A 72089-nucleotide genomic window follows, 5' to 3' on the forward strand; every position below is an offset into this window, starting at 1 on the left:
GTGTGGATAAAGTAACTGCACATAGAGGAGAGTTGGATGCTGATGAGGCACGTAACTTCTTTGCTCAATTGGGTATTAAGTTGGCTTTAACATTAGCCTACAACCCTGAAGGCAATGGGAAAAGTGAGAGAGGGCACCAGCCTATTCTCAATGCTCTAGCAAAGTCTTATAGAGGAAAGATCAAAGAATGGCCTAAAATGCTACCTTTTGCATTATGGGCTAACCGGACTACTCACAGTATAGTGACTGGCTATATGCCAACTGAACTTATGCATGGATAACAACCAACTATGCCAATTGAAGAATCTATTCTCACATGGAGTCTTCTACCTTGGGAGGAAGGCATCGATAGAGAAGAGTTGCTGACTTTGTGCATATGCCAACTAGAAAGAAGGCTTTAAGATGTTCAAGCAGCTATTGAGAACCTAAAGACGGCAAGACTAAAGAACAAAAGAAGATTTGATAAGCGACATCGACTTCGACCAAGAGTAATTCAAAAAAATGTCTGGGTGCTTGTCCATGACATCAACCTAGACAATCAATACAGTGCTTCTAGGAAGATGGTAAAGCGTTGGTTTGGCCCGTATGCGGTAAAGGTCATTCATGACAATGCCACATATTCATTGGCTGAATTGGATGCAAGAAGCATGAAGATACCCATAGCTGGAAAAAGAATCAAGCTCTTCAAACGAAGAGAAAGTTCAACATATGAGTTAGAAGACTTGGATATAATTCAAGAGCATGAAGACATAGAGGAAGAAGAAGAGGTAGAAGATGAAGACATTGACATGGCAAAAGATACTTCTTCTAACACTACAAATCCGTAAGACTTTGGCACATGCTAGAGGATGTGCAGGTTAGGAGGGGGTGGATGTTGTGCCGCTACGCACACATAGTGTAAAAAAATCTAGAGTGTGGCTTTCTTATTGATTTAGAGATCCAATGTCATTTTAGACATTAGTGCTAGTGTCCATGGTTCAAAATATTAGATTTTTAGACAAGTTTAGCTAATTTATGATATTTTAGATATTATCTCTTGTAAAAAATCCATAAAACTGTAGACAACTTCTAGATTATGATAACATGTAAAAGAAATCATATAGCTTTTAGCTAATTTGAGAGGATTTTATGTAAAAAGAGAGATTGGCGAAATCGCGCAACGCGCGATCGCTGTTTTCAAGCAGTGAACAACACTCCAAAGTGGGAGATGAAGAAGGAGTAATCTGGCTGAATTCTAGCTATGTGTCCTAGTAATTTACCCCCTTTCAGAGCCAATGGGAGCATCAGATTGGCGATCTGAGTAGCATAGAGAAAGGTATTACTTTATACACATTTTTTTCTATTAGAGTTTTATCTTCTCATATTGCAAGAATAAACTGACAAGCTTCATCTCTATTAGTATTCTTCTACATTTTCTAATTCTTTTTGGGAGTATTCTTCTACGTCTTCAATTTCTTTGAACCCCTTCTCTTCCACCTACTCCTCTCCCTAAATCTACCTTCACCCTGCTGTCCCTTACCCCCATGGTGGACTTTCGACACCAAACGCTCCGACACTGTGTTAGGGGAAGTTTATGCTATCATCAAAGGTGAATTCCAGAAGTTATTTTGGCTGATTTGGGGCTGATATCTTCAGCTATATTCGGAGAATTAGCTATAGCATTGTTCTTTTAATTCATTTTTTACTCTACAGAAGACATCTTGTCAAAATATGCAAGTATTATGTGCCCCTATGGCACGGCAATGTTTGTAGATCATTCATAGATGCTTTGAGTTGAATTAAGATAAGCTTTTTCTCTTATTTCTTGGCTTTGGTAACTTATCCTTATCAATAACTCAATTTGAAGCTCTCTTGAAGCAAGTCTCTTTGCCCTACAAGCCTCATAATTGACTCATAAGCTTTTGTCCCTAACAGTCTACATTGAATGTAATCATGCAAAGTTGATTCATACTATGGTATCATGTCTGAATGATGGGATGGAGAGTTGTTTATGATACATGACAACATATTGTACTTGATTTTATCATTTGTGATTGCTCTTACATTTAAGAAAACAAGCTTGATTTGAGTTAGAACTTATGAGATAATACTCTTGTGATCTTTGCTAAGAACATGCAATTGGAAGTTCTATTACCATCTTCGAGAACTTCGCTTGAAACCTTTAACCCTTCTCTTATCTCTACCATCTTTAGAGTCTAAGCTCTTGAACCCCCTTACATTCTTCTCTCTCAAACCCTTGTGATTAACCATGAAGTACCTCTTGAACCTTTAATCATTTACTGTAATCTACTTATCTCATGAAGACACATCTCCATCTATCTTGTCTAGTTTTCTTGCCAAACCCCTGTGGTGACCTTCAATCCTACGCCTGCGACAACGTGTTGGGCTAGTTCTATATTGAACACTACATTAGGGAATTTGGGAATTTCCATGCACTTTTGGAACCCCCAACACCTTTATTATTGCATGGTCAAATCTTATCGTCTTACTTGAAAGTAGAGTCTTTCCTAAATACTATATAAGCTACCTTCCCAAATTCCACTTTCAAATATGAATTGAGATTTAGCCATGTGGACAAATATTTATCACTTATTTGAATTTGGGACTTGAAAATTTTCCAAATTCTCTAATATGGTGCTATTGGGACTTAGGAATCGGTTAGCCTTCGATTCACATCTGAATCAATTGCCCTTGTGCTTCTCATGTAGTTGAGGAGCCTTTGTGCTTCTCATGTAGTTGAGGAGATCACAAAGGAAATCTTGTCTATGGAGATAATAGTAGCTTGACCTTAGCCTCTACTATCTCCACTTGAATATATAAGAACTCATGCATTCTCCTATCCCATTCCTCTAATTGCTCTAGGTCTATAGCCCCCAAGGAAGATAGATGTTTTTAGAAATTTGCAATTATCTTCTAATCCTTAGTAGTTGTCATGTCAACTTCAAGATCCCACCTTGTTGTAAGTTGAACTTTGGCACTTTCAACACAGCATTGTTCCTTCTTATTAAGGTAATCTTCAGAGCTTTGAAGAAGGAACGAATGAATATTGGATCCACATCAAGACTTCCAAACTTTTAATTTCAAAATATTGTGGTTGCAACCACATCCCTTCTCTAAGACTAAGCTTTAAACCATGCTTCTTTGAGAGCTTAATTATTACTTAGAAACACATATTTCACCTCAAGACAAGGCAAAAACACTTTGAGTTGCAGCCATCCATCACCTTTTCATTTTTGCTACAAAGGCTACATCTTGCAAGAAATACATATTAAATTTAAAAGTGTGGGGGGCATTAATGGGGTTATTGGTGCACACAATCCTTGTGCTCATCATGATAGGAAAATGGTCTTAAGCTTGTACTTCAACAAGTACATAAAATCTTCCACTTGCATTGAGCCACCAACCTCCCATTGTTGCATAGATTTTATCTAGTCAAGGGGCATGCCAAGTAGTATCTATGTGCCTTCTTTCTCACCCATCATTGAAATGACATTTTACTATTGATGGCATTACATCAACATACTCACGTGAGGCATTCTTCACGAATCACACAAAACCATGTGATCTATCCACTCCCTAAGTGATCATGTTTTAGTCCCTAGCAAGAGAGTTGCAACATAAATGGTGGTGCTACTGAACTGTCCTAGAAATTGTGCTCTAATCACATGACCCTACTATTCTTGCCAAAGAAGAGTTGGTTTCAATGCTTCTTTGCAAAGGAGTGTGCTTGCCCTGCCTCGCTCCCCAACATCAAACAAAGGTACATAACGGTTGAGCTTTAGTGCTAATAAGTCATCTACTCCCAAAATTTATTCGTGTAGAGTAAGGATATCTAGTATGTGCCTTCTAAGAAATGCAAACACCATTGCCTTCTTTCCTTCAACACATGGATCTCAAAATGCATGCTAGTTTTTTGCATAATTTGGTCATCCTTAACAAAATTAGGAAGAATGAAACCCTCATTATCCAAATCATCAAACATGGACATGTCTCTCCACTAAATGCTTTTTTTGCAATCTTCCTAAGAGATAAAAATTAACGTTGGATGTTTTCTAAAGAATGCTTCCTTTTCGTTTATTTCCCATGGAGAGATTTTCCCTTCATTACCAATCAAGAGATATTACTTCATTGTCAATCAAGGGATTTTCCCTTTTTTTAGGCCTAAACAAAGTTTTAGCATTCTAAACATGCATTTGTTCCTTACATTGCACACCCTCCTTAGGTGCCATCTACTATTATAATTAGTGTTTGGCGGCCCCTTAAAAATGATTAGCTGCTTTGTCGATTCTACTTGACCCAATTGAGATAGGCTCCTCTATAGCCTTCTTTGGGCAATCACATGCAAAATGGCCCATTTCTTTGTAGACATAACATGCCTCAAGATAAGGAGTGAAATTAACATCCACCATCCACCATGATATCAATGCCATTCGCAAAAGCTCCATAATTTTTGGAGGCTCCTACCTCCTGTCCCAAAGCATGTCCTACCTCCTGTCCCAAAGCATGTATGCCCTCTTCTTCACATGCACGATTCCAATGTAGTTCTTAGGGAGATGCAAAACTTTGCATAGACACTCAACAATGGCTCATACCTCCCCATCTAGCTCGTCTAGCAATGGTGGAATAGTAATCCACACCAGTCACTCATGCTATAGCATGGTTTCTAGGGTGAAGTTTATAGACCACGAGATGTTGTAGCATAGTAACCATTGTAGCCATGTGCGCTACCAAGAACACTATCACATTCCATAGTTGATGCCAAGATAGCAAAGAAGAAAACCTTCCCTATGAGGCTGAATTTGTGGAGGATCGCTCGTGATTGATAGGTAAGGTTGAATCATATTTTGAACTCTTGAATCGCCCTTGAGAGGAAGTAAAATATCACACTTGCCATTGAAAATGAAGCATACCTCTACTTGAGGCAAAGGAAATAAAATGTTGCATGTGCTTTAAAGACTCGCTTCCCACTAGAGATACCATCTACATGCTCGTTGGAGCAAATATCTTCATGCAATATGCCACATGGCTCATTATGTACAATATTAGCAAAGATCCTTGTCCAACAATTTCTCACTATCTTGCATGTCACATGGATCAGTACATACTATAGTAGCAAAATGAAGTTCCATGTTGTCAACATCCTTCGATGATTTAGAGGAGCCAACTACCTGTGGGGGTTAGATGGGTTTAGAGGGTTCCTATTTGTTGACTCTTGTCTCCCCAAACATGCTTAGCCTCACACCTTACTTCCTATCATCAAGCTGCAAAGAGTGTTACCATTACCATGGAAACATTCTCCTTGCGGGAATGTTATTTTGAGGAAACTCAAGGCTCTTGCTTGAGATTTCTTCTTTGAAGATTCTAACTATTTGTTGCTATCTAACATTATGCTTGCATTTTTTTTAAAAAAAATGTAAGGATAGAGGACTCGGGGGATATTAAGGAGCACTCTTCTAATTATGCAAACGTTTGAAAAGTTGAAAAAACATGTAAAGATAAGCAAAATGAGGGGGACATTCTGGAGCACTCTATGAGTTATACAAAAGTTTGAAAACACATTTGGATGTGAGAATCTAGTATTTTTTTATAGTTGGATTTGGCTTACAACAATACAATTTTGGTAGGTAGACAAACTACTTCAAAGGTTTTGGATTTGGCTTACAACAATACAATTTTGGTAGGTGAACAACCTGCTTCAATAGTTTAAATAAGAAGCTTGTTAGACATTGAGAAGATGTTACCAAGTGGTTGTGTGTGAGTATTGATTGAGGAAGTATTGAAAGGGATAATGAGAATTAAGAATCCACTAATGAAAAAATGTTTCAAAAGGCAAATTATATGTATTTCATAAACAGGCAAATGAGGATAGGTATTGTTTTTTAGTTGAAATAACATTTTTGCATGGAAAGGTGAGACAGAGATGGTTGATCATTGTTCAAGATCATTGTTCAAACAATGAAAACCATCATGTTTTGCCTCTTTTTTTGTTTTGAAAAATGATTGACCTAGAACACTAGAATTGTGTGCTCTTATGATGTTGCTTACTTATTAATCACGTGCATTTGTACTTTATTTATTGATGCAAACAAAATGCATAGCTTCAACACAAGGTTTGAAAGAAGCCAAGCTTTTAGGAAAGGGAAACATTAGTTTCTAGTTGTGCCTTGATTGAAGGATTCAAAAGTTTGATGACTAAAAAAGCCTACAATTACCTTATCGGGAGTCCACAAACCAAATGAAACTGATCAAATGCTTGGAAAAAAAACGAATAAAAAAGTTTAGACAAACATTTATTTTGAAAAGTAATATTCTATGTATGTCTTATGACTACAGGGTCCCTTCTCTTTCCACTATGCTTCTTGGTTCTCTTTTAGTGTGGCTATAATATGTTTCACACGTAATACCTTATTTTGCAATAGGCAAGCATCATCCATCATGACAAGGGACCTTTGAGATTTACAATGGTTTCTCATACGCATTTAATAACTATGCAAGCCTTGCTTGATTCCAAAGAGAAGAAAACACGAACATATCATATTAGTCTAAATCATTATTTACAAGACATCCCACAAAATCCCAGTGAAGAATTTGTCTGCAATATAATTATGCAAGGTTGGTACTCAGAACTTGTTCTCATGAATTGATATCTCAGTGGTCTCAATCTATGCTCTTGACAATTTGCATGAGAGGATGTAAGTGTGGTGGAGAATATAGAAAGCTGTTTCGTACCTTTCTTTTGGAAGAATAAGTAGTTGTAAGAAAATCACATGCAAAATTTACAAAACATTTATGCCATTGAGATCCTTTTGATTAATAGATATTGTGGGTAATGAATGTCTATGCCCTATAAGATATTTGTTACGAGCCTTGTAATTGATTACAAACCCTTTTTCCTTGTGCTTTTGCTTACTACAATTATATTTATAAAAAGAGTTGGAAAAGTCTAAGGAGAATCCGAAGGTTCAATAAGTCCATTGTTAAGAAGCTCCTTTATCTATTGTTTGCAAGTCTCTATAACTTTAGATCTTCATTCCTAGAAGGGTCACTTTTGTTCGATTGTTTTTCTCTCAATTTCATATGCAGGTTGGTCCTTATTGATTTTGGTCCTTGTGCCTTCTTTTTAGGGATTGGAATATGGTCGAAAGCTCTTTAGACGAATTGCACAAGTTTGAAACTAAATATCATGATGAAATCCAAGCATAGGAAAGCTCTAATGCAAGGTTTCATTGGCAATATTTCACTGGATTATAGTTGTTCTCTTAGGTATTTTCCTAGTGCAACAAACATTCATGGAGGGTTGCATGATTGGATCCACACTTCTTCATCTTCTTGTATGTGTCTTGATTTTTTCCTCATCGATAATTTATTGCTACATGCATTGATGAGCATTTTACATGAGAAGGTTAGGAATTTTGTCCCTCCCCCTTTTAAGTTGAAATTGTCGTACTTGAAGAACATAAAATTCATGTTGCATGTAGTGGAGATCTAGCGAACTACCGTGTGGTGGAGATTCAATTGAGAATTTGGATTCCAAAATCAAAAGTAGTGACTTTTGCTAAAGAACATGGAAGGCAAAATGTTGCCCAACATAGAGTGGTGGATGCTTTAGTTGTGGCCACTAGGGAGCCTCTATTCACTATTGTGCACAAATGCCTTGATGATAAATTGTTGAGCAATTCTATCTCCAATTGAGAATTTTCAAACAAAAATGTGAGGAATCAATTGAAGGAATTTGAGTTCAAGCTAGAACTTGTTGGCTTCAAGTTAGGGATAGTTCATTATCCTCCTCCTTTAAACCATTGAAAATGGAAAGACTGCAAAACTTGATATATGAAGTAGCAAATCACAATGAAGTTAAAGTGTACTTTTGGTAAAAATATTATTGTTGTTTTCTACATGTTCTTGGTTAATCTTGTTGGAGATCAATTCTTGGCATTTTTTTGCTACAATTGATGAGATTAAGGAGGTTGCATTCTACGTGAAGAAAGGTAAATCTCCCAGAGGAGGTAGTCTTCCTATTGAATTCTTTTAGGTGTTTTGGGACTATTTCAAGAATGATATATGCATTTTTCTCAATGAAGTGAGAAAAGAAAGGGAACTTTGTTTGTTCATGAATGGTGACCATATTATGCTCATCTTTAAGAATCCAAGGAGGCAACTCTGTAAAGACTAGAGGCATATCAACTTGTTAAACGTACTATAACATTCTTGCTAAGGCTTTGCCTTTAAGGATCAAGCATGTGTCTGTCGAGGGTATTCACAAGGATGCGATTAGTTTTGTTTACAAAAGGAATATCCATGAAACCATTTTGAATCTGGACTCTTCTTTGTATCATGCTTTATATCTTGATCATGGTTTATGATTAATTTGGATTTGGATAAAGCATATGATAGAATAAGGTGGGACTCTATTCTTTTTACATTAACAAAGATAGGCTTTGAAATATATTTTTGTCAATACCATTGCTAAAGTGTGTACTAATGGTCATCAAAGGAAATCTTTCAACATGTGGAGGTTCATTAAATAGGATGTCCTTTGGCTCTATTATTTGCTATAGTCATGGATCCACTTCTTAGAAATATGGTATTGTTGGTGTCTTCTAGAGCTATTAAGGCTATATCATTACCTAATGGTGACTTCCACTACAAGGGAATGGGGCAATAGCGATGCCGATTAGCGACGGCGGATATCGGCGTCGCTATAGGCGTCGCTATAGGCGTCGCTATTGGCGTCGCTATATGCGTCGCTATTTGCGTCGCTACGCCGCAGGGAAAAAAAGCACGGCCGAAACCAGAGCGCCGTTTTCATTTTCTTTTCTTCGCCTTTTGAGAGCGAGAGCGAGGGAGAGAGCGAGGGAGAGAGCCAAGGCTTTGTGAGAGAAGAGGAGGAAGAGACTTGCTGCCGCCGCCGCCGCCGCCGCCGCCACCGCCACCGTCGTTGTTCGCGAAGGAGAGGAGGAGCCCTCGTTGCAAAGAGAAGCCGCCCACGCTCGCCATATCTCATTGGTGAGTCTCCCTCTCTCTTTCTTTTACTTGTTGAAGGTTTAAATCGTTCTCTTTTGTTTGTTTAGGAGAGGAAAAGAAAGAGAAGGAGAGGGAGAGGGAGAGACAGGGAGAGAAAGAGAGGGAGAGGGAGAGGAAGAGAGTGAGAGTGCATTCTCTCTCTCTCTCTCCCTTTTGCTTGTTTAATGTTTAAATTACTTTCTTCTTTGCTTGTTTAGGAGAGGAAACGAGAGAGTAAGAGAGAAAGAGAGGGAGAGGGAGAGGGAGAGGGAAAGAAAGAGAAAGAAAGAGAAAGAGAAATAGAGAGAGAGGGAGAGGGAAGGGGAGGAAATAGGAGAGGGAGAGAAAGAGAAAGAGATGGAGAAGGAGGGAGAGTGCATTCTCTCTCTCCCTCCCTCTCCCTTTTGCTTGTTTAATGTTTGAATCACTTTATTTTTTGCTTGTTTACGAGAGGAAATGAGAGAGAAAGAGAGTGAGAGGGAGAGGAAGGGGAAGGAAACGAGAGAGGGATAGAAAGAGAAAGAGAGGGAGAGTGCATTGTATCTCTCCCTCTCCCTTTTGCTTGGAGGATGTTTAAATCACTTTATTTTTTGCTTGTTTAGGAAATGAGAGAGAAAGAGAGATAGAGAGGGAGAGGGAGAAAAAGAGAAAGAGAGGGAGAGGGAGAGGGACAGGGACAGGGACAGGGACAGGGACAGGGAGAGGGAGGGGGAGGGGAAGGAAATGAGAGAGGGAGAGAAAGAGGGAGGGGGAGGGAGAGGGAGAAAGAGGGAGGGAGAGGGAGAGGGAAGAGGAGGGAGGAAATGAGAGAGGGAGAGAAAGAGAACGAGAGGGTGAGGGAGAGGGTGAGAGAAAGAGAGGAAGAGAGGGAGAGGGAGAGAAAGAGAGGGAGAGGAAAGGGAAGGAAATTTAAGATAATATACGTATTGATAATGGTATGCAATATGCTTTGCATACGGCCACGTACTTCATCAAAATGAACCCAAAATTATTGTTATAGAAGAAGAAACCCTTAAATTGAGTATAGGATAATTTCTCTCAGGTCTTATGACTATGAGTAGAATTGATTGAAATAAATTTTATTACTATAGTTATAAAATTTCATAGATGGCGCGCATTAATTTTAAAATGGATTACTTATACTCAAAGCCGAGATATAACAAAAAATTATCTACCGGGACAAACAAATCGTTGAGCATGATACAGGGCCGAGATATAACATCGGAAAATCTCTCGACTACTATATACAATGCAAGGTTTATGGTCAACTTGCAACTTGACGTACATCTCCATAAAGCTATCCATTTAAGCCTCGTTTGCTGTAATGTAGATAAGATGGCAAACGAAGAAGGTCCTATTGTTCAAGACCGCGAGTCGTATCTTAATCAGCGTGTCCCATGTCCTTGCTCTCAATGCAAGTTGGCAATCAGACGAAAACGCCGATTGTCTATAGAACACGTACGACGATTTGGCGAGTTTCAATCTGAGATCATTGATCAGGCGATTGCAGATTTCCAGCAAACGGTAATTTGAAGTTAGCATTTTTCATGCATTGTACTCTCAAGCTAATTGAAAACCATACACAATAAGATTGGGTCTTGTTGGCAAATTTTGTATCCAGGGGGGTGATGTCTCGACCCAAGGGGGAGTGCACCCTTTGCGGCCAATTAGAAGAGTTCGTGGACGTGCGATGGATGGATGGCAGGAGCCAATCGACCACTCGCAAGGCCCATCTATATCGTCAATGCCAGAGGAGACAGACAACCTTCCCGACTTGCCTACAATCTTGGAGCCTGAGATGGAGGCAATGATCGATGCATTGATTCCCATGGATGTTGAGACATCTGACCCGCTTAGAGAGGAAGCATCCATACCATTATATGATGGGTGCCGAGTATCTCGGTTGAAGACATTGCTTGCACTCTTAAGTGTGCAAGCAAAATACGGTTGGAGCGATACGAGTGTGACTGAGTTATTCAGGTACCTTGCACACAGACTTCATTGTTTTTTTTTTAAACAGTATTATTGCAAACATGGATGGATTTTTCAAGGTGTTTTATGATTTTTTCAGGTTATTGAAATATCATATATTGCCACCTGCAAACACCATGCCTGAGTCTCGTGATGATGCACGACATGTTTCACGGAAGCTTGGCATGGACTACAATAACATCCATGCATGTATCAACGATTGCATATTGTTTCGAGATGAATACGAGACTATGGAGACATGTCCAAAGTGTGGTGCTCACAGGTATCGACAGGACTTGCAAGGGCAGACCATCCCTCAAAAAGTCCTCAGACACTTTCCGCTCATCCCCTGCATAAACCACATGTTTCGCACGTCTGCCATGGCAAGCTTGACAACGTGGCATGTGCAGAATAGGTCTACGGATGGAGTGCAACGAATATTAGCAGATTCGCGCGCATGGAGCCACATTGACTCTACCTTCCCAAGCTTTGCGCGAGAGCCAAGTAATCTTCGGCTCGGTCTCGCCATGGATGGTGTGAACCCATTCGGTCTGCGCTCGACTTCTTACAGTGTGTGGCCTATAGTGCTTGTCAACTACAACATTCCTCCATGGCTTTCTACGAAGAAAGGACATCTCATCCTTAGCTTGCTCGTCCCGGGCCGCTACAAAGTAAAAAATATGGACGTGTATCTTCGTCCATTAGTCGATGAGCTTAAGATTTTGTGGGAGGAGGGGGTCACGGTGCAAGATATGAGCAGGCGCGATGGTCGGCGGTCAGCCAACATTCGAGCCATTCTCATGTGGACGATGCATGACTTTCCGGGATTGGGAGAGTGCTCAGGTGAGCAGACCTTTGTTCACGCCGGTAATATCTATATTTTATTTCATTCAATCAAGTATTCACTAGGTCCTGGATCGCCTTGTAGGTCTCGTTACCTCAGGTTATCATGCATGTCCATTGTGTGGGCCACAGTTAGACTCCCGAAGGTCAAGAACCATGAAGAAGATGGTATATCAAGGACACGCCGCTTTCTTGCCGGAGGATCATGAACTCAGGGAAGGTTTTCTTGGACGACCTCCAGCACGTATGAACGCTGCAAGCTGGTACGAGCTGAAAATGGTAAACCCGGAATCACATCCAAATGGAATGCGATGGTTCTCAGTTTTCTACGAGTTGCCATATTGGACCCACTTACAGGTCAACCACTTGTTGGATCCCATGCATATTTTCAAAAATGTGGGCAGCTTGCTATGGGACCACATCAAAGGAAAGAGAGACACTATAGGGTCACGAATGGATTTAAAGGAGGTAGGTAAGATGGAGGCGCTTTGGCCACATTCGAGTGCTGAAGGGGGAGTGCAGCTTCCTCGCGCTCCCTGGGTTTTGTCTACCAAAGAAGAGCGCATTGTGAAGCAAGTAATCAAGTCTATCCGCACTCCGACGAGTATGATGCGTTCTCTCAGGTCCGCATTTTCTAAAGATGACCAAATGTCTGGGCTAAAATCCCATGATTGGCATAAGATATGTCAGGTTTGTGAACAGAATGGATGTCTATGTTTCCTTCAAATGTGTACTCTCACTCTTTGTTTGTACATGTGTTCCAAACCCTAGGCATTTGTGTATGCCACAATCAAGCTCTATTGATCATTGCTCTCTTAGTCTTACATTAGATGCCTGATATAACCATCCCACAAAGCTTTACTTACTTATGTAGATTCATAGCCTATGTATCCCTCTTGTCAGGCAAACCAATGTTCCTATACCTTAACATAGCTCACAAAGTATTTACCTATGGATCATTTCACTCCTCCCTGCATCGACGTCAGGACCTCCACCTGTATGAACCACCACTAGGTGATGTTGGGGACTTGGCCAATTATGGCAAGGCTAGTTTGGTGGGCATTGGCCCCTTCTTCCAATGGGGGGTGGGCCTTACTACAAAGCATTGGCAATATCGCGATCGCGGGATGCCTAACTCCAGAAATTCGCGGGGCCATTTACAAGCTGTCGACTTTGGTGCAATGGATCTCACAGAAAGAGATTAAGACGTCCTCTATTGAATCCGCAAGGCGGGGAGCAGTTGAGACGGTCTGTCTCTTTGAGAAATACCTGCCCACTAGCATGCTCACGATACAAGTTCACCTTCTTGTGCATCTTGTGGACGAAGTGGAGATTGCTGGACCTGTCCATACGCGATGGATGTTCTTCCTGGAGCGCTTCATGAAAACCCTGAAAGGCTTTGTGCGACAACGAGCTCGTCCGGAAGGTAGCATGGCGGAAGGTTGGTTGGTGTCAGAGGCGTTAGTGCATATCTCACAATGGCTACCAACGGTGGAACCAGACAATGAAATGCTATGGACGCTGAAGGATGATGACAGGCTGACTGGAGATGTGGTGGTTGGAAATGGGGTAGAAAAAAGAATGGATGCCTCAATGGAAGAGAAGGTGAGTCGCTTTTGTATGTTGCACCATGCCTCCATGGAGACGTGGCTCGCCAAGTACCAGATTGCAAGGCAAGATCGAGAGGAAGCGCGAGCTGAATTCCGACGCAGTACGCGTCACCGACCGATTCGATATCCCGAAGGCATGGAGGAGATGCCGCGGTTTATGTCAACACGATGGTTGCATGGAGCCTTGATCGCAGCATCCAGCGAAGGGACAGAGGTCTCAATGGAGGAGTGGGAGTTCTCGAGGGGATGTAGTCCAAAGGTAATGAGGGGTTTAGAATGTGTCGTATCTGAATTTGTTTGCTACATCTAATTTGAGTGTTTCAATGTGCAGTACAAAATATATAGTGCAGCGTGGTCGCGCGGACGGCATTTTCGGGTGGAGCGTATTGACAAAATGCGCTCCACAATGGACTGTGGTGTCATGGCAAGGTTTGAGCAAGAGAGCTGGCGACGAGCAACGGATCCGAACACGGTTGTGGATGAGATGGAGTATTTTGGGAATTTGCAAAGTATTATTACGGTGGATTACCGTAGCTTCTCCATAATAATATTCGATGTGCAGTGGTTCAAAGTGGTACTTGGAGGAGCTGGCGCAACAGTTCGACGAGGTCCATCTGGATTTCTCGAAATAGATTCCGAAAAAAAATGGATGGATTTGCGCGACACCATTGTGTTGCCGGCACATTGTGAACAGGTACAACTAGTCATTTGCTTGCTAATTGTAATACGACATGGTTTATGTCACAATGGTTTGAAGACGGTTTGTAAGTGTTTGTGAACAGGTAATCTTCTATCCAAATCCCCGACAACCTCGATAGTGGTATGTTATACCTTCAACTCCTCGAGGTGCGAGAGTATATGATCAAAGCGATGTTCCAGGCATAGATGAAGAAAATATGCAAATAGAGGGATCGAAATTACAAGGGGTGGAGGCCACCGCAAGCTTGGAGCTCGCATCGGCTAACAATGATGGAAATACAGAAGTCGTAGAATTTTTTGAGAACAAGGCAGACTCGTTCTTTTGTGGTGACATGTCTATCGACCTTCCAGTGTATGCAGAGTTGTGTCAGGAGATTAACATGGGACCATAGAATACTTCATTCTTGGAGAATTGTATTACTCAATTCGTTGTTTAGATCTTCCATAAAGGTAGATAAGATATGCATTTTAAGAGGGATTTTTCAAAAATGATTTATATTAATGTGCTTTGTATAGTTTAAATTGATTATTCTAACATTATTTTTTATCTGTGCAGGTATCGACATTTTCAGGATGAGTCGAGGGATGAGCGATGAGGAGTTTCAGGAGATGATGGCACGTATGTCTCCAGATCAGCTCGGAGATTCAGAGAGATAGCAGATCAGGAGCTGTCTCGTTCTTCGTCAGGGCGCTCTGCTAGATCAGCTTCAGTGCGATCAGATGCTTCAGCTTCGAGTAGACGATCTCGATGCTCGCGACTTGGGCCAGAGGGAGGGACTGCGACTGCAGGAGGATCAGGGGAGTGCTGCTGTGGAGACACGGACGCGGTGTCTCCATCCCGTCATTCAGCTGGAGCTCGGTCATCTCCAGGATTTGTCACACCTGTGGGGACGTCCACTCCAGTTACACCGGCTTTTGCGCAGCCGTCGGCAGATGTCACGCCTTTTGGTGGCACTCCTTTTGGTGGCACCCCCTCTGGTGGCACCCCTTTGAGTGGCACTCCGGGAGAGGGTACCCCCGTCGGTACACCGGATGTTCAGGGGTCTCCTGGATATGCCCAGGAGCGTGGACAGAGATGGGAGAGGGCCCATACGAGGCACACTCCTAGGGATTATGGATACCTAGTGGATGGCAGGTCAGGAGCCATCATCATGAATGATGAGGGGAGGAGGGTGGCTCGCATGAGGGAGTTGTGCCAACAAGTTTTTCGGCACAACGTCCTAGATCATTGGAGGAACATACCGGAGGGGAGCAAGGAGTACATAGTAGCATCCTTGCACGAGGAGTTCCCGGTGCCAGCCGCAATGGATAGATTCTCTACGGGCTGGATGATGGATTGCATGCGTGCATACATGTCACATAGACGATCCGACGCACGCAAGGCAATCAAGAGTGGGGCTCCAAAGCCCGAGTGGTTAGATGCAGACGACTGGCGCCGACTGAGGGAGGAGGCTACAAATTCGCCAGGACGTTGGAGTCAGCAGCGGGAGGCGGCGAGGGCACGAATCGAGGCCGGATCGGTACATCATCTTGGGAGTGGCGGCCACAGGACATATTTGGAGGACTTTGTAAGTTTCTCTTTTGTTTTGCTTATTTGTTTTTTTGAGATATTATTTGTACTGACAATCATGTTTCTAACAGTTAGCATTTTGTTTTCTTTGCAGCACTCCATTACAAATCACGATCCGCAAGGCCTTGAGACTCGATATGCAGAGAGGCACGGTCTCAGATCATTGATCGACCGATTGTACAGACGCGGCGGCCCAGTAAGTCACTCATCTTTCTTGTCCGTAGTTACCATGAGATATTTGAATGCATTATTGTATGGTGGATTGATATGTTGTTTCTTTTTCTGTAGAATCCGTTTGATGCTCCTTTACAGCGGGAAGAGCTTTCGGGGGACGACGATTTGTAGCTCGCTCTTGGATCCTTAGTGCTCACATACCTTTAGTTTTTAGTCGCCCGATCTATGTAGACATTTTCTATGTATTAGTGATATTGTTTTATGATTGTACCAATCGCATTTTATGCGATATCATGTATTTATTTCATCTATCAGTTTTATGATTTCAGTATACATTCTTTTTGTTTGCAAACGCTTTGTATGCAGCAGTGCAGAAACTACTTTGTATGGCTCTCATACAGCACACAGTGCTATATGTGGCTGCCCTGCCACAAATTTTTTTTTTCTCTGTTACCGTCGCTATTTGCGTCGCAAATTTACTGCACGCGTCGCTATTGTCGTCGCTATCAGCGTCGCAAAATCTCTGCAACCGTCGCTATATGCATCGCTATTTACGTCGCAAATGCGATGCATATAGCGACGCATATAGCGACGATTCTATGGCGTCGTCAATAACGACGCTTTTTGCGACGACGGGGGCAAATTTTGTTGTTTGTATTTTCGTTGCTTTAAACGTCGCTATAAGGTCTATATCTTGTAGTGTTCTTTGTTGGGCAAATGTTTGTTGATGATAATAAAAATGTGATTGAGCAGGACTTCGAGAGCATTACTTCTCTCATCGAGCTCTATGATAGATTTTCAAATATTTCACAATTTGTTTCCTCCATCATGTTGCCATTGTGCTACTCCTTCGCCCTATCCTCCAACTCCCCCATGGGGAGCGTGCACACGAGAGAGAGAGAGAGAGAGAGAGAGAGAGAGAGAGAGAGAGAGAGAGAGAGAGAGAGAGAGAGCTTTTAAAATATTTCAATTTAAAAAAAAGAGGATGTCTCAAAGTTGAATTTCAAACTCTCAATAGAGTTGGGAGATTTGAGAGATCTTTGGTGGTTCAAAAATCACTTCGGTCTAACCAATTTGATAATGTAAGACAGTAAGAGATATATCTATACTAACTTATTATTTTGGTTGTAGCTTTGGGAGGTTCGGGAGCTCCACAAAGCTTCTCAAGCCTAGAGGAGGTCCCGAAGCAAATTCAAAATTTAAAATAGCTATCTGTTTTACCACCCTCCCCCCAAGACAAAAAGGTAATCTCTCTCTCTCTCTCTCTCTCTCTCTCTCTCTCTCTCTCTCTTTCTCTCTGTAGCAGAAGTGATCAAGTGGATTCAGCCTCCTTAGCTAAACCTTTCTCCCTCCCTGTCTCAATTGTGGGCATATGCATAGAGCATTGGGAGGGGCATCTCCAAGGGGCATAAACCGTTTGTAGGCATGCGACTTGTGTTGCTTATAGGTATTGTCTCTCTCCCTCACTCACCCAATGTAGGTCCCCCCCCATAGGAGTGCAATGTAGGTAGGGAACACCTTTCTGTCGTAGAGCAAGGGGGGGTGTCATGGTGAATGGCAAGCATGACTACGTAATGTCACATGAGGTGCACTAGGTGCAGGCACTCATGGAGCAACATTGTGTTGTGTTCTCTCTCTCTCTCTCTCTCTCTCTCACTCTCTCTCTCTTTCTCTCTCTGAGCAACGCCTCCCTATCTCTCTCTCTCTCTAACATCATGCGTTGGCGATAGGTGATGTAGAGAAGCATAGGTGACAGACATACAAGCACATGAAGATAGTGGTGGTGGAGTAGCATGTGTTGACAATGTAGTAGGCGGTAGTGGCGACGTTCCTAGTCGGGCGGTGGTGACACAAAAGCCAATGTGGTCAAGTCACAATAGTGCAGACCCTAGCATTGCCAGTCACCAAGGAGAGAGAGAGAGAGAGAGAGAGAGAGAGAGAGAGAGAGAGAGAGAGAGAGAAGAAAAAAGCGAAGAATAAGAGAAAAGAAAAGAAAAAAAGGAGAGCGCAAAAATGGAGAGAGGAGGCAAGAGAGAAGAAAATTGGAGACGGAGGGAAAGAAGAAATTTGAAGAGAGAGAGAGAGGGAGAGAAAAAAGAGAGAGAGGGGGAGGGAAAGAAGAAATTTGGAGGAAGAGAATAAAAGAAAAAGAGAGAAAAGAAAAAAGAGAAGAGCAAGATAAAAGAAAAAAGAGGAGAGAGAAGACAAGAGAAGAAAAGAAAAGAGAGAGAGGGGGTAGGAGAAGAAAATTTAAGAGAGAGAGAGGGAGAGAGAAAAAAGAGAGGAGGGAGGGAAAGAAGAAATTTGTAGAGAGAGAGAGAGAGAGGAAAAGAGAAAAGGAGAGAGAGAGAGGAAAATAAAAGGAAAAGAGAAAAGTAAAAGGCAAAGTGCGAGAGAGAAAAGAAAAGAGAGAGAGAGAGAATAAAAGAAAAACAGTGAGAAAAGAAAAAAGCAAAGAGCAAGAAAAATGAAAAGGAAAAAGAGGAGAGAGGAGGGAAAAGAGGTGGAGAGAGAAAAAAGAGGAGAGAGAGAGAGAGGGAGAGGAGAACCAAAAAAAAAAAAAAGAGAAAGAAAAAAGTAAAGTTGCGGTGGAATATCGCTTCCCTTGCAGCTGATTCGAAATAACGTTCCTTGCATGGCTAGCGTTCCTTTAATTAAAAAGAAAACGTACCAAGGGATTAACGATTGGATAATCCTTTAACTTTTGATTAACGATTAATTACGTGACAATGATCGATGACGACAACCAAAGGGATTAATGACTGGGTCAATTAATGGCGATAGTGGGAATGAGCATGCGCTAAAGAGGGCAGTTTAACAGCTTTTTGTTGTTGTGACTTTTTGTCTCTCCGGAGCTCTTCTCCTTTCTTCCTTTCTTCTTCTGAAAGGAAATAAGGAGACGAAGAAGAGCAGCAGCCGTCATTGCAGCACAACTAGCAGCAGCAGCAGCAGCATTGTCATCACATTCTGGTCCTTTCCCTCCTGCTGCCACATTGCATCGCTTGTGAGGCACAGCTTCCGGTAACTTTCCCTTCTCTCTCTCTCTCGTGCTTTTTCCGCCCCCTCTCATACCCTCCCCCATTTTTGCAGCCGTCTTTCCCCTTCTCTCAGTACATTGCGGCAGCCCATTCGCCTTACCGTGACGCAGGTAACTCATCATTGCGCATTTTCCAGTCTTCTCGTGCAAATTAGCACCATTTCGCAGACTTGTTTCTTAAGGAGATTATGCCCTCAGGTTACCGTTTTCATACTGTTCTTTTTGGCCTTTCCCTGCGAAATGATGCTTTTGAGAGGCTGTTCAGGTCAATTGTTCATACACATTGGATAAAAAGCCTCTCGCGGTTTTTGCTCGGAGACGTGTGGAAGACATGTTTGGATGACATCAGGCTAAGTTCTGTTCAGATCCTTCTGGTTCTACAAGTGACAGAATCTGTTAGTCAATAGTATGGAGCGAATCAAACCATTTGCAATCCGTAGAAGGAAAATGGTGGACAGGTGATATAAGGAGAATGCAGGTTTAATCTCAACCATCTCTGCATTTACAGCGACTGTAAACGAGAGTTTGCTCGACTGCAGATGCTCTGTGGCTTCATATGTTGCGAAGATTGTCACATCAAAGAAAGTTTTGGAAGATAGAACACCAGGCAAGAGCATCTGCAGACTGAAGTGTCTATGCAGCAGGCACAGAATTGTCCAGAAATTTTGAGAATCTATGGTTGAAGCTAGGGGAAGGCCATTTTTAACTGTGAAATCCCCCCAGAGTTACATCCCGGTTTATTCTTATCAAAGCAACGCCCACTGGCGTCGTCAGAGCAAACAACCCGTAGGTGCGCCTTGTACCTCTGCTGTTGCTGCGCACCTACGGGACAGGACACTTCCTCTTTCAAGGTGGAACCTGTATATCCTTCCACCTGGCAAGGGGACGTTTCTCTGCCACCCACAGCTTCACAGCCTTGCCCTCCTCCACAGCCTCGAGATGCATTTTTTTCAGAGGAAGGTTTTGAGCCGGTCAATGGGTTTGTTGCAGTGAAGCTTGGGCCTCCATTAAAAGGGAGCCTGAAACGGCCACAGCAAAAGGCAGATACAACCAGTATTGACATGAAAGTAGAAGATAGTTCTGCTTCTGAACTGAATTGTGTGCATCATCAGAAGAGGAGTATCATGTGGCTCGACAACTATGGCAAAGAGCTTACTCAAGTGAGAGAGTTTGAACCAAGGTAATACTTTTGTCACCCATATGATGCTAATGAGTTTGACTGATCAAACAGGCTTGACTATGCAAAAGTTTAATTTGGTGTCTCTTCATGTCTTGCTGGAGCATTACGGATGACTATATCTGTGCATCTTTTAGCAGTTGCATATGATGGTTATTGTTTTTAGTGGAGATCTGGGCCACCATTAGGAGGTTTAGCAGTCAAGGTTCTTTTTTGTGAATCATGGATTTGTCTCAGGTGTGAACACTTACAGTAGTGCAAGGAGTGAGGATCTTCTCAACAATGATAGGATGAGGGTGCAGATACATTCTCTGATGTGTTTATGAAGTAACTACTGTCTACTCCTTCTCTCCTTCTAATGAGTTCAGTGCGTCTTTAGTTTGGAGTCTTTTATCACTGCTCTTGTGACGATGAAAATGGCTTCTACTTTAAAGTGGGCCATGGATTTGGTCATTGCTTACATAAATGTAAGAAGCAAAGGAAGGGCAATATTGATAAACAAGGAAAGGTCCCAAGATAGTTTAGTTGAGAACGATTTTTGGCCTGTGGGCTCGTGGCAGCTGGGAATAAGTACTGAAGTGTGGCTGAGGATGCAACGTGCAAGAGATGATCACAGCCAAATGACGGGTATCCTAGAAGGCAGCCCAAGGGGCAGTCACTTGCTGAGTAGCAGCAGCTCTTAGCAATGGTTAGTGAGAAGCAACTAGACCATGGGCAGGCCATTGGTGGCTTTGCTAGGCTGGGCAGCCACTTGACTAGGCGGCCAATTGTGAGAATGGGCAATGGAAGCACAAGAACACAATTACTGCATCGAGAAGATTGAACAATGAAAGAGAGAACCCAATAACTTGAAGAATGGATGGATGCGTAATAGGGGAGGGAGGGCAGTTTGGGCCACCTTGAGTGACCCCATGTTCCTTCAATGCTAATTGCAGGAGGGCATTCTATAGGTTTGATGAGTCTCGGTGTCTTACCAATAAGGAACTCGCAGAAATGCCGAAACAATTGATTGCTCTGAAGTTCAATGGCAAGTGAGATGGGAAGCTTGTCTACATTTGGTTTGATGGAGGTGGATGTTGCCCTTGTGCATGTGACAAACGGAGTGTGTAATGCACTGAGTTGTGAGGAGAAACAAAGGGAGTCTATTTGTGTGTTGAGTGTGTGTGAGATGAAGGTGAGCGAGAGTGTTGGTGGCTCGTTGAGGTGAAGATTGTTCAAGGTGGATTGAGGCAGATTGAAGAGTTGTCTTGGATAGGACAATCGGCCAACTTTGTGGTTTTGAAGTGGTAGTGAGAGCTTGGGTTCTTGTGGGTGACATTTGTAAAAATCTGTATCTAACTGTTCTAACAATTCGGGGATCCCTTCTTCCTTTCTTGGGTTCTCTTATCTTTTGTTGAATTGTGCATTAGGATTGTGAGTCTTACAATTGGTATCAAGGCCAACTCTCCACGAAGTGCAAGGAGTGATTGGATTGGAGAATTAAAATTTTTTGTTGCTTCTCTATAGTAAGTTACAGGGTTTTGCTTTTCCCCCCATGGATGCGTTGTACAAAGACACTTTGTACTTGAACCTTGTGATGCAAGTGGAGGCAACACAAGCAACAGCAAAGGCTGCATGCTTGGAGGCGGTATTGCTTCACCAAGAGCTCACTATTTTCTAAAGTTAGATGACTTCTTCTCGTTTGATGGTCGCTTAGCTTTGAGGGGAGGTTGTTGACATGGGGCAATGTGTGTAGGTAAGAGAAATTGGAGTGGTTGGTTGCCCTAGATTTAGGGGACAAATAGTCTAGTATGGTGGGCTCATGTTGCAACTCTCCACTAGCTAGCAATAAAGGGGCTAGCACCGTTTGGTTGTCTTCACTATCAAGTTTATATAGAGGATCGAGCTGGTGGGATCACTCCCCTACTCCCATTCATGTGCTCGATACCTTGAATCCTTCTCCATGAGGTGCTTCAGGCCTCCCATGTTAGCAGATTAGTTAGCTCATGAGTGAGTCTATGCATGTCTATTTGTGGGCTGGGGACAACAGATTATTTTAGGCATTTTTCTTGTGTTTTCTCTTTTCTCTCTCGTGTTGTGTAGTCTATTACAGCAGTCTTCTATGCTTCCATCGCTGCACCCACTTCTGACATGATATCAGATGTCCATGTCAGGTTCTGGTGTGCTGTTTTCTGTTGTTCAGGTCTGCCTACTTCTTCTACTGCTTGCTGCTGATCAGCCTCTTTTACGTGCTGCTGTCTAGGTGACCTCAATCTGAAGCAACTTGGCTTGTTTTCAGCCACCTTCACCTGGTGTTTCGAACAGCAGCCTGCATTCCTATTTTTTGCACTGATTTAATCTTGTACGGCTGTATTTAATGCTTGGACTGCTTGCATTTTTGCTACAGCTGCTTTGTGTTTTCCTGTTTCTGGATTTGTGCAGCCTTCTACATCTCTTCCTAACCATTTAGATAGGTGTTTCCAAGTTTGTGGACAGCTTGCAGACCACCATTTAAGTTGATGTGTGTTAGGAGTCATGTTTGTCATGCCTTGTCATCTCCTGCTTGTGAGCCTTAGTCTGAGTCAGATGAGGACTTTAGGAGCTCTGACCTGTCTATCACAGCACTCAGTTTATTGCATTTCAATGCATTTTTCCATCCAGATAGGATTTTATGTGCATTTCCCGGGGCCAAGGAGTCTAACATGTATTCGAGCCGGTGGGTGGCAAACCCACGGAGACGCAAGGAACTTGACTGGCGGGATCCCCTTCACGGGGTGCACCATTGACCGACCATGATCTTCTGTGAAAGGTTTGAGTGGGAGCGTACTTGTTGGGACCCGAAAGATGGTGAACTATGCTTGAGCAGGGCGAAGCATTAAATGTTGGTTGGACATATTTTTGGCCCCAAATTTCAAGTTGGCCAGTTTTGGAATTTTTGGCTATTTATATCCATTTTCCACTGGACAGTTAGTTAGATTATCATCTTTCCTCCTTGAATGGCAGGTGCACACTCCGACTCTGCCATCTTCCTCCATCTTTGGTGCTGTCATCATCATCAGCTTGATCTGGTGCCCTCGTTGATATTGTGGGCTGCGTGCAGGGACTGATCAATCTTGTATTTAGCATTTGTTCCTCATTTAATGCAGGCTTCACTCTCACATGGTATTAGAGGATGGGAATCATAGCGTTTGGAAGATCGATGAAGGGGGAGGTGAGTGATCGGGGGTAGTGAGGGGGATGCCCATCATAGTTGTCCCAAGGCGAAAAGAAGCGCTCGTGGGTAAGTGGAAGGCGCAGTGTTAAAGGGTAGCATTCCTCCTAATGATATACCATGGTGCTAAGAGGTAGTGAAGTATGTTGGCCTAGGTGTGGAGCAATTGTGTAAGGGGGATGCCCATCATAGCTGTCCCAAGGTGAAAAGAAGTGTTCACGGGTATGTGGAAGGCACATCGTCAAAGGGTAGCATTACTCTTAACAATATACCATGGTGCAAAGAGCTAGTGAAATGTGTTGGCCCAGGTGTGGAGCAATTGTGTGATTAATTTATTAGAAATTGAATGAGAATGAAAGAATTGATCAATGTACAATAATACTTGATTACAAATGAGAAGCAATGTATTAATGAGGGGGAGTGCGTACAACGCTCAAGGTGATCACAATGAATAATGCCACAATTTTGGGCTAATAAGGTATGAAGTTTCTTTTTTATAATAAAATAAAATCCTAACGGCTTAACCATCATAGAAAACCCCAACTCTAGTGTCACTTAGTACTTAGGACACTAGGGGCAACAATTACATTGAATGATAGTTTAAATGCCTAGGGAGCTCGGATCATGCATCAAAGGGCATGAACACGTAGCCCATGAGGTGGCCTACAAAGCCCCCTCCATGAGATGGGTGGATTAATGTCATAAGGACATGTATTTTTGAAACCTCACTTAATATGTGGATTAATTTTTAATCACATGGTTAAGTAAATGTTGCACACGTGAGGTGTAACTGGTGTTAGAGTAAATTTATGATCCCGGAACCCAAGGAAATCACGGGATGTGAAAGGCAAAAGTTGCTATAAGTTATGCCGCACAGGTACTTGGTGGTATTTGGTGCCAATTGTTGGCCTAGGTCATTCATTTGGCCATAAGTGGTGCTTAATGGTACCTAACACCAATGTGATTGTCAAAGATGGCACAGAGACACTCGGAAATAGAAGTTGCCTAGCCAATTTAATTATTGGCCAGTTAGATTGTTTTTCAGAGCATCGAAATAATTATTAGATTAATTTTCAGTATTTAAAGATTGAAAATTAATATTTAATTATGGATAATGCTGGAAAAACCATTTGGAAAGGTTGTCACTTGTAAAAAATGCCCATGCAAGATTGAAAGACATCTTTAGAGACTCGAGAGAGACATTTTCAGTGTATTCAGCCTGCAAGAGAGAGGGAGGAGATGCTGGTGGTCTGATTGGCAGCCATTGGAGAACCTTCTGAGGTAGCCAGGGTCAGGAGAAGACCGATCAACAGCAGGCGATAGCATCTTCAGGCTGTTGAGACAGGGCAGCAGCAATAAATGACCGATTTTCTTCAGTTCTTTGCATCTACATGTTGTTGTGGCAGGGCAACAGCTGCATTTGACTGATTTTCATTCATTCTTCGCGACAAAACTCTGAATTTTCTCTCTCTACAGCTTTCTCTCTCATCTCCTAGCCATTTCACAACCTTGCTCCGAAGATCTCAGCATTTGGACCCTTGGAGGCTGAGAAATTTCAGATTTCTCTGATGTAAACCTTAATTTTCAGCAAAATTTAGGGTTTAGCAGCAGCCTCGGGAAGTGTGTCAGAAATTGGAAGCTCCAAGTCTTGGATTTTTGAGGGCTGAAGGTGAATTCCAGTTGAATTCAGGTGGAGGACTAGCCAACCATTGAATATGGGGCATTTCCATCGTCCATGAAGTGGGTGAAGGCCAATTGATTGCCTGAATCAAGGGGCAAATCAGATTGAAGACTTGCTGGTCACTTTGGAGCAGCAAGGGGAGTTTGGATTGCGAAGGGGATCGGGAGAATCCCATTGTAAATCAACTTTTTCTTCAATAAATAAAGCTAAAGAAATACCAAAAGGGGCGCCAATTTTGGGGTCAATCGGGTGTGCATTGTCTAAGATCAGTAGGTAAATTTGTATTTTTAGATTGCATTAATTGTTATCTGCTGTAATTAAGTTGTAATTAGGGATTTACCACCCATCCACGGAAGTCGTAGACTGGTTACAATTAATCTAGGAATGATAATAAAATCTTAGAAATGATATATGTGGTCATGGTTGCACATGTTCGTGCTGATGGATATAGCAACCTACGACAATACAATGAATGACAGATCATGTTTTAAAAGGTATCATGAGTAGAAATAGCTGAATAGCTTGAAACTATGATGGAGAAATAGCCTTCATGAAAAGATATGTCAAAATGTCTTTTGAATAACCAGTCCAATCACAATCCATGAATCCATGCATAAGTGAAGAAATAGCCTTGAAGAAAAGGCTTAAATCCTTGGTGTCCTTAACGTAAGTGAAAACACTCTTCATTGTTTGCCAATGATTCACAAGGCAGTTGTCAATTAAGATGCTTGATTAGGCGGAATATTTTAATGGTGTTGGAAGTATGCCCCCCTCAGTGGTGACAAATTGGGGAGACAAAGGTGTTAGAGATCACAGCCAGGCAGGAGGCAGCAGCAGGGCAGGTTTGGTGGCAGTCTGCACAGTCGGACTGTGCAGTCGGACTGCCACGTGGCAGTCCGACTGCCTGCAGCCCAGCCGACCTATTTCCTGGTTGCGCCCTATTTCCTGGCAGATCTCGGCTATTTATGCCCGACGTTCCCAGCAGTCTTACACACTTCTCTGACGCAGATTACAGACCGGTGACGCGCAGTTTCTGTCTCTGTTCACAGATTTCAGACAGCAGACAGTGCAGACTGCAGCAGACTTCGAGGTGGACAGCAGGTTGCATCGTCGAGGTGGAGACACGCAGTCCAGCGCACTGCGCCCGTGTATATCTTTGTATTCAGCATTCTTTATACAGCAGATCTTCATCGTCCATTGTCTCTTTCTCTCCCTTCTCTCTCTGCGTTCTCTCTCTCTCAGTCCTACGCTTCCGCACCGCTGCACTCTGACAAAAGGTGGGTGAAGAACACCGACATAAATTACAGCAAGTGGTTGTTGGAAATGATGCTATAATGCTGCAATTTGGATAGCATTGATCCCAATAATAAGCAAATCATCAATATATGGAATAAAAATCTGCAAATCCGAATTGTGTGGCATTGAAGGAACATGTGTCATAAAACGATCACTTGTTGAAGCAGCATGATCAAGAGAAATTTTAGCATGCTATTGATCATAGGTATCAAGACAATAAAGTCTCGATGTGAGAGGGCCGGTTAGTACAGTAGAAGAAGGTAATCGATCATCATAAACCACACATCTAGGGCCATTAAAGAGGACACGAAATCCCCAAGTAGCAATGGTTGAGATGGAAAGAAGCGTTGGGTGTTAAGTCCCTTCATCTCCATGTATATAGTCATACGGGTGTGAACACACCCTTATTGTACCCTAACATATAAATACATTCTTTCATTCTTTATGTACCATCACAATCTGGTACACCTATCTTTGCGTTCACTCTCTCTCTAACTCTCAACTCTGCTACTCGCGGCTCTATCTCGCACTCCATTGCGTGCTCTCTCCCCTTCAAGTACTTTGCTGATGTACTTGTCCTGTGAGAGACAACAAATGCTGCCCTCTGTCTCTTTTAATGCGCATGCCCAAAATGTGTTTAGCTGCCCCCAAATCTTTCATGGAGAAGGCTGAACTCAGCTGCCTTTTAAGAGCGTTCAAAGTACTCTTATGCTGTCCTGCAATCAACATGTCATCCACATATAAAACCAGCACAATAAGGCTTTCATCATTAGTCTTTGTAGTGTATAAGCAGTGATCTGCATGACTGCGTTGAAATCCATGGCTGAGCATAAAGGTATCAAATTTTTTGTACCATTGTCTAGGCGCTTGTTTCGGCCCATATAAGCTGCATTTTAGCAATAGCAAATACTTCTGGCTGCTTCATATACAACTCTTCATCCAAGTCACCATGAAGAAAAGCAGTCTTCACATCCATCCGATCCAACTCTAAATCCAAGGATGCGGTGAGAGCAAACAAAACACGGAGCGCAGTCATCTTTGCCACTGGTGAAAAGACCTCCTGGAAGTCTATGCCTTCTGTGTATAGCCCTTAGCAACCAGCCGTGCCTTGTATTTGGGCTTCCCATCAATACATTTCACTTTGTAAACCTATTTATTAGGATAGCTTTTCTATCCTTGGGCAAAGATACAAGCTCCCATGTGTTATTTGCATACAGAGACTTCATCTCTTCTTGCATAGCAAGCTCCCACTTTCTCTTGTTTTCACATGACTATGCCTCTCTAAATGTCAGAGGCTCACCCTCATCAGTCAACAAAATGCAGTCCAAAGATGGCTGAAACCTCTATGGCTACCTTTTGACACGTGTAGACCTTACCCAATGATGTGTATTGTCAAGCACTGGGCCTACATCCTCAGGTATGTGCACACCATCACTGGTGGCCGATTTTCAGCATTTCCTTGTTGCTGTAACCTGTTTTCAGCATGTTCTTCTTGCTGTCCTATTTCATCTTGTGCATCTACTTGCTGTTCACGATCTTTTGGCTGTAACACAATAGGTTGCTGCTCATTTTCAGCATCAAAAGGGACAGAACTTTCAGCTAATGGCTGCTGAATGGCTGGCTGTTCATGCTGAAATTTGACATTCTTTTTGTCAAGATCACCATGTGTAGCATTCTTAAGCAACTTTGCCTCATTAAATACTACGTCTCGGCTGCGTACTATCTTTCTGCCCTGAGAAAGCCAAACTCTATAACCCATCTCTCCCTCATCTCCATATCCCATGAAGATGCTCTTGATGGATTTCATGTCTAGTTTGGTCCTCTGTTCTACAGGTACATGCACAAAGGCATCACAACCAAAGATTGTTGAGCAGTTGTTGAGCGAAGAGCATAGCTGAGAGAGATGGGAGTTGAGCAGGAGTGAGCGTGAGTGCAACGGCTGGAGAGAGTGTGAGCAGAGTGAAAGTACGAATCAATAAGAGTGTACCAACAAATGTGTTGGTACACAAAGAATAAAATGTATTGATACTTAGGATATGTAAAGGAAGCATTCACATGTACAATGTGTGTGTACTATACACGGGGGGTTGAAACCGAGCCTTTATCCCAACAACCTCCCACTTAAAGGTCCGATGTGAAGCTCTATCTAGCCAACTCCCACTAGTCGAATGCAATGCTCGTGCTGAGCTTTGCTTAGACTTTTAGTGAGAACATTTGTAGGGTTATATTTTGTTTTAATCTTGGTCAATGTGATTTGACCATCTTTCAGGATCTGTCTGATGAAGTGATATCGCACATCTATATGCTTTGTGCGTGAATGATACGTGGCATTCTTAGCCAGATACACAGCACTCTGGCTATCACATCCCAAGATTGCAGTACCTATAGACGTGCCAAGAATATCTGCAAGTGTGCTCAACCATATAGCTTCCTTAGAAGCTTCAGTAGTAGCTGATATATATTCAACTTCAGTGGTACTTAGTGCAACAATGTTTTGCAACCTGGACAGTGGAACACCAAGAAACAGCCCCACCAACAACTGTAAAGACATACCTGCTGGTGGACCTACGAGTGTTTAAGTCACCTACCATGTCTGCATCACAATAACCCTGCAAACTAAGTGCACCTTGCCCATAGCAAATACTTTTTCTTTGTGTACCCTTAAGGTATCGAAGAATACACTTGACAACCTCCCAATGTGCTTTGCTAGGATTTGACATAAACCTGCTAACAACTCCCATTGCATGAGCAATGTTTGGACGAGTAGCAACCATAGCATACGTAAGAGAGCCACAAGCTGATGCATAAGGAACTCCCTTCATAACATTTGCTTCCACGTCATCTTTCGGATTGTTGGCTTTGCTAAGCTTGAGATAAGGAGGTAAGGGTACCCCAAAAGGCTTAGCTTCAGCTATGTTAAATTTGTCCAGAACCTTTCCAATGTACTTTTCTTGAGATAAAAACAACAATTTCTGCATTCTATCTCTACGAATCCTCATGCCCAAAATATGCTCTGCTTTTTCCAAATCTTTCATGGAGAAAGCTGATTTCAGTTGATTTTTGAGAGCATCCAAGCTAGTCTTTCTTTTCCCAGCTAGCAACATATCATCCACATATAAAACAAGTATGATGGGGCTACCATGTGTATCCTTTTTCATGTACAAGCAATGATCTGCATGGCTGTGTGTAAACTCATGAGATAGATAAAAGTGTCAAACTTTTTGTACCGTTGCCGTGGTGCTTGCTTCAGCCCAAACAAACTGCGTTTTAGCTTACACACCATTTGCTCTTTTCCAGGAACTACAAAGCCCTCGGGCTATTTCATGTAGATTTCCTCATCAATGTCACCATGCAAGAAAGTTGTTTTTACATCCATTTGATACAGCTCTTAAGTCCAATACAACAGTAAGAGCAAAAAGCACACGTAAAGTGGTCATCTTCACAATAGGTAAGAAGACCTCTTGGAAGTCAATCTCTTCCCTTTGTGCATACCCTTTGGCAACCAGCCTTGCCTTGTACTTGGGTTTCCCATTAATTGTCTTTACTTTGTACACCCATTTGTTTGGAATTGGCTTCCTTCCCTTTGGCAATGACACAAGATCCCAAGTATCATTTGCATATAGAGATTTAATCTCTTCCTGCATAGCTACCTTCCACTTACTGCTGAACTCACATGACTTCGCCTCTTTGTATGTAAGAGGCTCACCCTCATCTGTAAGCATCACGTAATGCAAGGAAGGGTCAAACCTATGTGGTTGCCTTCTTACGCATGTAGACCTGCGTACCCAATGATCAACATTTTCAGGAATTGGGTCTACATGTGGAGGTATATTATTTTCAGCATTTATTGGCTGCTGTAAGCCATTTTCAGCATGCTGTTCATGTTGTACGGCACCTTCATTTTTATTTCGAGTACTTGCATTTTCATAATCAGCAAGCGTATCTTGCTGTCCATGACCTTTTTGTGCTTCTATTTGCTGTCCATCATCATCTGGCTCAAAAATAACCGGCTGATCATCAGTTTCAGCCTGTGGTACAGCACCATGAAGCTCATTTTCTGAAGTAATAGGTGGCTGCAAACTCTGAAACTTCACATTTTTCAGATCTTCATTAGAGGCTAAAGTGCCTTTCAGCAAATTTGCCTCATTAAACACAACATTACGGCCACGAATAATATTCTTGGATTGAGGTAACCACACTTTGTAGCCAAATTCACCCTCATCACCATAGCCCATGAAAACGCCTTTGGTGGATTTTGGGTTAAGTTTATTTCTCAGCTCATCCCTAACATGCACAAAAGTATCACAACCAAATATGCGTAAATGGTCATATGAGGTCGATTTGCTAGACCAAACCTCCTCAGGGATGCCATTATTTAAGGACCTATTTGGAGAGCGATTGCAAATGTGAACTGCGGTTTTGAGTGCCTTTCCGCAAAATGCATGAGGAAGATTAGCAGTGGACAGCATGCACCGCACTCTTTCGCATAAAGTCCTGTTATATCTTTCAACCATCCCATTTGAAGAAGGGCTATAAGGGGTTGTAAGCTCCCTCTTAATACCATGCAAGTCACAAAAGGACTTGAATTCAGTCGATGTGAACTCACCCCCATTATTAGTTATCAAGCATTTTAGCTTTCTACTTGTCTGAGTGGTCACAAATGCATGAAAAGTTTTAAAAACAGCAAACACTTCACTTTTCTTTTTCAACAAGTACACCCAAATCTTCTTGGAACAGTCATCAATAAAGGAGACAAAATATGCAGCACCACCCAACGATTTCACGGGCATACTACATACATTAGAATGCACTAAGTCCAAGACATTTAACTTATGAGAGACACCAGAGTAAAATGAAATTATTATTTGTTTTCCAAACTGACACTCATTACAAAAGTTAAGTTTAGAGCCTTTTCCATCAACCCTCTTCAGAGAGGTAAGGACATCAAGTCCTTTTTGGCTCATATGGTCTAATCTCTTATGCCATATCTCCAAGTGGCTGCAGCAACTGCAAGAAACTTGCCATTCAAGGCTTTTCAGTGCAAACAATACAAAGTGCCCTTCTTGGTTCCTTTTGCAATTAGCATGGATCCTTTTTCACTTTCCACAAACCACTACCAAACAGTGTGGTGTAGCCATGCAAGTCAAGCTGACCAACAGATAGTAAACTCTTTTTAAGGCTAGACACATATTTGACATCTTTTAGCACAAGCTCTTGACCATTGTCTAGAGACAAGTGTACTGTGCCAATCCCATCAATGCTGCAAGCATGGTTATTTCCAAGATACACCTTTCCATAACTACCTGCATTGAACATAGCAAAACACTCCAAGCAAGGAGTTACATGGAAAGAGGCACCAGAGAGTCTGCAATCCAAGTTTGAGTGATACCATCATCAACTGACAAGAGTGCATCAATCACATCAGCCTTGGTAATCTTCATATTTTGCGTGTGACATACAAGGGCATCATAATTAACTGCACATAATACATTAGCCTCTATATCTGAAAGCTCCTCTATGACCACACTAGAGGCCACATTGGCCTTTTCTTTGCCTTTGGTTGTCTCTGATGCATCTGTCTTTTCTTCCTCCTTTTTCTCTCCTGCATTCTTCTTTCTCTCTTGTTCCTTCTTGTAATACATGCAATCAGGTTTCTTGTGGCCCTTCCGACCACAGTGATAGCAAGTAATGTCACTCTTATCCTTTCCTTTGCTCTTGCTCTTGTTTCTGTGTCTTGCATTTGCATTTTTAGTGGGAGATAAAAATGCTCGAATCACTTTGCTTATGACAACAAGATTGCTTCAGTAATATTCCCAAAGTGCATTTCATGCAACAACTTTGCCAAAATCCACAGATTTCAGCAAAAGCCCCAAAATTTCACTATCAAATCTGCCCCAATCGCATTAATACATGTTCATGAGAGCATAAAATGGGCAAATTTAGGAGAATTTCACAAAATTTTGCAAAAGCCCCAAAATTTCCGGGTCCAAATGTGCACGAATGTCAGCCAATCTGACTTAGCTGAACAAAATTTCACTAGTACAGCAGAAGCCCCAAATTTTATGGGTCCACTGTTGAGAAAATTTACTCAAATGAGCAAAATTTCACTAATTTTGGCGAAATCCCCAATTTAAACGCGCACAATGTTTGCAATTTCTGACGAGATGCCTCAATTATGCATGAACAACACTAAATTTGGAAAAGCCCCAAATTTTTGGGCATAAATCTGCACAAATCTGAGCACTGTGTTGGTGCGTGCGAACCCCTGTCAGTGAGCAAGGGGCTTGCTTGCAAAAATTAATGAAAAATTGATGAAAATTACTGAAAACGTGACAAAACACCAGCTGTTGACCAGCCGCTGACCAGCCACCTGTCCCGCGTGCCTATCGCTTGATGAATCTGCTTGCCCCTGCTGTTGCTGACCCGCGGAGGTAGTGAAAACTGTTGCGCTGACCAAAATCAGCTCTCACCTGCAAAAACGAGCCTGCACGTGGTGTCGCCTGGCTGGGAATTGTTGACTATCTATCCTGGCAACACACGTGTGTCAAAACAATGACGACCTGACCTATATTGGCCTGCAAAGGCTGTGGGTGGCCTGTCTAGTGACAATCTAAGCAAAAATGAGCCTAAAGCATTGTCGCTTGTCTTGTGCATGCTCTTGCCTGACTAGCAGAGATGACTTGCTGATTTTCTCATGACCGAAGCGCCGGCGATATCTCGCATGGGCTTCGGGAAGCGCGCACACCTTAGCCACAGCTCTGATACCAATTTGAAGGGGAGAGAGTGCACAATGGAGTGCGAGATAGAGGGCAGCGTTTGTTGTTTCTCTCACAGGACAAGTACATCAGCAAAGTACTTGACATGTTTAACATGGCTGATGCTAAGCCTCTTGGTGTGCCTTTACCGCCACATACAAAGGTTAGCAAAGTTGATTTCCCTTAGGATGATGCAGTTGCTAGTTCCATGAAGGGTATACCTTATGCATCAGCTTGTGGATCTTTGATGTATGCCATGGTTGCAACTCGCCTTGACATTGCTCACGCAGTGGGAGTTGTTAGTAGATTCATGTCTAACCTTGGCAAGCCACATTGGGAGGCAGTGAAATGTATCTTCAGATACTTGAAAGGTACACAAGGAAAGTGTATATGCTATGGAAAGGGTACACTAGAGTTGCAGGGATTTTGTGATTCAGACATGGTAAGAGATCTTGACAGTAGGAAATCTACCAGTGGGTATGTTTTTACTTTGGTTGGTGGGGCTATCTCTTGGTGTTTAAGATTGCAGAAAATTGTGGCAGTGAGTACTACAGAAGCTGAATATATTTCAGCCACAGAAGCTTCTAAGGAAGCTATTTGGCTTAGTCGTCTGGTCAAGGATTTTGGTCTTTCTTCACATACTCTAGTGCTTGGTTGTGATAGCTAGAGTGCAGTATGTCTGGCTAAGAATGCCATGTTCCATGCACGTACCAAACACATAGATGTTCGGTACCACTTCATTTGACAGGTCTTGGATGATGGTCTTGTCACATTGACTAAGGTCAAAACCCAAGATAACCCTGCAGATGTTCTCACTAAGTGTCTTGCAAAGGCTCAGCATGAGCATTGTATTCGTTTAGTGGGTGTAAAGTCCCTTCGTCTCTGTGTATATAGTCATACAGGTGTGAACACACCCTTATTGTACCCTAACACATAAGTACATTCTTTCATTCTTTGTGTACCATCACAATCCGGTACACCTACCTCTGCGTTCACTCTCTCTCTAGCTCTCAACTTTGCTGCTCGTGTCTCTATCTTGCACTCCATTGCTTACTTTCTCCCCTTCAAGAAGGTTCTTCTTAATGCCTTGCACATAGAGGACATTCAGTAATGTCATGAAAGTGCTAGAAATAGTATTAACTTGCATAGTTCCAATGCCTTAAATTGCGTAAGAGGCCATGCCTGCAAGGTGATCACATTGAATAATGCTACACTTGTGCAAATGAGACATGGAGTGCCTTTAAATAATAAAAATGAAACCTTGACAGCTTAACCGTCATAGGAAACCCCTAAAATAAACCCTAACCCTAGTGTCACTTACCTAGTGTTACTTGGTGCCTAGGACATTAGGAGCAACAACTGCATTTAATGACCATTTAAATGCCTAGGGAACTGGGATCATGGATCATGGATCAAAGGGCATCAACGCCTAGCCCATGAGATGGTCTACACAACTTGCAGACTAGACATGACACAAGCTATATCCATGAATAAAGGGACTTTACATCACAATCACCTCGTAGCCATAGAGCCAAATAGGCTCACCCTTGAGCTTGGGAGCTAGTAGCACTTCGGGCCATGATCATGTCCCAAGAATTGGCGCCTCATATCACTGGGCCATACCATCCTAGCGGACAGATGTGTCGGCCAATGGGCCAAGAGTCCAAGAGTGGTGATTACAACTTGATATAGTACAAAGTATAGTGACTATCTAGCAATGACAATAACTGTTATGAAGACTTTGTCCAAATATTTAGGCTATTTATATACTTGCAAATAAAAACAAAGGCATAGTTGTCAATAAAGTATGTTCCATGCTTTAGCAAAATGTGCTACACGAAAAAGAAACTTTTCGAGACAATTAAAAAATGGGCTTGTGAGATAAAGTTGCAAACAAGTATACTTATCAAGTAGAATGCCATATCTTTCTTTACCCAAGCTTTAACTATTGCTTCCACCAAAATTTTTATTGCCTTCTTGAAGTCTAAATGATGTGCACAATAAAGCCTTGAGTTTTGTAAATAGGGCTTGATTGCCCTAAACCCGAAGTGTACTTAGGGCATTTGCAACAAGTCATTTCAAGACCAGTGTGCCCAATGCTACTAGCGCCGATCCGGATGTTCAAAGATGTAACCTTCTTCTTCTTTTATTTGTGCAAGTTGCAAGGAGCGGCAAAGTGAGTCTATTCACGTGCTCGATTGAGTTTATCTCCATGCTGGAGTGTGCTTGAGATTGAGGTGACCTATAGTGTTTATGGTTCAATTGAGGTGAAGGTTGTTTAGAATGAGGTGGAGTGAAGAGCTATCCTGGATAGGACAATTAGAAAACATTGTGGTTTTGAAGTGCTAGCTAGACTTACTTCGAGACGTAGGGTGTATCACCATATTGTGAAGAATAGGACCAGCTATGGAGGAGAGAGGAACAAGACAATAATAGTGAGTGAGTTGTAGAGAGATTGTAGAGTGTACTTGTTGAGCTGAACTGAAAGAGTAAAAGTACAACCTAGCTTAGGTCATGAGCTGACCTAACCAACTTTCCACCAACTAACTAGAGTTAGACTAACTTACTCTAGTTTCTAGCGTCACTAACTTAATGTCTAAAGACACGGTGCACACACACTACATTGACACTTGAATAAGTGTCCACACCACACGAAATATATGGGGCACTGCCTAGAATTACCAAATTTTAATACTTCCCATGTAGTGCAAATGTCATGAAGTACAAGGATGATCAATCACCAAAGGGTAATAAATTTAAGGATTTTCGAAAAGCCTTCTCACGTGGTAATGCTTTGGTGAAAATGTTTGCTACAATTTTTTGTGGGTACATATATCAAGCTAATCTCTCCTACATAACGTTAAGGGTTCAAACACTATTCATGATGTAAGTTGTATAGGTCACTTACCTTGATTGATAACCCAACCCTGAATTTGGATTGGCAAAAGTCATCATTAGCCGATGGATCTTAAGACCTCTTAGTTTTAACCCTTATGATTAATTTCTTGTACTAGCTCTTAGTCAAGTCATGAGGCAAATAGGAAATTATCCTCATATATCAAAATATGTTATAGGCATAACATGTAAATACTTGATAAGATAAGTGCGAGATTATCTCAAGTAATTAGACTCCAACAGGCCTTGCCTTGAGCTAGAATCTAGTTCTTCTTAATATTTGGGCTCTTAGGCTAAGTACTTATGAGGTATCTAAACTAGTACTTTCTATTCATGATTCTTAATGTCATATTCTTTTAGCAATTATTGTCATCAGAAAGAATAGGTGTAGAATCCTCCAATGGTAGATGTAGATCATCCAACAATTTGTGCAACCAAACACATTTCATTATTACTGTGAAGACTACCCTATCCACAACCTCACAAGATGAGGTAGCCATTGTAGGTTGTTTCTTGCTTAGCCATGAAATGCAAGAATAGCCTAGAAAGAAATAGTGTCCACTAGTAGACTTACTAGTGTTTGCATCATGAGCCCAATTCGAATCATTGTAAGTGTGTAAGTGCAAGTCTCCCCCTCACGGAAATAATAATGCATGTGACTGAGTACCTTGCAAGTATTTGAAGATCTGCTTAACAGCTTGCCAATGTGTGGTCTATGGGCTGTGCATATATGTGCTTACTTGAGATAATGCATATTGAATGTCGGGACGTGTGTTGCAAAGGTAAATGAGGCAGCCAATAGCTTGGTTGTAAATTGCAATATCATGCGTCTCTTTAATATCATGCATAGACAACTTTAATAAGCTTGGCTCCATAGGAGTGCACATAGGTTTGCCATCTTGCATATTAAACCTATGTAACAACTTATCCACATACTGTGACTATGACATGATGATACCATGCTGATTTTGGGTGAAGTGAATCCCCAAATAGTAGTGTAGACAGCCCATGTGTAACATAGCTAATGCATGTTTTAATTCAGCCTTAAACTCTGCAACTTTTCCCTTTGTAGGTCCAACGAGTAGAATGTCATTCACATAAAGAATAATAATCAACAGGTCCCCCCCCTTCGTTCTTAATGTATAGAGTGGGAGCAATTGGACTATTTTTGAACCTTTTGTTCGAGTACCATGCACAAGAAGCCTGTTTAAGACCATAAAGAGCTTTATATAGCTTGCATACTATGTGCTCTTGCCCTTTAATCTCAAACCTTGGAGGTTGGGATACATAAACATCCTCGTGCAAATCCCCATTCAAGAATGCTGTTTTAATATCCAATTGATGCACTTTCCAACCATAATGTGTAGCCATTGCAATCACACATCTCACTATACTCATACAAGATGTAGGAGCAAAAGTTTCCTTGTAATCTATGCCTTTCTTCTGCGCATAGCCTCTTGCTACTCCTCTTTTTTCTTTTTTCTCCTCCTATCTCTCTCTCTCTCCCTACTATTTTCTACTCTCCTACTACTATTTGTTTCTCTCTCTCTCTCTCTCTCTCTCTCTCTCTCTCTATCTAACCTATATATTGCAAAATAATTATTATTCAATTGAAGCCTTAGCTATAAGGCTTTTACTTGTACCTGTCAATTTTACCATAAGCTTTACGTTTGAGTTTGAAAACCCACTTAGTGCTAATGGCCTTCTTGCTAGGTGGTAGATCCACAAGATCCCATATAGAGTTAATGGCAATGGAGTTAACTCCTTTGCATGGTCTACATTGAATCTACATCTTACCGAACTTTATCCAATGATGTAGGCTCATCATCATCCAACAGTGAGCTCATAAACACATGCTCATCACAATCATCTACTTTTGGTATATCAACCAAATGTGTCCCCCCTGCATCATGTGCTACATGCCTGGTAGCCCATCTAGTACGTTGCGGTAATGGGACATCCATTTTTCTCTCCTGGAAAGTTTGTAATAGTCATCTCAGGACTGTTTTTGCTGCATTTACAGCAGCCCTTATATGCTGAATTGCTGCCTTCATTGCATGTGGCAAACCCTCATCAATACCTTGTTGTTTGGGAGTATATGGAGCAGCAACAGCTTGCTGTAATAGGTCTGCCTTGCCATTTACAGCAGGCATGGACTCCAAAGAAGGTGGTAAAAGGCCTTCAAAAATATCATCAATGTCATGTGTGACTGGCTTTTGAAACTGGTCATTTGAAAATGCTGCATTTTCAGCAAATATGATATCCCTATTGACAAACACCTTCATTGTGCGTGGGTCATATTTGTGATAGCCTTTGCTTTCCAAACTGTAGCCAATAAACATGCATTTTACGGCCTTATCATTAAGCTTCCCACGAAGCTCTTTCAGAACATGTGTGTAGGCTATGCAACCAAACACCCAAAAGTAGTCAACTTTGGGCTTTTTGCCATGTTGAGTTTCGAATGGTGTGATCATCTTCAAAGCCTTTGTAGGTGCACAATTTAATACATGATTGGCACGTTGAAGCCCTTCTAATCAAAATTTATGAGGCAGCCCCTTGCTTTTCAAGTACAATGAGTTGTTTCCATGAGAGAGTGATTTTTCCTTTCAGTAACTCCATTTTGTTGAGGAGACATTCTAATAGTGACTTGATGCGTAATGCCATGATCCAACAAATATGTCTCAAATGCATGAGATATGTACTCCCTTCCTCTATGTGCAAAGTTCTGCACTTTTAAACTAGTTTTAGCCTCAAGCTTTGCCATAAGAAGTTTAAAATGCATGAATATGTCAGATTTAGCCTTCAGCCCATACACCCACATATACCTCAAGTAGTCATCAATAAAACTAAGAAAGTAAAGATGACCCCCAAGTGCACGTGTCCTCATGGGACCACAAACATCAGAGTGAATAAGCTGCATTCTTGGATAGCATGCACTACACTATCCTTGTTGAAGGCAAACTTGTGCATCTTGTCCAAAACACATCCCTTGCATGCATAAGGAGGTGGAGTCTTCATTGGAGGCAATGCATCTATAATATGATACCTCTGAAGGGTCATCAAACTCCCAAAGCTCACATATTCATAATGTGCCAAAGCTTTGCACTTAGGATAGCGGGTGTAAGACTAGTGATTGCTAGAGCATCATGAGATATCGGTCATAAGTGTCTAACAAGAATAAGTCTTTGTATAGGGTGGTGGACAGCCTGAGTGCATAGTCCATCTCTGTATCTTTGATGATATATTTGTCATCCTCAAAGATGACTTGAAAGGCATGCTTATTGAAGGCAAAAATAGCCAACAAGTTCTTTGTAATGCCAAGCACAAACAATACGTCTAGAAGAATGAAGTTTGAACCATATGCAGCAGTAATATTGAATATACTAATGCTACAAAAACCATAATTGTTGCTGTTCGCATACGTGGACACACTTCCCAGTAGGGGCTGAATGCAAAGAAGTAAACAAATACTTCTAAAAGTGATGTGCTTTGAAGCATCATTGTCAAAATACCATGTCTGGTGTGTTTTAGGCTTTAGCAGTATTGAATGATGAATTAGCCATAGAACAGGTCATAGCTGCATGTGAGAGATGCATAATCCTCCTCTACCAAGTTGATTGAAGTATCACCATATGCTGATTTGTTGGTTGATGCCTCTTGGACATCCAAACCGGAGTCTTCCTTCTTCTCCTTGGCCAATCTCTTTCGACACTCATATAAGAGCTGATATCTGCTTCAAGATGTGTGTTGGAGCTTCCATGCCAAAAGCCCTAAGTTTGTTGCACAAATCCAATTGTAATTGGGCAATGTGAGCTTTCTTGGTGTCTAATTGTGCGTAGGAGAAGCTGATTTGGTCAAAAGCCCAAATGTTGGGTATCTCAATATGCATGCATATACTTTGAGTGGCTAGATGGCGGCAGTAGTTGTCTTGGCTGAGACGAAATTCTTGGCGGTGATGAGTGCAACACTCTTAGTTGGACGCTAGCGACCAGGGTGTAGAAGCGGGCAGTAGTGGGCAGAGACAGAGGAAGCCAGGCGGCGTTGGTGGGTAGAGAGGAGCCGGTAGCGACAATAGGACACCGTAGGGATAGGTAGGGCAGCGGTGTTAGTAGACAAGTGGCGTTATAGGTAGGGGTGATGTAGATAGGTGGTGATGGTTGGAGCAAGGCGGTGGGAGGTTAGCACATTGGTGGCTGTGTGCAAGAGTAGGGGGGTGCCACATTAGTTGGAGTTGTAGGGGGGCGCTCAAAGAGGAGAGCTTGTAGGGTAGTGCAAGAACAATGGTGGCTGTGCCTGGGCAGCGGGTTGAGGGATGATGTGGCTCTGCTCCTCTTCTTCAAAAACTAGGTGCTGAAAACTCTTCCTTGGGCTGAACTAAGCTGGTGGCAACAAGATCTTGGCGGAGTGGCATGGGTTGACGATGGCTGTTCAAAATCCGCACGTAGAAGTTGCTTTGATACCAAGTGTGAGAAACAGGTCCAGCAATGGAGGGGGAGAAACAAGGCAATAACAGTGAGTGAGCTACAGCAAGAGTGTAGAGTGTACTTGTTGAACTAAACTGAAAGAGTGAAAGTACAACCTAGTTTAGGTCATGACTTGACCTAACCAGCCTTCCACCAACTAACTAGAATTAGGCTAACTTACTCTAGTTTCTAGTGTTACTAACTTAATTTTTAAAGACGCTAGGTACACACTGCATTGGCACTTGAATAAGTGTCTACACCACATGAAATACATGGGGCACTGCCTAGAATTACCAAATTCTAACACATTTTTCTACTTATATTTCCTCTCCCTCACTCTCACACATTGTCTCTCTCTAATGATGAGGTTGTGTCTATGCAGATAGCTTGTATACATCTATTTCAGTTGATGTGGGGGTAGTTTCTTAAGTCTTTGGAGGGGCCATGAAATTGGCTATTGATGGTAAACAAGTGGCTGGTGATTGCTACTCAAAAGGTGTGCTTAGCTGTAATGGGGAGACAACTAGGATTTGGTTATATTAGCCATAGAGGAGTGTCAACAAGAGGATCAAATGCGCACCTTGGAGGTGAGGTCTTGTAGTCCATAGTTGTAGGCATCTATTTGGAGGAGAGGGCAAGAGGATGCAAAAATGAGAGCTCCCAGTTGGTGGTTCAGAGGCTTCTTTGTGGTATCTTGTTGTTGATGCTATGTTAATGGAGTTCTCATGTTTCATAGTTGCTTGGATGAGTGCAAGCATAGGAGGTGCTTACTTGGTGTGACTAGATGCTATGGTTGCTTATGGGGACATTAACCCGTACTCATGAATGACGATACTTTGGAGTGAAGGGAATGGTGTGAAGTTCAAGTTATCACTTTCTATGGGCTACTGCTTTCTACCCCTCCTTAAAGAGGCTGATTGCACATTCATGGATTTGCATGAGTGCAATGCAAGTGAAGACAATTGCAATTCTTGTAGGGGAGAATGTGGTGCATTTGTGTACATGGCCATGGCATGGTGAGTAGTGGAATGAGTTGTAAGGCAAGAAGTTGTGGCACATTAGTTGTCATGTGATCGAGGTTTGCATGTACAAGGCAAGTCAAGTTTGATGGGAAATAGTCCTGTCTTTGTATATCAAGCAACAAATGCATTTATGAAGTTTTGATGATATGGTGCAACCAAAGTGGAAAGTTGGGCTGATTTGATTAAATATTGTGGCTAGGTAGGATGGCACGCCTTGCAAGGCTATTCATGGTGATGGTAAGTTGTGGGGACAATTACTGTGAAAGTGATTGTGAAGTCATTATTAATTGTGATTTGCATCGTGATTGTCCTCTCTTCTCTTCTCTTGAACAAGAGTTTGTGATCCAGAGGATTGAGATCTTTCCTAGCAAGTCATTGATGAGATTGAAAGTGGGGGATGGTGCAAGCTTGAGCAAATGATTTCAATGGCAATTTTATTGTGCCTAAATGTTGTTTTATGTTTTAAACAACTTATTTGCAGCAAAGATTTCATCTTTGATCTTTATTATGGACAACAATCGGTTGGGGCTTCCCAAAAATCTTGAATAGAACTTTGTTTGAGGAGTATGAATGGTATGTCTATAAAAATGACATAGACATCCCATTCAATCTCTGTGTCATAACATTTCAATAGATCACAAGTATTTGAGCATTTGTTACCCATCTGTTTCGGATCGATATGAAGACAAAATTAAGTTTTGTCCCAAACATAGTTGCCCAAATGGCAATGTTCTGGTCCCAAAACACGTTTTGGGAGAGCTGTTTCAGTGTTGGGAATAAAGGGCCATCGTGCCTTTTATATGTGCACGGGTGTGAACACACCCTTAGCACATTGTACTTTCATACATATATCTATCTAAAAACCTAAAGTGGTACACTCGTCATTGTACCTAAAAAAACGTGTTCACTCTATACTCTGCTCTCTCGCACTCTCCCTGTCTCTCTCACTGCGTGTAATGACTGTCTGTCTCGATCTTCGTGCCTAATCGATTCCTTCAAACTGGTATCAGAGCGTAAGGTGCTACAGACGGTCGTCAGGCTGAGGCAGAAGACCAACGTCGTGACAAGAGCTCAAAGGCGAGCAGGAGAGTCACAGGTGTAAGCTGTAGGTAGTGACTCTGCGAGACAGGCGTGGACCAAGCGTGCGACAGGCTATAGAGCTGACGAACGAGGAGGCTGTTGCTTCGTGACCAGTCGAGCTGCGCGAGAGGTGATAGGGAACAACAACCAGACGGAGGGCACGCGGGGGAGAGGCCACGCCAGCGACGAGGCGCCACGAGACAGAGGTCACGAGACGGCGAACAGGCGCCGTGTCCAGCGGGTGTTACATTGCACAGCTGATGGGTCCATTGACCCGTCGGATTTCTTTTTCTATCCTAAATTCAACTTTTTTTTCTCTAAAAATTGCTTCACCCACTGACAAGGCTTCGCGTGCGTAAGCACAAGACTTCAGATCTGTGCAAAAGTGGCTCAGAAATTTGGGACTTTTCTCGAATCTGGGGATCTCAATACAGAAGTGGACAATTTGACTCAAAAATTGCAACGTTGGTACACATTTGCCCGGAAATTTTGGGCTTTTCACTTTTTTAGTGAAATTCTTTCAATTCACTGAAATTAGGGCACGCAGGACTTGGAAAATTTGGGGATTTGTCCAGATTTTATGCGCGCAAGATGCAATAGTGATATTTGTCTCAGAAATTGCAGGAATTTGTGACATTTTGTCCCCGACATTTGGGCTTTTCATGTACATGCACAAATTGGGCTGAAATTGACTCAATTTCTCGACAATGAGGCACATTGGACCCCGTGCAATTTGGGGCTTTTGCAAATTGGGAAAAATTTGTGCAGCATTTGGTCATCTTATGTATATGCAGGTTGAATTCCGCGCAATTTGGACATCAATACTTGGTGAAATTTGGGGGTTTTGCTGAAATTGCTTCATTTTGGCAAAATTGGACAGCCCTATGTATGACAGAGGAAATGCAGATGTGTGTTTGACGCTTTTAAGCACAAAATTTTGGGGCTTTTGACCGTTCATGTCAAATTTTATGCCCGTGGTTACACGTACAACAGAAATTGCAGCTGAAATTTTGGGATTTCTCATGTAAAGTGATGCACATGCCTTTTGGAATAGTTGTAATCAGTTGGATAATGTTGTAGCACTTGGTTTGGTGCTTCTGAAAACTGAATTACAGATCTGAAATCTGTACTTCTGTGTGGTCATTTATTGCTGATTGGTACTTGTTTGTACCTTGGTCACTTGGGTGACAATTTGGGCCTGCATTTACTGGTTTTTTTTGGTCACTTTTGAGCTGAAAACCATGGCTGGCAGCAATGACAGCAGTAATTCGATGCATATAAAGAAGCTTGAAGGCGCACATAATTTTGCAGTGTGGCAAAAACAGTGCTACAATATCCTGTTACAAAAGAAGCAGGCAAAGCCGATCAAAACTAAAGGGGCAAAGCCTGTGGACATGGATCAGGATGATTGGGATGAGTTAAATGAGCTTGCACGCTCAACCATAGAGCTATCGATTTCTGATGCCTTGCTCTTCAACATTGAAGGTTTGGATTCTGTATATGCTATATGGACTAGACTGGAAGAACTGTATGTAAGAAGAGCGCTGCAAGTAAAGTGTTTTGGCTGGAAAAGCTTATGGATTTGCGTATGAAAGAAGGTATAGCAATGTCTACTCACTTGAGTGAGTTTAACTCCATTTTCATCCAGCAAGTCTTCCAGTGCTTTGCATACTAGGGGCAGATCACAACAAAAGGACAAATATGATGGCAAGGGACGCAGTAAATCACATGGCAAAGATGTTGAATGCCATCATTGTGGCAAGAAGGGTAACTTTAAACGTGACTGCTACAAATGGAAGAAAGAGAAAGGAAAAGGCAAGAAGACAGATGATTGCAAGGAAGAGAAGGACAGTTAGTCTAAGAAAAACAGTGTAAAAATTGAAGAGGTGAATGCAGTCACTCATGACAGTGACAGTGGGAGTGATGTACTCTTTGTCTCTTCACATTTTGGTGCACATGCTCTACTTGCAGATACAGATGATGACATGCATACTTGGATTCTTGATTCAGGTGCTTCTTTTCATGTCACCCCTCATCGTGAGTGGTTTTCCGCATATACAGGGGATCGACATGGTGTTGTCCATTTTGGGGACTATGCATGTGAGATTGCAGGTATTGGCAGTGTGCAGTTAGAGTTTCAGCATGGCTCTGTCTTTATACTTCAGCATGTATGGCATGTACCTCAGCTCAAGAAAAGCTTGATCAGCACTGGGCAGCTAGATGATGATGGTTTTCATACCATCTTTGATTATGGTTTTCATACCATCTTTGATGATGGAAAATGGAAGATCTGTAAGGGATCTAGGGTTATTGCCAGAGGTTGCAAGAGTGATACGTTGTATCCACTCCATGTATCTAGTGCGCATAACCATGTTGTTGTCGTGACTGAGCAGCCAAGTGTTTCTTTGTGGCATGGCCGGTTGGGACACATGAGTCAAATTAGAATGAAAGTGCTTTCTCGTTTGGGTTACTTGTCTTAGTCTTCGTTATGCTGATTTTGAGCATTGTGATCATTGTATTTATGGCAAACATGCACAGACTTCTCACAAAAAGTCTCTTTCTTTGAAATCTTTTCCTCTAGAGTTAGTACATTCAGATGTATGTTAAATGCCAGGATTATCTTTAGGGGAAAAGAAATATTTTGTCACCTTTGTCGATGATGCTATACGGAAAGTATGGGTTTATCCTATTCGTAGCAAGGATGAAGTGCTTGACAAGTTTAAAAAATTCTTGGAATTGGCTGAAAATCAGATAGATAAGACACTTGTGTCTTCGCTCTGACAATGGTGGGGAATATGTGTCCAAAGCCTTTCAAACATTTTGTGACAGCAAAGGGATAAAGAGGGAGCTCACTGCCCCTCATAATCCGTCCCAAAATGGAGTTGCAGAGCGTATGAATCGGACCATACAGGATAAGGTCCGTACGATGCTGTCTTATGCTGCATTACCCCATGGTTTTTGGGCAGAGGCTGTTATGACAGCCGTTCACTTGATTAATCGGTTACCAAATAGGTCTTGGGGGGGGGGGGGGGAGTTTTCCAAGAAGCGTGGTCGGGCAAGCCATCTTCATATGCTCATTTGAAAGTGTTTGCCTGCGAGGCTTTTGTGCACATTTGTAAAGAAAAACGCAACAAACTTGAATCAAAGTCCTGTAAATGCATTTTCCTAGGATATGGTGACGAGGGTGAAATGGGGTATAAATTGTGGGATCCCGAGAAAAGGAAAATAGTGCGCAGCAATGACGTTATCTTCTGGGAAGATTTCATGCACAAACAACCTGAAAAGACTGAGGAGGTCCGTAGGGTTGTATTCCGAGAAGAAATACCTTTTGGACAGCAAAATGTGCCCGCTGCACAGCAGCAAATACCTGTTGTAAATGAACCTGTAAATGCAAGAGATGATGCTGGAAATGATCAGCCAGCTATTGCCCATGAAAATGAGCCATTACATGTGCAGGAACAGCCAGGACAGCAAGCTGTTAATGCTGATTTGCAGGCTGAAATGCTAGGACAGCATGCTGAAAATGGAAATTTGCAGGAATAGGCAGCAAACAATGACCATTGGGTTAGGAGATCGTCTAGGGCTACTAGACAACTTGACAGATTTGTTCCTGGTGCAATTAATGTCATGTTGACAGACTGTGGTGAATCGTCTTGCTTCAAGGAAGCAATGGACAGACAGGACAACAAGAAATGGTATAAAGCCATGCTGTCAGAGATGGAATCTCTTGAAAAAAATGGCACTTGGGACTTGGTGCAGTTGCCTAAAGGGCAGAAAACCCTTCCATGTAAATGGGTTTACAAAATGAAGGTCACTTCTGGTTCCTCACCAAAGTACAAAGCAAGATTGGTTGCAAAGGGGTACAAGCAAGAGCATGAAATTGACTTTGATGAGATTTTCTCTCCTGTAGTCAAGATGACTACATTGAGAACCATTTTAGGCTTGGTTGCAGTTGAGGATATGGAGCTCATACAGATGGATGTAAAGACTATGTTTTTACATGGTGATCTGCATGAAGACATATATATGCAGCAGCCTGAAGGGTTTGTTGAACAAGGGAAAGAACAAATGGTATGTAGACTCAAAAGAAGTTTGTATGGGCTGAAACAAGCAACAGGAGAATGGTATCATAAGTTTGATACATTCATGCAGTCCCAAGGCTTTCATAGAAGTCAAGTGGATCACTGCTTGTACACCAAGAAGGCAGCAAATGGCAGCCTAATTATCTTGGTTTTGTATGTTGATGACATGCTGATTGCTGGCATGGATACTCATGCCTTGGATTAATTGAAGCAAAGTCTTCATGGCAGCTTTGACATGAAGGATCTGGGTGATGCAAATCACATTCTTGGTATGTGAATACTCAGAGATAGATCTAAAGGTTTACTCTATCTATCTTAGTAGGAGTATATTTCCAAAGTTTTGCAGCGTTTCAATATGGAGGGGGTAAAAACAATTGGGGTTCCATTACCTCCATATGTGAAACTCAGTGCAGAGGATAGCCCTACATCTGATGATGAGAAGGCTGAAATGGCCAAGATACCATATGCTTCAGCTGTTGGGAGTTTGATGTATGCTATGGTTGCTACACGTCTTGACATTGCTTTTGCAGTGGGAGTGGTTAGTAGATACATGGAAACCCCTAGCAAGAAGCATTGGGATGCAGTGAAAGGTATTATGAGATACCTCAAAGGCACAAAGGAGTTGTGCATCTGCTTTGGAAAGCAGAAAGCATTTGTTGTTGGCTTTACGGATGCAGACTATGCTGGTCATGCGGACTGCAGGAAGTCCACTTCTGGGTATGTGTTTACTTTTACAGGAGGAGTGGTCTCTTAGATCTCCAGGCTACAAAAGTGTGTTGCATTGTCTACTACAGAGGCAGAGTATGTAGCTGCCATTGAGGCATGTAAGGAGGCTTTATGGATTTCACGTCTGGTGGGAGAGCTTGGCATCACAGAGTTACCTGTTCTCCATTGTGATAGTCAGAGTGCTATCATGCTAGCACGGAATCCTGTCTTTCATGCAAAGACAAAGCACATACAGGTGAAGTATCACTTCATTAGAGATGTAATTGACAGCAAGAGCATTGAGCTTATCAAAGTGTATACAGATGATAATCATGCAGACCTTCTCACGAAGGGTCTTCTAGTAGAGCGGTTTGCTCATTGCCGAGAGATGATGGGAGTTGGATAGATATATTTATTTCAGCTTTGTACATACTTAGACTTAGCTGATTCTTTTCTCCTCTTAAGGCACATTGCCTTTAGGTGGGAGGTTGTTGGAAATAAAGGGCCATCGTGCCTTTTATATGTGCACGGGTGTGAACACACCCTTAGCACATTGTACTTTCATACATATATCTATCTAAAAACCTAAAGTGGTACACTTGTCATTGTACCTAAAAAAACGTGTTCACTCTATACTCTGCTCTCTTGCACTCTCCCTGTCTCTCTCACTACGCGTAATGACTGTCTGCCTCAATCTCCGTGCCTAATCGATTCCTTCATTCAGGATAGGCAGGGTAACTCAACTAGTTTCATGACAGCAGACTGTTTATATTTGCCTTGCTGCATGCAGATTGCTCACTGTTTCATTTGATCTCCACCCTCTTTCTCAGCTGATCACTCTCCCTACCTGCTGTTTGCTTCCCCCCTTTCACCTGTATTGCTGTCTACAGCCTTGAAACCCTACATTCCTCATTTCTCAGCTGCCCAATCCTTTTGCTTTCCTGTCCACACTATTTGCAATAGTTTTCCCTCGGATTTGGAGCTGTTTTTTAGTGTTTCTAGCTAGCAATCCCCCTCTCTCTTTGTCCTTGGCTGTCCGCATTGGTTCGAGCTGGTTTTCCCCAACTTTGCTGCTGGTTTCCTCTATTTCCAGCAAGGAACAACCATGGTGAAGGATACATTTTAGAGCCACATCCACATCATTAGCAACGTTGGAGCTAGCAGTGGCTCGAAGCTGTGGGAATGTAACTACCACCATGTCATATGCATGGGGAGTGTTACATGAGTGAAGGATGATCTTGCTCGTGTTAGTGGTAATGCACATCCTACGGTAACGTAGTTGTATTTAGTTTTCATGCAATGTTTACGGAGTACCCTATTTTTGGAGTCTATATAACATAATATTTGTTTACAGCTGTTGAGTGTTGAGTCTTGTGATCATCATTCATGGGCCATGGCATATTGCAATCTTTCATATTAGGTTTTAACTTCTAAATCTTGATCTTGAAAGTTTTTAAAACTCATCGATTATGATTTTGCAGTCTTATTGTCTTAAATCTTTGGTAGAATCATGTATACTTCTCAAATCTCTTCTAAAGTATCTCTTCTAAAGTTACATGTATACTCTATATTGTTGAGGAATTTAAGTGATTTGGTGTAGATGTTCAACATATAAATGATATCACCCATTTATATATGTCTAATATTAAAAGATTCCTAGAAATAGATGTAAAATTTGTTTCCCTATTTTGCTGTTTCAGCCTCAGATTGAAACTCCGTTTGTGACTCCGAAACCCATTTCTGTTTCGCCATTTCCGAAATTCCAGGCAACTATGGTCCCAAATTGCAAATGATGAACTCTAGAACACATTGATAGCTTTAGAATTTGTTGATTCTAGACACCCAGGCTTGAAGATCTATGGCATGTAAATGTCTTGAACATGTAGAGCTTTGAATGAAAAGAAATGATCTATCTTACTGGATCTATCCATAATGGCTGACAATTTCATGCTAAAATCCATGATTCTCTCAAAGATTCAAAAGATACTAGAAGTAGCTCCAACAACTCTAGATTCTTATGTTTGTCAGATTTTACTTTTGACAAACCATACATCATCAGACAAAGTCTCGAATCTTTCAATATATTCTGTAACATCTCATCCAATGAACTGTTGTGGGTTACTTGTCAACATAAAGGGTGGTCTCTATGGTCTGTTTCTGTCCCAGTTATGCTATCAGAGGTGGGAACCAAGTCAAAAAAATGTTCTAATTGCCTTTGGTTTTAGGTGGACACGTGGAAACATTATTCTTCTCTGACATACTAACTAATCTGCTGATGAGATTGCATTCCTGTGCATCCTGTTTGATACGCTGAAGAGCAAGCAGATGCTTCTCTGACTTTGACTAGTCCTTAAATCCCAATGGAGACTCAGCTGCTGAATTCTCCTCCTCCTTAAACTTTGGCGTTCTCTTGTTTCTTTCGAAGTCTCTCACACTGGCCTATTTGTCCGACTTCACTGCTGAATCTATTGAGAAAACAAAAGTTGAAGTGGTTGCAAAGTTCATTTTCTGCATAAATGCACCAGTTAAGTTTTGATACATAAAGAAATAGACAGTTGCCAGTCACTAGTCTTCATATATGCGGCTATGTTGATGTTCATATTTTTGGTTGTCTGTCTTTGCAGTGATTCAGAAGATTCAGATGAAGATCAGGAGGATGTGTTTACCACCTGCACGTGTGTCATTCAGTGAAGTTTGTCTTGTCTAACTGCTAATGCACTCTGTCAAGATGCTAGCATCTTTGAAGACAACTTTTCAGAGCATCAGGTGTATGCTTTCTCACAGCATGAATTCTACTGTTAGGGTGCGGCAGTGGATTCCATATTTTGTTCTAACAAGCTCGTAACAGGTAGAAATCATTACGAGCCTATTATGTTTGGTGACTCATAAAAAGAGAGGTGCATGCTTGTGTCCCCATCTGTATTCTAGCTGGTTGTAAATTTGTTCCCACTGCTGATTTGCTGTAACATGCAGTCTGGTTGGAGAAAAACCTTTATTTGTGACGAATCTGGCATCTCCTACCGGATGAGCGTTTGTCTGATTTGCTCAAGCTCCAGTTCTCTTATTTAGCTTGTAATGTTGCATTGACAGCTAAACAGAATAGTTGTACTTGAATCTATTTAAAGTGGGTTTAGTGAGTGTATCCTAAGGCAATTTCCAGCAGCAATTTGGAACCTAAGTTGAGAAAGCTGTTCATGGAATGATTCATTAATTGATTGCTTGAATGCTTATGAAACATCCATGCCCTATGGAGAGATTAAATGATCTTTGTATGTTGTGGCTTACTTGTTAAAGGCCCTATGATCAAGGATTTAAGTTTCACATATGCTCTCAGCTTGAGCTGGATCTGGCAGTGCTGAGAACTGAGCAGAGGGGGGGGATGTGGATGGCAAGGAGGACTGCACAACCACCTTATGATATGAGAACAAGAGCAAAATTTAAAGTATAGCTGTGATGAGGGCATTTGTTCTGTAGAAGTGAAGCTCAGGTCAGAGATATTGAGTACCCTGTATTCTGGGGTCGAGCATGCTAATAGACTGCTCTTTGTCGGGCTTAAGATAAGATAAGATCAGCTAGGGGGCTGTTTGTAAGTCTGTGGGATGGCAGAGCCAACATGTTTCTAACAGACCCAAAGCTTTGTTAACCTGGTGTATCACCATGTCCATCAAATTGTGCTTAAAATTTCTTGGGGAGCTTATCTACACAGGTGAGTGTAGTGCTGCATCGCATGACTGGTGATTGTGTCAGGAATTCAAGATTAAAGGAACTGTGTGTAGATGCCACTAAACAACCCCTTGCCTGCAGTTGGCAACAAAAAAGGATTTGCTTCTGGTATAAAACAGGTGGTAAGAGAAGGCTTCCCTTGGCTTTATGTTGTGTCTAGAATATCCTATATCTTGTGCAGTCCTTATGGTGGTAAGAGAAGGCTTCCTTGGCTTTATGTCATGTCTAGAATATCATATAGAACAGGTGGTAAGAGAAGGCTTGCTTCATCTTTATGTCGTGTCTAGAATATCATATACCTTGTGCAGTCCTTATGGTGAGTGTAGTGCTGTGTTGCACGGCTGATGATTATGTCAGGAATTCAAGATGGAAGGGACTGGGTAGAACAACCATTGCCTGCAGTTGGCAAGAAAAAATGATTTGCTTCGGGTATGAAACAGGTGGTAAAACAAATATTCCCTTGGCTCTATGTTGTATCAGGAATATCATATACCTTCTGCAGTCCTTATTTCAATGTGCACTTTCAGCAACAGCGTGCACATGACATCAAGACTTTCCTGATGGGGACTTGCCACCCTTTACATCATTCCAAGGCATGAAAAAGCTGTTACACTGAGTGGGGTAAGATGCCTGCTTCAGTTGAGTCTTTTGTCAAGGCTGCCAAAGTCGAGCAAGTAGGCTTGAGCCCGGCATGCTTTTCATTAATAATGTCCTTGCTTCATAGTGTATTCTTTTGAACCTTGAAGATGAGCAGTGATATCCATTCGCCCCAATAGAACCAGCAGCAGGAGAATAACTCATTCCTAATTTCTGTGGTTCTAATGAAGAATAAATAATCCCAAATGCTTGTAATTTGGACAGAGTAGCAAGAGGGTCACATGATAAACTGTTACCTATGCTACTGACATGCTTTTTTCTTACTAATGCTGTGTTGTTTCCGTTTTTCCGTTTCTTTGTTTTTCGCTGAAAGGTTGTCTTGCCAAGCATGCAAGTCAAAATATTCAGGGGAAAAACTGATGGTTACAAAGGAGATTTCACCACTTGGTATTTTGTGCAAGGTTATATCCACCTTGCTTTCTACAAATTATGACATTGATGCCCTCCTCATGCCACATATCACTCAATGGCATGCTAAAAACCACAGGATTGCGAAGGGCTGGGAGTGGTTGTGCATGCAAATTTGCAATGGCCAATAATCTTGAGCTGTGCCTTTCAAAGATGGTGCCCTTGTGTCGTGATTATTTTTCCAATGGAGAACACATGCTTACTGCTTCTAGCACCTTTAACCTTGGCCCTAGCTGAGAAGAACAGATGATTTTTTAGAATTGACAGGAGACTAGCATTGTTTAATGCTTTGGCTATGATAAGAGAAAATGCTGCTAAATGCTTGTGATGTTATTGACCTTTGCCAAAGGAATTGTGAGGGCTTTAATTTCAAGCATATGCTACATGCTTCTGTTCATTCCTTTCATTAATTGATAAATAACTTCAAATGTTTATCCAATTTAAGTGTCTTGAGACCATGGAACCTCCCATAGATGTCAATCAAGTGAATACTAGTAATGACAAAGGAGATTTTGAGTGTCTACATTGTTGTCAATTAGAGCTCTGCCATGCAATGGGGGTAACGTTTAGCTAATTTATTGATGGCAGGTGCTTTAACTAATATATTCAAGTGGTTCATAGAAAAATGTGAACTCAACATGCCCTAAAGCATTTTCGAATGTGGTAGAGCGTACATGTTGCACTACTTAAGTGGGTGTAATTTTCAACTGTCTTGAGGAGCATGGGCTCAAAGGAACAATGGGATATCTAAAGTTCAACTAGTGAAATCTTCCTTGTTGACAGTTCATATTGCAATAAAACTTAGGCCAAAAAACAAAAAAAAAACGGAGAAGAGAAAAAGTGGAAGCAAGAAGATGACGGCTTTTGAGGAAGGAGGAAGAGGGAGTAGACACGGTAAGAGAACAAATGTTGAGAGAGAAAATGAAGAAGAGCATCATAAGAAAGCATGGAATAGTAATGGTGATCGGAGAAGGGAAGAAGACAAGGGTCAAGGGATAAGATGAGGCGGCAAGCTATTAATGAGGTCGATAATGATGAAGGATTTGGGTCTATGTTGTATGGGTTTTTAGAAAGGATTCTTTTAAGGGCATTATTAGACTCAATAACTCAATGGAAGCCATAGATTGAGCAAGAAAGCATATGTATGCTCTTTGTAATTTGGTTGTCTAATATTGCATAGAGAAATGCTTACCACAAGCAAGAGTTTGGACTTTTGTATATAAAACTCTAGCCTAGGACTAGGGATAGGGATTCCAATCACATTAGAGATTCTTTAGCATGCTTGTCAGAAGTAATATTAGGGATTAGTTTTGGATTGTGGAGAGCCATTGCTCAAAATGAGGGTAGTTTCAAAGAAGTGGAGAGCACACCAATATCTTTATTCCAATGAGATACATATCCCTCATAAATCCCATCCCCCATCAATGCTATCATGCATTGTGTTTCCGACGTTCCTATCCAAGTAAACAAATTGCGTTTGCCATCTTACCACAATCATCATACCCCATGAGTGTTATAGGAAAGTAGGTCAAGTAGGTCAAAAATCTTATCACCAATTAAAAATGCATGACAATAGAGTATCCATGAAAAATGGAATTAGGAGTATAAGGATTAGTCTATATGTCTAAGTGTTGGGTCAAAAAATCACTCATGGTTTTTTGCAAACATTCTAGAAACCATAAATTTTGGCCATGAGAATGCATTATGCATTGACTTTTGCAGTAGGAATATTGTTGATCTAGCCAATAGACATAAGCGTGAGTTTGAGGTCATTGTTCAGCCTTATTAGTGTTGAGAGAGAGAGAGAGAGAGAGAGAGAGAGAGAGAGAGAGAGAGAGAGAGCTCTTCCCAATGAGAAGGCCTTCATTATTGAATCTTTTGCTCAAGAATCAATTTGGCATTTTTGAAATTCTTAGTTTTCTTGAAATGATTGGAGTAATTGTTATTTTCCAGTAGTAAAGTGGATTAATGATTAGTCCAAATGAGGTGATTGCTATTTCTCGATAGGACAATTTGCTCATCGCTTTTCATCTTTTTCTCTTATGGAGAAAAAAACGGGTGGTAAAACCTTCTCCTTGTTTGAAAATTTTAATTCATTTCCTAACTATCTTCCCTCCACTCCATACCCTTTGGAGTTCCTCTTTGTTTTTCCTCCACTTTGTCACATGTTTTTGCTTACCATTTCGTATGCCATGAAAGTGTGTTCTCGATCAAGAAGACTTAGTTCTTTCATTGAGTAAATAGTCACTTATAGTGTACTCAATGAGCAAGACATGTGGGTTTCCTTGACCATAGCAAAGGGAAGTTGGATAATCATGCAATAAAGAAATCATAAGAGATTCTCAATTGCCAACTCTTTTTAATCATGCTAGAAGGGTAGAGTAATCGATTTTAGGCTTGCTGGCTCTAAGAAGACAATCAAAGAAGTGAATGTGCAATATGTTTTCATGCTTAAGGAGCTTCACCTTAAGCCCAATGCCTCTAATCTCTTTGTCTATAAAACCCAATTGTTAGTGTACTGTGGTTTCATCTACTTTTTGTTGTGAATGAAGGTCCACGTTTCTTATTCATCATGCAGTTAATAGACTCTTTAGTGTTAATAGACTTGTATCCATGAACTATTGAGAAGTGGTAGCCAATGGAATGTGTGGTAGATGTTGTAGATGCCATCCACTCGTCCATTGGTGAAGAGTTTTACAAGCGAAGGACCAAAGGAGCATTAGTTGAGATGTGCGTCTTTTTCTACAACCATTTTTTCATATCACTTTCCTCAAGTGAGTAGTAGGGAATGTTAGACAAGATTCCTCTTTCAAATTTCAAAAGTGGAGAGTGGCCATTGCTAGATTCAAGAATAAGTGAGAGTTATAGGTGTAAAATTGTTCATGAGGTACATAAATGCCTAAAGACCAACATTTCAAATAAACACAACAAAATAACTATTTTTATGCTCATTACCATATTTGTGAGGCTTCGGCTCTACCGCTCAAGTGCGAAACTCAAGAACCATGTTCCATGTGTAGTGCCTTGATATAGATAGTATCCTAGAGTTTGTGGACACAAGCTAGGAAACAAAGGTGGAAGATGGAATTGCTTGCAAGGTGCAACTAGATTCTATTGCTTGTAAGTATATGATTGCCACTCAAAACTTTATCATGGCATTTTTGTACAGAAGATGGCGTCGTGTTTGTACAAAGTTGGTGCCATTAGACCAAGACATGAGGGAATTTTCTAGGGATTCAAATCAAGATATTGATGTTTGGATGTATAGTGAACTTTTGATCATTATGGAGCTAGTGTCATTAAGCACATTACAACAATTGAGGAACAACTTACACAATGAAGACATCCAACTTCCTTATTCTTTTACCTTCTATATTGATGATATAAATGTATATTATTATTTGCATTTCTTATTTTTCTTTAAATTCATAGAATCAAAGGATATGCATCATATTATCTCTAATTACCCTCTCAATGTCTTCTAGGTTCCAATAAGAAAAGAAAAGTGCAGATAGATAACAAAGAATGCTTTGCATTTTCATTAGAAAACCATTAGTTAGACTTGCAAAATTGTATTTGTGGAGATGGCTACATGCCTTTTCTACATAGGAAAGACATATTTCACAAGTCTTTTGTACATAAGAAAGGTATTGTTACCAAATAAATGTAATCAATAAGTTTGGCACTATGAGGGCCTTTTTTTTTTCATTTCCAGATTCTCATCTATGTACAAAGTGACGAGCCTTTGCAAAATCACATAGTTTAAGGCCTTGAAGGTTAGGGTTGATGGTTTCCTCAAGAGGGGTCAACTACATGGGCAGTAGTGGGATTAGACAAGGAGGTTGTGGTTGGCGAGAAGGTTGGACAAGAGGTTTGAGATTGACGTATCACCTCCTCCATATCACGCCACGAGGCATACATATGTTGCGACCCTCTCTTTATCGCTTGTGACCCCCTCTCTATTGCTCTTGATTGCAACCAATGATTGATGTTTGCCTGATCAATTTTGAGTTGTCTCATGACTTGAAGTTGCTCTCACATAGCCCTTAGCTGGGATTCTTCAACATGGCACCTCCTGTACTCTCTCTCTCTCTCTCTCTCTCTCTCTAGCAAATTCATCTTTTCGCTTCATCTCTTTGCGTCTTTCAACAATAGCAAATACAAAACATTGAATGGTAGTGACTTTGAAATTCTTTGAATTAAAATGGGAGGATATTTGTATATCAATATCCTATACAAAAATCATTATTACAAAATGTGAGCTTTGATTGGAAAAATAAGCTTGCATTACAAAATACACTCACATTTAGAAGTTTAAATATATAGTTCAGGAGAAGAAAGACATAGGTTGTTGTGGAACTCACATAACCCATGTAGCCACATTATTTACAAGGTGGTACTCTACTAGAAGGTGCTCTTGGTAGCATACAAGTTTGCATGTAGCTCTAAAGACACATGCCAAGTTGATGAACACAAACTTACCTCAAAAGGGAGAGGCATGGGTACTTATTACTATTGGGCTTCCTTGCCAATAATATTTGTAAAATAACTTATGCTTGCATGTAGATCCTACATTATCAAACTTTAGTAATACCTTTAAAATTAATCATACTAGATAAAAATTCCAAAGCATTAGTAGGAAAACAAGGCTAGAAATAGATCATGTATGCAAACAAGCTATACTCTTGATCAAGCACTTAATCCTCAAGCCATGAAAATAATTCATAGATCATTAAGAGCTATCTAAGAAACCAAATTCAAAATTTGTAAAAAATGAAGTGTCATTATTTTGGAGAGGCCCCAAAATCAATGGGTCAAGGCAACATAAGACCCTTTGGACCTCTGGTGGGCAGTAAATATATTACATAGTTATTAACAACAAGAAATAGAAAAGATGATCAAGTCAACATACCTAATAAGAACAAGGATAAAGATTCTCAAACAATAGACAATAAAGACTTACAATTGGAGGGTAAGAACAACGAAGTTGGTGAGCTCCTCATCATCAAGGTGAGAAAGCACCTGAATGTCAAAATCATCGATCTCTACCACCTTCTGCCGCCCTCTTAAGGCTAAAACAACTTGAGTGGGTGACTCTAGCTACTCCTTGTGTGGCTAAGGAAGTTGTTGAGCTCCTTATTTAGAGCATCTTGCCCCTTCATCAAAATCGGAGATTATCGAGATCCAGGATGAGTTGAATTGGATGTGGAAGCTTGAGCCAAGGAAGAGGAGTGAGGAAGAGGCAGTAGGCTTCGGTACGACTACTCGCACAAGTGTGGGTTGGGGCTCACATGTGAGCACTAGCATGGGCTTGAATGCTAGTATAGGTGTGGGATGGGGGGACTTAAGTGTAGAGGTGCTGGCATAGGTGGAGGATGGGGCTTGAATGCAAGTGCTAGCTTAGGTGTGTTCGGGTGTTAGGTGTGGACTAGGGTTGGGGCTTGTAGCTCAAGGCTTCAGATCAGCTCAGGTCGAGATTCAAGCTTGGACTTGGGATGGGGCTTGGACACGAGCTTGTGTCTCAAGTTGGGGTTAGGGGATGGGTCTCGTGTTAGGGCATTTTAGATTGGGTTTCGGGATCAGTTGAGGGCTCAAATTAGGGCTCGATGGGGTTGAGGAGATCCTTGAGTTGTGTTCTTTGCAAGCATGCGTCCCTTTCATGGGGGAGAGGGGATCTCAACCTAGCTTATGAGTAAAAAGAGGTGATGGCGAGAATCTCCTACATAAGACAGTCTAAGATCTCTATGGGATTTAGAACCCTACCATAACAGAGTCACTAGTTATGCAATCTATGGAAATCCTTAGGCATGATTATCACCATGTGAGCACGAATACTAAGGAAATATGCATCCTAAAAAATAAGGCAATAAAGTGTTTGTCAATCTCCTAAAGTGTGAGGACTGTTGAGATGGTCCATCGCATGTCTATGCCCTAGCACTTAGAGGTCTTGCGAACCCTTAGATTGCAAAAGAACCAAAGTTTTTAGGGGGGGAACACTAAAGGAGGGTCACCACCTAGTGATAGATGTTGCTCCATGATAATGAGTTGCCATGAATCTCTCGGTGGTGACCCTCAAAGAGTCTCTATCAAGTGATAGAGGCTACTACTAGGTGACACTTATGAGGCATGGACTGCTTGGTGGCGACCCTCAAAGAGCACAAAAGAATTGGAATTTTTTAAGGGGGGCAAGTAGGGGAGGGTTATTAACAAGTGATAGAGGCTTCTTCATGACAATGAGTTGCAATGAATTGCTTGGCAGTGACCCCAAATACCCCAATTATGGCAAGCCCTTTGTGGGAGGACCATTACCAAATGAAAGGTGACCATTGGCTATAAACTAAATCTAGCAATTGCTTGGCAATGATCCCTAAGGTGATAATCTTGCAAGGTGATGGGGGGGGGGGGGGAATTTTTTTGAGGAGAAAAACATGGCATTAGTGGCAAATAGGTCAAGGGATGGTTTATGTGGTCACATGTACGTTTCTTCAAGGGGTGGACTTGTAGTGCCATCAAACTCACAAATGCCCTTCTTTTGGGGCGAGTGCAGAAAGGGCACGAGAGCTTAGTAGAAGGTTTAGTGGAGGGTGCAAAGGCTTAGCAGAGGGCTTAACAACATAGATGATTGGTAGAATACAGAACTAGGAGAAGGTGAGAGTAAAAAACAAGCAACAACATGGGTGGGGAGTCTATTTTAATAGAAGACCCACAGGGGGGGAGTACCTTTTATTTAAGGTAGGGTATTTCATTGCAACCTAGATCGAATACTAAATAGTTTGTATTAATAGGAAAAATTTATTTGCTTATTTCAATAGGCTAAAATAGTCAATTTTAGGCCATGCTTGAGACATGATGCATGGTAATGCTAAGGATTTCAGAGAACTTATGACTCCTTCCTAGGAATCGAAGATCCCTTAGAGATGTAGGCTAAATTGCAAAGAGAGAGAGAGAGAGAGAGAGAGAGAGAGAGAGAGAGAGAGAGAGAGAGAGAGAGAGAGAGAGAGAGAGAGAGAGAGAGAGAGAGAGAGAGAGAGAGAGAGAGAGAGAGAGAGAGAGAGAGAGAGAGAGAGAGAGAGAGAGAGAGAGAGAGAGAGAGAGAGAGAGAGAGAGAGAGAGAGAGAGAGAGAGAGAGAGAGAGAGAGAGAGAGAGAGAGAGAGAGAGAGAGAGAGAGAGAGAGAGAGAGAGAGAGAGAGAGAGAGAGAGATGTGTATGTAATTGAGAGTTGTAATGGAACTTTCTAGTTCCATTCCATTGTGTCTTTGCAATGTACATGTAAACCCTAACTTGCCTCAATCCTGCAAATGAGCTCTATTCTCAAGTGGCTAGTCACAATCTCCTAGGTATGCTCCCCCTTGCAGGGGGGGGTGCCTCCACTCCTTTGCCATGAATGGAGCCCCACCCACCAAGTGTGCCTTTGGTCTCCTCAGCTTCTATGGGAAATCTTCCCCCTATCCTCCCTCCGTTCGGCACAATTTGCCCAAAGGATATCATCATGACATTGGAATGGATAGGTTGCTTCATAAGGCTTATGCTAATATTGTTGGTAACCTACTCTTCAATGGCCTCTCTATGCAATACCTCACCCAAGGAGCACATGGCATTTGGGGAAGAGAGGAAGGCAGTGACTAGTTTTGGGAGGAGGAGAAATACGATCCTTTGGTACTCAGCTAGGTGACTTGGGAGGCCTTTGACACACCAACTGGATAGAGTTGGTGGAGGAGCTATTGATGGTAAAAGGCAGAGTTTCTAAGAAACTAAAGAGCCTAATAGCAATGCAACTCCTGAACATTAGTAGAGCTCTACTCAAGGAAGCCAACATCTGCTTACATAAGGATGACAAGTGGGATGATTTGGGCCTTGCCTCTCGTTCCCAACAAGACCTAATAAAGTAGCATGCCAAAAAACATTGAATTAGGTATTCCACGTAATAAAAATTTCCTCTCTATCCCTACAACAGAATTAAAAAATTGTAATAGCTTGTATCATTCTTGTGCTATGATTGGCTTGTGCCATAGAGTGAGACCTCTTGTGGAATTCTTGAGATATTGGGTAAAGGATAATTGGGAGGCCCTAGGATGCAAACCCTAGATCATGAATTATCTTCCAAACAATTATTTCTTCTTCCTGTTTGAGAATGAGTAGGTATGTAACGTGCCTGAGTCGCGATACATTTTAGTAGCCCATCGGGAGTTTGATCTAAAAGACGTTGTTTGGAACTCCCATGGAATGTCACATGGTTTGTTGGATAGCGAATCCCGAGTCTACTCCACAACGAAGCGTATCGGCCAACCCTGTTAGGATTGACCTGAGACTTTCTAGGTTTCTAATGGTCAAGTCATGCTATAGCCTTCTAGCGTTGATCTACTTTGCATAGAGAATCTAAACCGAGGTGGACTCATATCACACTTAGTTCAAAGAGAATGGGAAACGAGAGGGATGCATTGCTCGACCTCTCTACCCGTAGGATAAAGTTTCATTTCGGTCCCCTAAAACGATATTAGCAAGGGTTCTACCCTACAATATCTAAGGTCAATACTTCATCGCAATTTGAATATTGAGAAGCCACTCAGTTCTTTGGGACCACCCTGCCGTAGGACGGACTCGTGGGGGGTTCCATCCACCCACTTTCCTTGTTAGCTTTAGTTTTCTACTTACCTAAGGGCACATTAGTGGTAACATATACAAACAACTTCCTTAATTAACCCATTAGCCACATGTTCCTTTACGTAAATTTATGCACTGACACAAAAATAGTTTAGACAAGTTCCTTGGAAGTAAACTTTATATTAACATTTCAGTTGAGATACAAGTCCCATCGTCCAAAGGGACGAATCTTGCAATCTGTGAGGATGCATCTTATTTTCCTCCAAGTTTTCTGCCCTTGCACTAGTAACAGGGCCTCAAGAATCCATCTTGAGTCACGTACACCATTTGGGTAGGACTCGGAGGTAGAGGATTTACAGCCAGAGCCCTCCTTGGCATCCAAGCATCCTCCTACATTCAAACTAATCCACGGAGAGACCTCTTGTGGCGGGTTTAGTCCATATTCCTGTCACGGTTATTTAGAACCCCCTTGGATAGGGTTGGCGGCTAGCTGGGGGTGGTTTGGCGTGCCTCTTCATGAATTTAACGTGATTTATTATATCAGTTTCTTATGAGAGCTTGGGTCAAACAATCCTTTCACAGATAATGCTCCTAAAATTACAAGCACAAACAATAATCTGGGTGAGTGCTTAGAACACGTGCTAAGGTGGAGTTCCTTTTTGAACGCTTAGCATTCAACCTTCGAATTTTTCTTGCCTTGGTATCAACTGCAATGGCCCTCGGTGGGGGTAGGGAATACCCTTGTTTGGTTCCTCATTCCTATGCAATAAAAATGAGAATTTACGCAATTGGTCTTACCTCCAATCAGCAACACCCATTAGTTCCCAGTTGGTAAATTTTTCCTAGGTTCTATAGCTCATGGGTTGGGTTTTCAACAAGATCTTAGATAATCCAATAAGACCCAATTTGATCATTTAGTAACCACTTACTTCCTTAAAACTCTATCAGGGTCTCTAAGTTTGCCCTAGGTTTTATTCCCTCAAGATTTTCATGGCATAAATCTTTCATTCACCTCCCCTGCAAGCCAAGAGTAACCTAAACCCTTCACAATCTTTGAGTAATTGCGAGCATGTTTTTTTCCATGGCAATTACGATCTACAGTCCATTCATAAGACAAGACACCGTAGTGGTGCCTGGGTTTGGAGTGGCAAGTTGGTATTTATACCTGATAGCCCATTTGTGTTAGCAATGGCATCTTTGCTCGAACCCCCTTCCGTGGTTGCAGCTTTCCCGGCCATTTGGGAGAATTTGCGCTTCGGGGCCATTCTTGAGCTTGGAATGCGGGACTTCTCTTTTCTCGGTGCACTCCTTTTTGCAAGAATTTCTTACACTCCACCCAGTAACCCCTTGCAGGAAATAGCAAGGAAAGGGGGGGGGGGTATTTGTGACCCCTCTCCAATAGGAGGAGGGGAGGAAACTTCTAGAGCCTTCTTCTCTCTCTCTCTCTCTTTCCCTCTCTTACTCTGAGACTCTCTCTCTCTCTCTCAGCCGGCTAGAGGGGGGAAAAAGAGGTGGTATATCCTTTGTTCCAAGGGGGGGGGGGGGGAGGTTTTATAGGGAGAAGGAATATTGTGGCCTTCTCCCCACCTCCACCTAGGTGGATAGAAACACCCTGCCGCCATGCAATTGCCATCATGAGCTGGGGGAAAAGAGATAGTGGGGGGGGGGGGGGGGAGAGAGGTGGCACACGTGTGCCCCTCCTCCCCATTGACGTCATTGTCATCTTCATTTTCATCATCGTCTTTGTCATCTCCTACTCATCTCCAGATTCACCGTTGACATTTCCTACTTCCCCTCCCTCCTGCCCTGGCGGCGTTGACAGGGGGAAATTAAAAAAAATCAAGTAAACTTTTTTTTTCAGGGGGTCCTATGGGATATAGGGGGGTTATTACAAGGTAGCTCTTACCTTACTAAGCTATGGTTAATGGATGCTTAGGAGCTCCTCATTGTCACATTTCAAATGGACTGCTGACTTTGATCCCTCGAGTTGAAACCTACATGTATCCCCATCTAGGTAGAATTTCCCAATACCTCTGAACCTATACCTCTTCCTCAAGATTGTAGCATCTCCCATGGGCAAACTATTGGGTCAAAGCCCCTACATTGATATTAATCCCAGGTGGCATCCTCACCTCGTGGTTTGAAATAAAGCCTTGTTTGAAAAAAAAAAATGTTGATCCATTGATAGGTTTTAAATTGGAGTCATGTGTGCATGCTGAAATAGATGTAAACAAACTATAGAAGTTGCATGAGGAGATGGATCCTTAGGTAGCCAACAAAGAAGGAAAGGACTCAAAAGTGGGCACGATCTTATTTGAAATCAAGGAAAAACTAAACTAAAATAAAAAAGCTTAACCATTACTCTATTATATGCTTTGTAGTTGATTACTATGATGTACATAAGTTGATTACATGCTTTCTTGCACAAAAGCATAAAAAACTCCTCCTAATCTAGCTTGACCGAATCTAGCCTTACATGAACTTCTCTTTTTTAATACTAAAATTTTAGGCTTCCTATAAGACTGTATTCAAAAACTTTTCACTTTTACTATTTCTCTTCAATAAGAGCTCCAAATACGTAACTTTAATGCTTTCCTAAACAATCTTTGTGTAAAATATGACTTATAAGTTGTGACCCCGATTCAAAATTCATAATTGGATGAGTACCTTAAAATTAAGGTTATTACAAAATTACAAGGTTGAAGGAATTTGACAATTGAAATTCCTAAACAAACTCTTATTACACACACACACACACACACACACACACACACACACACACACACACACACACACACACACACACACACACACACACACACACACACACACACACACACACACACACACACACACACACACACACACACACACACACACACACACACACACACACACACACACACACACACACACACACACACACACACACACACACACACACACACACACACACACACACACACACACACACACACACACACACACACACACACACACACACACACACACACACACACACACACACTCTCTCTCTCTCTCTCTCTCTCTCTCTCTCTCTCTCTCTCTCTCTCTCTCTCTCTCTCTCTCTCTCTCTCTCTCTCTCTCTCTCCCTCTGTAGAAGTGTACGTTCAGCTTTAAGAGTTCTCATGCAACTTCTCTATTCAATTGGGACTTGGGACTTGAAGGCCACAAGTTGGTGTTAAGTTTCTTTAGCAAAGATTCTACTAGAGCACTTCATTTGAAGGTTTACAAGGTGAAGAAGGCCATCACAACTTTGCAAATTTTAGCACTGTGGGGGGGGGGGGGGGGGGGTGGGGACCTTGGGGCTAGCAATGAAAAGGGTATATACGAAGAATCTCACTCATTGATTTTAAAAGTGTGAAATCACGCACACACGCACACGCACACGCACACGCACACGCACACGCACACGCACACGCACACGCACACGCACACGCACACGCACGCACGCACGTGCATGTGTGCACGCACGAGTCATTGATTCTAAAAGGAACAAACACACCTATTTACAAGACCTTTGTTATGATGGGAGATCGTGGTTGTGTACCTCCCTCTTTCCTAAAGAGGAAAGCACTGTGTGCATTGTGCTTGACAATGAAAGGGGTAGGGTAGACATGATGTTGCATGCACTAGAGAGGAAGAAGGCATGTAACAAGTAACTTTACAAACTCTAGTTCTCTCTTTCTTCTCCATTATTTGCAAATGGCCTTTTCAAGATATATCTTTTTCCTTAGGTATTCTAAGTTGCTTAGTGCCATTGTGGAGTAGCTAGTGGTAGCAACTGAAGCACACACATTGTTATTTATAGGGATCTAGTTAGTACCTTACACTTATGCAAGGTACCCCCAAAATAAATCATGACACGTGTCTTGCACCTTGCGAGATCACTCAAAAAGGGTTTAGGGTTCAAGATTTTCTCTCTTTCCCTCCCTCAATCATGGCTATGCTCTTACTCTTTGTTGCATTTGATCTTGTTTGGCTCTTTTACTACATCCTTTCTCCCTCGACATGAGAGATTAAGGAGTTTGCCTAGCCATGGATGGTGTCTATTCTTCATGTGAGTTACCATTTGATGACATAGTAAGTGTGGGAAGTAGATCAATGCCACTTTTGGTTTATAGTGAGAGAGAAATGAGGGGAAGCAATGCGCGTTGACCCATCTACATGTAAGGTATAGTCTTGACTTTGATCCCCTAAAATGGCATTGATTGGGATTTAATATGAGAGACTAGATAGTCAAGCATTCAGTCTTTTCCTAATTTTAGTGCTTTGAAAGAAAACTCTTGGCTCACTAAGACTACCCATCTGTAGGACAGACTTGTCAGGGATCTCGCTCTCTCACTTTTCTTAAGGGTGTATTTTAGTTATTTTATTATCATGTAATGTCCTCATTACTTAGTTTTTTTAAATGTGCGTATACATTCCAAAGAAAATTGATTTATGTTGCACATTAAAAAAAACTAGCTCTAATTATGAAATTGACTCTCATTATGAAGATCATAATAATTATTAATGAGGTATTATATGCCAGTTCATGGAAGAAAGACTTGGGAGACCCTCCCAAGGCTAGCTTATTAAAACTATGTTTGTAGTATAGAACAAAAAAAAAAGAACTAGCCTAGTGGATAGTCACTTGGCAGTTAAGCACACTTGGGTGACGACATTGTCGAGATAGGTGACCTCCCGGGAAGTTTTTTCTACAAGCTAGTGAGAGCTTCTTGCGTGTAGCCAATGATGCCAACGAAGCCTTTGTAGCTTGTTGCCAAGTATGCCAAGCTCTATGCCTTGGTCACTGCCTTAGTCATAAGCCTTAGAGTGACAGTCACCCGATGATGGGCCATGCGATGCTCACCCATAGATTCGTAAATTTTTATCTTCGTGCTACAAAAATGGAGCTCCCTCTCTGATGTCATCAAGGATGTCATTAGAAGCACTAAAAGAAAGCGTTCTCTCTTTGTCATTGATGATGTAATTAAAAAGCACTAAAAAACAAGTGTCCTCTCTTTTACCCCCTGCAAAACTATAAATTGAAGGCTTGGGGATGACCAAGAAGGGGAACAAGAGAAATCTTGACGAGGACAAGACGCTGATCAAGAATGAGAAGACTCTATTCTGCGAGACGAAGAGACATCATTCCATTCAACCCAAGAAAGGGGATACACAGAAGGTCTCTCATCCTCTTCTACTCTAATCCGAGAAGAGAAGACATTGAAGAACCTTATTCTATTCTATCAATCCGGTTAGAAGTCATACCTCTACTCTCGTCCCTATTCCGTTTACTAGAGAGAGAGAAGTATTGCTCTGCATAAGACAAGAAGAACCATCTGTGAGGCCTACATAATTAAATCCTACAATAACCATCATCATCATCAAGAGTTTTACATCCTTGCCAACCGGTATTACTGCCATGTTCTTCTTCTTCTATGAATCATATTTTTGTCATGGTCCCGAAGAAAAATAATTCAAAAGTAGAAATTGCAAACGACCCTACTAATGTGGAAGCAACAGTTGGAGTCGTGAGCACCGAAGTCACTAACGGAGTCATGGGCGCGGATAACAACCCTTTACCAATCACAATACTAAAAATTTCTATTTGAATTCAATAGAAATAAGATAAGTCTCTTGAGAAAGAGTATTCACTTGGTAAATTATTAGAACATCTTATATGCTAGAAACTGTTAAGGGAACTATGAAAATCTAGAACTTAAGAAAAATCATGAGGAATTTTAATGTTAACCCCATAGAAAAGAAGACTAGTGAATTCAAGACGAATTTACTAAGAGCGAAACCCTGAAGAAACTAGCCAAGGATATAGTTTTAATCTAGAAGCTCTGATAGAAGATTGAAAAAAAACAGAAAATAACTCTAAGTTAAGGAAACGAACTCAAGGCCAAGAAACTTGGTTACATGAATAAACCTTAAACTGGGAAGTTAGAGATCCCAAAATCTAGATTCCTTTAGTTAAATTCCAAGGGGAAGAGTTCATTATGTGAAATTCAAGTGTCGATTGCTACTAGATTAATCATCACTTGAAAGTTTCATGATTGATTGAAGTCTGCTTGAAGACATCAATCTTGTTTGTGATTTTCTAGATTAGATTCTGATTGAATTAAGTATTGGAATAGATAAAAATTGAGGAGCCCTATGCCTCCCCCAAGGATAGGTGCTGAATCCCCCATACCAAGAGGGGATGTTTTTACCGCCACACGGAAGCATGGACCACTAGCTCTGAGGGGGGCGAGAGGTCTCCTAGAGGGGATCATGTAAAATAGCTAGTTCTCACAGGAAACCAAATAACTAGAAATTCATGAAATACACCATACTTGCAAAGAAATACAATAAATACACCATGTTTGCAAGGAAGCCATAGCCAAGATAGCTAGACATGAAATAATATTTCTATAGAAGGATGAGAATCATAGATGAATGCTACAACATGAATACTCACCTCATGTCAAGGTGGGAAATGGTATGCACCCCATATCTTGGTGGCTAAGAGCATGCACCCTCTTAGTTGGTGGGAGGAAGGAACCTCAAAGCATGTATTGCTTGAAAATGGCAAAAAGATCCCTCACATGTTACATCTCCACCCTTTTATACTTAACCCTAGCCTACTTTAGACTAAGGTGACTTATGCTTTATTACAGATCGTATTAAGTAGGAGGTGGATAGGGTGCCAAGGGGGCTTTGGCTAGTAAATCCTTTACACACCTAGGAACTACTTGGTCCCTTGTATGGCCCAAGTTCTACTTGGGACACCTAAAAATGCTAGCTATAGATGGATTTGATCTTGGTGATGTGCAAAGAGGCAATACCTGAAATTGTAATTTTTCTCCTATATAGGCGGGAGAACACACATTATGGAACATAATCAACGAATTTGTTTTATTTTGATTGTATGTCAGTGAGTAAATTACACAAAAAAACAACTGTGCATAAAATGATTCTTTTTAATTAATGAAGCTATTTTTATATGTTTCACATAACGTGGTAGGTAATTAGATAACTAAGAACTTCCATAGAGGGAAGCGGGTGGATGGATTCTCGACGAATCTAGTCCTATGGTAGGGTGGTCTTGATTATCCAGTCGAGAGGTTTCCCCTAAAATAAATGCTAGGAAGAAACTCTAGGAAGGGCCGATTCGCTGACTTACCTAGGGTTTGGTCTCAAAACCCGAACTGTAAATTATCTTAGGGAAAGGTATGACGGCGATGCTAGAGCACTGCGAGGGATTTCATAAATCCTTAGTTTGTACTACTGGAAAAAAGCATTGTACTCCATGAACCAAGGGTAACGACAGTCGCTCCTTCCAAACAAGAAGCCTCTCAAAGGACACCTTTAGATGTGAGCTAGTTGTAGGTGACTATTAGGTCAATTAGGAACCTTTAGGTCGGTTCTCCGTGGGTAACGGCAGGATGCTTCCCATGTGGGATAGACCTAGGGTTATAGAGTTGGAAAAAATCTGATCATTCTGGTTAGAGTACAGATGGTGTGACGACTGGAAGGTAAACTCTGGGCAACTACTAAAACGTTACTCATCATGTAATAAAGGTGGATATGTTACATATCCTAACACATTTATGTTTGATATGCAAAGAAAACTTTCTTAATTAACCATTAAACATTGGTTTCTTCAAGTAATTTATTGTCACAGGGACAAAGAGAATGTTAAACAATCCTTTGAAAGTAATCCTAAAACAATGTATTTGTCCTGCAATTTCTACATGGTGCAATGTCAACTTGGCATTCTGTCCCTTAATCTGAGATATATCCAAATCTTGGGGGAGGTTTAGTGTGTAACTAATAATTTTCCCATAAGTGCATAATAACTTTTGTACAAGTACACAACCAAGGCAATCAGTCTATCAGCTAGGAAAACATTCATTTTCAACCAAACAATCACTTGAATATCCATCAAAGTCCACCAAATTATCCACGAGGCCACCTTTTTTAAATAGTCAGCCTCTTCTTTTAAGGACAAATTTGGCAACCCAAAAATGTGCTTTGGATACATTGCAAAAAGGATACAATCCAAAACAACTTATTCTTCCTTTCCTAGAAAATGAATAAAACAACTTCTCATTACAAGTGCATGCTCATTTCTTCTAGTACCCATTTAGGGTGTAAATCTTTGCTAATTCAGTCATGAAATCCAACCCCCAAATGCTAAATAATGAGCCTTTCTACATGGTTATACAATTGAGTTACAACCCTTACTTTGTACTTTATTTAACTTGATAGGAACACACCTCTATTGTGATTGAGAAAGATTTTCGGATTGTGGATATTACTTCAGTTGCACATTTTGAATCTGATGTGCTCCTCTTGGATGCCATCCTAGGGTTGGCTTTTATCCTCTTTGAGTAATGCTCCCATTGTTAGTATTGATCCCACTTGGATAGTGCTTTTGTGTACCTAAGAGCTTCAAGAACTTGTAGCAGCAACAATCCAATCCTCATAGGTATTGCTTATCTTTCAATCTTGTTTTGTGGGATGATAAGTTGATGAATGGATTGACATGCTCCCTCTCTTACTCTTACTCTATCCCTTCTTTTGCCATCTCTTTCTCTCTTCCTCTCTTTCTCTCTCTCTATCATTCTCTCTCTCTCTTTCTCTCTTTCTATTTTTCCCTCTATTTCTATTATCTCTCTCTTTATCTTTCTCTCCTTATCCCTCTCTCTCTCTCTCTCTCTCTCTCTCTCTCTCTCTCTCTCTCTCTCTCTCTCTCTCTCTCTCTCTCTCTCTCTCTCTCTCTCTCTCTCTCTCTCTCCCCCTTATCCTATCTCTACCTTTCCTCCTCTATCTTCCCTTCTTTCTCTTCCTCTACTTTTATCATTCTCTATATCCTCTACTCCCTTCTCTTCTTCTCGTCCTCTTCTTCCCTTCTTTCTCTTCCTCCTCTCACTACCTTCACTTTTTCTCCCACTACTTTCTCCCCTTCTCTTTTTCTCCCACTACTTTCTCCCTTTTCCCATTATATTCTCCTCTCCTCCCACTATTCTCTCTCTCTCTCTCTCTCTCTCTCTCTCTCTCTCTCTCTCTCTCTCTCTCTCTCTCTCTCTCTCTCTCTCTCATAGGTGTACTCAAAAATTTAGAATGGAAACTTTAGGATAATTAAAACCCATTTCCAAGTTTTATACAACCTTTTTAAAGGCTATTAGCTCTCACCAACTCATGGCTATGGCTGCCAGTGTGAGTCCTCTCTCTCTTTGATGGCTCAAAGGTTTGTCTGCGATGCCCACCTATGTAACAATCAATGAGAATTAGTGAGTCTGAATGTTCAGATAGAGAAGTCAATGCATACTTTGAGGTCGATGATTTTACAAGGGGGGGGTGGTGGTAGCTCAATGATCATATGATGACTGATTTCATCATTTCTTGAATTTTCCTTAAAAGTTTTAATTCCTTTAAGCTAGGCCCTCGTAAGCCCTTATTCACATGCGGGGTTTTATGAACATTGCATCCTCTTCCCTTTAGAGGAATCAACATGTCCTCATGTCAAAGTTAGGGAGTAAGTTGGATTGTAGGACTTGTGAGTTAGGACTTACCACACTTTTGCTGTGCTACTTTGATTACACACAAGCGTTCATCTTCAACATAACTCAAATGAAATCAAGGATAAATGTATCACAACAACATACTATAACTCAACTACTATTGTAATAGTAGGAAATCATTATAAGTATAAGGATTAGTGCATCTCATGAAGAGCTTTCCAGGACTTTTAATCATCCTCAAAGATTTTAGCAGGCACTAGAAACTTCATCATTATTTGACTCTTTAGGGAAGCTAAATGCTGAACTTGTGTGGCTTTGCTTTGTTGTTGGTTCCTAAGACTTAATTTTATTTTTGCTATGATACCATGTGTAACATGCTCAAGTGAGGAGCCCTTGATGACATGATTTAGTATTGCATTGAGGGAGAAACAACTCATTACAAGTGCATGCTCATTTCCTCTAGTATCCATTCCTAGTGCAAGCCTTTGATAATTTAGCCATGAAATCAAACTTCTTGTATGAATAAGGGCTTTTGGGGGGGGGGGGGGAGATTTTAATAGAAAATAGCCTTTAAATGTAAAAAAGAAAATGAAAAGAAGAAGCTAACATTTTCAATCATCAATGTTGTCAATATGTCAAGCTGCCACACTCCTCCTTGAAATCATCACATACTCCTTGTTATCATCTAACTACTCAATGTCATTGAAGCTCCACAATCACCACCCAAATTGGATGATGGAGTGCAACCTCGAGGGCATCCATTGTGAGTGCAGCAATCGATGATAGACAGAGTAGGATAGGAGAAATAATAGCCTTTGTAAAGGCTATATAAGCCTTCACACACACACACACACACACACACACACACACACACACACACACACACACACACACACACACACACACACACACACACACACACACACACACACACACACACACACACACACACACACACACACACACACACACACACACACACACACACACACACACACACACACACACACACACACACACACACACACACACACACACACACACACACACACACACACACACACACACACACACACACAATGTGTGTGTGTGTAGTGGGAGGAAAGAAGAAGATAGTGGGAAGAAGAAGAAAGTAGTGGGAGAGGAAGAGAAAGATGGAAAAAAGAGGAGGAGAAGAAGGGAAGAAGAGAAGGAGAAAAAGGGAAGGAAGAAGAGGAGATAAAGGAGAGAAGAACATGTAGGTGGGAGAGAGAGAGAGAGAGAGAGAGAGAGAGAGAGAGAGAGAGAGAGAGAGAGAGAGAGAGAGAGAGAGAGAGAGAGAGAGAGAGAGAGAGAGAGAGAGAGAGAGAGAGAGAGAGAGAGAGAGAGAGAGAGAGAGAGAGAGAGAGAGAGAGAGAGAGAGAGAGAGAGAGAGAGAGAGCCTTGTGTGACTTCTAGGCAACCATAAGGTACCCTCCCTCATAGCAAAGCCCATGGAGTAAGCTCGAACACAATGAAGCCATGGAGTAAGCTAGGCCACAACTTTGGAGACTGAAAGGAGGGGAACCCTTTAATCCCCAAGTAATATCTACATATCATCATCATCATATTAGATAAAGGAGATTAATATGAGAGTAATTGATATTAGATTGATTTTTTCAAGTAGATTTAGAATTATTACTTGTAGATGTGTTCTCAAAGGAAATACCTTAAAGGCTCCAAGGATTAAGAATGGTGTACTCTTATGAAGAAAATTATGATGTGTGATACCTCTTGTAGAAGAATAGTTGGATTTCTTAGTAAGGGTTATTAAACTGTATCTAAAATGTTATTCAAAATGGATGAAAAGGACTAAGTTAACAATGTAGTTTTGAAGGCATTGAACTACATCATAGAGTGAGACTACAAGGAACTTAGAATCCTAGGAGGAAATAAGAAAAGAGGAT

At 41.5% G+C, this 72089-nt stretch overlaps 1 protein-coding gene across 1 annotated transcript; it reads left to right on the plus strand.

Annotated features, from left to right (window-relative positions):
* The first annotated feature begins 18691 nt into the window (after nucleotides 1-18691).
* LOC148041934 (uncharacterized) lies at nucleotides 18692-51940 on the plus strand. Its single transcript, XM_087684219.1, has 4 exons — nucleotides 18692-18891; nucleotides 18961-19018; nucleotides 19173-20087; nucleotides 49878-51940. The coding sequence occupies exons 3-4, from the start codon at nucleotides 19969-19971 to the stop codon at nucleotides 49942-49944; spliced, it is 186 nt and encodes a 61-aa protein (XP_087540345.1). The 5' UTR covers nucleotides 18692-18891; nucleotides 18961-19018; nucleotides 19173-19968; the 3' UTR covers nucleotides 49945-51940.
* The last annotated feature ends 20149 nt before the right edge of the window (nucleotides 51941-72089 follow it).

The sequence above is a fragment of the Lygodium microphyllum genome, chromosome 1 (genome assembly GCF_053477565.2).
Source record: "Lygodium microphyllum isolate KBCC chromosome 1, Lygodium_microphyllum_v1.1.10, whole genome shotgun sequence".
Lineage (NCBI taxonomy): Eukaryota > Viridiplantae > Streptophyta > Polypodiopsida > Schizaeales > Lygodiaceae > Lygodium > Lygodium microphyllum.

What these genes read in the sequence shown, in the direction of transcription:
- LOC148041934 (XM_087684219.1), top strand. Translation starts at nt 19,969, where the DNA reads ATGAAAGTAGAAGATAGTTCTGCTTCTGAACTGAATTGTGTGCATCAT. An exon ending in GTGAGAGAGTTTGAACCAAG is followed by an intron (nt 20,088 to 49,877) that starts GTAATACTTTTG and finishes CTGTCTTTGCAG; the next exon opens with TGATTCAGAAGATTCAGATG.